This window comes from Gossypium raimondii, chromosome 3, assembly GCF_025698545.1.
Source record: "Gossypium raimondii isolate GPD5lz chromosome 3, ASM2569854v1, whole genome shotgun sequence".
In the NCBI taxonomy this organism is placed as follows: domain Eukaryota; kingdom Viridiplantae; phylum Streptophyta; class Magnoliopsida; order Malvales; family Malvaceae; genus Gossypium; species Gossypium raimondii.
This window is the reverse complement of record NC_068567.1, coordinates 37,408,805-37,480,893: the sequence shown is the minus strand read 5'-3', so window position 1 is coordinate 37,480,893 and position 72,089 is coordinate 37,408,805. Positions and strand designations below refer to the sequence as shown.

The following is a 72,089-nucleotide window of genomic DNA, read 5'->3' as shown; positions in this document are numbered from 1 at the left end:
GAAAAATAACTCTCAAAATTGTTTTGGGGATTCCTTCCGTTCGTAGTCAACTGGGTGGATTACGTAGAGACCGGGATCACGATAGATTGCAGTTTTGGTTCGACAGCAGATTAGACTACTTGTTGTTGAGGTGTTGCTGTCTACTCTGAATAAACATTAGGTAAATTTGTAACCTTGATCACCCCGATTCGTTCCTCACACATGGATCCATGGTTAAGGTCGCCGATTTTAATTTTTTCGCTGCGCCGTAGGGGTGCCGGTGATCTAGCAACGGCCGTGTCCCAACCCGTGTCCTCACCCTTGTAACTCTTTAAGTTGCCCCACACACCGGTGTGCCAGGCCATGTGTTTCGCAGTGTAAGACACTGAGTTGCACCCTAAAGAAATCATCAGATCTCACACGACCATGTCGCCAGGCCGTGTGTCTCACGCGGTCTAAGTCACACGCCCATTTCTCAAGCCGTGTAGACCCAAAAGAAATTTAAAAAAACAAGTTTACCATTTCAAGCTTACTTGGACTCTAAGTAATCCATTTACCAACCAAAATACCTATTCAAAGTGACATTAAACAAGCTAAAAATCATGCTAAATTAACTATCCTAAGTGCCTAACCAATGTATCCTCATTGATACCACAAGTATATACAATTTTACAACAAAAAGAACTATCAAAGTATGATAAATCACACCAACTAACATTCAACCAATTTGCCTAACATCAACACCCCAATCACAACATTCCAATAACACATACCATATATTTGCATTAACACATCTTCCTTAGTTCACTTATCATATTAGGTTAACTACTTGCACTTAAGATCATACTTTAAAATTTTACATATCAAAAAAATAGTAATTACATACAAGCCTATTACATGCCATATAATCCAAAATGAAAGTTCCAAAAACTACTGAAAATGGCTGGGTAGTGTGACTTGAGTGCTGATCCGACCGTCCAACCTTCAAAGTATCTACAAGAATAGAAAATAACACAAGCTCATTGAAGCGTAGTAAGTTTGGCGTACTAAAACAACAAATCTTACCAAAGTAAGTACAACAAATCGTCCAATAATAATACAACCATATGTGTTCCCTGTCATCCACAATCTCAACTAGGTGAATTTCAAATTTCAATTCAAAGCTCAAATACATGTCATAACCATCAAAATCACTAAACAAGTTACATTACAGTGACTTAAAATCTGATGACTGACTTATAGATATGAGTACATCGATATTCCAACCGAAACACACTAGCTGCTCATAAGAGCTAATCCATGAGATAACAGGCCAGATGCTCATAAAAGCTAATCCCCCAATAAAACGCAAATTACTTTGTAGAGCTAGTCCAACTGAAAACACGCCAAAACAGGGAGTATAACACGAGAGTTTGCAACAAATTCTGAACATTGATCTACTCGTGCAAAATATATATATCACTCCACAACAATTTCCACTCCAATCCACAAAAACACGTCATATCTCGATTGTACTCTATCCCGCGTTCAATCTGATCCAAGTATTGAATTTCAATAACTTTTCATCATTTATAACCAAATATATCTATTATATCACATTATATCATCAAAAATTTCATATAGAAGTTAAATTATAAACTGTACGAACTTACCTGGACTGAATTGTAGTAGTTGCAGAAGTTTATGGACTAATCCGTGATTTTTCATTTTCCATGTATATCAACACGATGTTGATCTAAAATGTAAAATTTCTCAATTATCAGCTTACATTTCACCCTCAAATTCAATTTACATTTTATACCCCTTTTATTTTTTGAAATTACACAATTACCCCTAACTTTTACAACTTTTGGAATTTAGTCCCTTAACCCAAAAATCATCAAATTAACCATTTTCTCAAGTCAACATTAAAGTTGAATATACTAAGCCCTTAAATAGTCCTTATTAAACACCAAATTCATTATTAAACCTTTAAATTTTTACACTTTCACAATTTAAACCTTAAATTAAAATCTAACAAAAATCATTACACAAAATCACCAAACAACATAATCAAAGCTTCAAATACATAGTTATCATAAAAAAGTTCAAGATTCATCAATGGAAACTTCTAAAATTTTTAACAAATTCAATAACAAAGGTACAGACTAGTTGGACCTAGTGGCAACGATCTCAAAAACATAAAAATTACAAGAAACTGGCACAAAAATCACTTACATGCAAGAAACAACAATGGCTGAACCGCGAAGAAAGGTTTCCATGGTGTTTTTGGCAATACGAAGTGAAAATGAAGATGAATTGTTTATTTCTTTCTTTAATTTTATTTTAACTTTCATTAATTTACAAAATTGCCATTGAAATTACATTATTTTATCATTTTCTATTAATTAGTCATCCCAACATATCAATTAGGGCCTAATTATTTCTTAAGTACTTCCTCATTCATTAATTTAGCAATTTGATCACCTAAATGGTATAATTACTATGTTTTGCACCTTTTACAAATTATTCTTTTTTCTTTAATTAACTATCTAAACATTAAAATTTCTTAACCAAATTTTAATACAACTCTAATGACTCCATAAATACTATAAAAATAATATTTAAGAGTCAACATGATGGAAATTTGCGGTCTCGAAACCACTATTCCGTCACCATTAAAAACAAGCTGTTACAACTCTCCCCCTAAGGAAATTTCATCCTCAAAATTGTTACCTAAGAATAGATTTGGAAACTATAATTTCATTAATTCATTGGTTTCCCAGGTAGCTTCTTCTGTACCATGACAATGTCATAAGATTTTTACTAATGATACCCATTTATTCTATAATTCTTCAATTTCCTCAGCCAAAATTTTCACTGGTTCTTCCAAATACGTAAAATCTGGCTGTAATTCAATTTCACTATGTGGAATGACATGTGAAGGATCAGATTTGTACCATCTTAGCATTGAAATGTGGAATACATTATGAATCTTCTCTAATTCAGGAGGCAATAATAATATGTAAGCTACAGGGCCAACTCTTTTTAATAATCTCGTACGGTCTGATAAATCTCGGACTCAACTTTCCTTTCCTGGCAAAACATAACACTTTCTTCCACGAAGAAACTTTTAGAAATACTCAATCACCAATAGCAAATTCTATATCTTTTCTTTTCAAGTCCCCATACGATTTTCGACGATCAGATGCAGCTCTCAAACAATCTCGAATAATTCAAACTTTGTCTTCAGTTTCTAGAATCAAATCAATTCCCATCATTTTGGGTTTGCTCAATCCAAACCAATACAATAGTGTTTTACACTTTCTTCGGTATAGAGCTTCAAACGATGCCATTTTTATACTGGATTGATAACTGTTATTATAAGCGAATTCAGCTAACGATAGGCACTTTTCCCAACTACTTTCAAATTCAAGTATACAACATCGCAACAAATCTTCTAGAATTTGTATCACTCGTTCTGAATGCCTGTCTGTTTGAGGATGAAAAATTGAGTTTGATGCCCAAAGCCTCGTGAAGTTTATTTTAAAATGTCATTGTAAATCTCAGATCACGATAATAAATAATAGATATTAGAACCTCATCTAATCTAACAATCTTTGAAACATATAATTCCGCTAATCTTTCAAGGGAGTAATCTACTCTGACTGGAATAAAGTGTTCCTATTTAGTTAATCTATCAATAATCACCTAAATCGAATCTTTATTTTTAGAAGTTACAAGTAAACTAGATACAAAATCCATCTTGACTCGCTCCCACTTCCACTAAGGAATCATAACAGGTTGTAATAAACCTGATGGTCCCTGATGCTCTGCTTTTACCTGCTTACAAATCAAACATTTAGGTATGAACTCACAAATTTTACATTTCCTTTTTGGATCACAATATATCTTTGGGCTACCAGGATGAATATAATACGAACTATTGTGAGCTTCGAAAACAATATCACATTTCAAATCTAAATCATTCAGAATGCAAATCCTATCACGATAATGCAATGTACCACCATCATCAACACTGTACTCAATAATCAAATTATTCGGATCCAATTGTCGTTTCATTATTAACTTTGGATTGTCATTTTGTAACTCTCAAATTTGCTATAGAAACAAGGGTTTAGTTCTCAACTTTGCCAGTACAGAACCATCTTTATTCAAATCTAAATGAGCGTTCAACGCTCAAAGTGAAAACAATGACACATTTCGATTGAGTGCATCCGCAACCCCATTAGCTTTTCCCGGATGATAATCAATAACCAGATCATAATATTTTAGTAGCTCTAACCAACGTCGCTGTCTCAAATTCAGTTCTTTCTGAGTCAATAAACACTTTAAACTCTTATGATTAGTAAACACGTGACACCAGTCACCATATAAATAATGTCTCCAAATTTTCAAAGCTAATATAATCACGACTAGTTGGCGATCATGAGTAGGATAAGTCTTTTCATGTGACTTTAATTGTTGAGAAGCATAAGCTACTACTTTCCCTGTCTACATCAAAACACAACCCAAACCGTTGAGAGACGCATCACTAAAAACAACATATGCTACCCCAGACTCAGGATAAGTCAACACTAGAGTTTCTGTCATCATGTTTTTCAGCTGATCAAAACTCTGTTGACACTTATCAGACCAAGCAAACTCGCCATTTTTCTATAGTAACCTGGTCATCAGTGAAGCAATGATCAAGAAAGTTTTAACAAATCGACGGTAATAACCTTCTAAATCCAAAAAGCTCCGCACTTCAGAAAACATTTTTTTGAGTTTTCCAATTCATTACTGCAGAAACTCTACTCGGATCAACTTGAATCCCATCAGATGATACTATGTGACCCAAAAAGCTAACAGCAAAGCCAGAACAACGAAGCCAGAATTCACATTTACTGAACTTTGTATACAATTATTTTTCTCTTAAAATCAGTAACACGATTCTCAAGTGTTGAGCATGGTCCGATTCTATCTTAGAATAGATCAATATATCATCGATAAACACAACCACAAATCTATTCAAATGAGGCTGAAAAACTCAATTCATTAAATCCATAATAGCAGTAGGACCATTTGTTAATCGAAATGGCATCAGCAAAAACTCATAGAGCCTATAACAAGTTCTGAAAGCAGTCTTTGACACATCATAGTCTTTAACCCGCAACTGATAATACCCTGATCCGAGATTTATCTTCGAGAATACTGTGACACCTTTTAATTGGTCAAACAAATCATCAATACGTGGCAAGAGATACTTATTCTTTATTATGACTTTGTTCAACTGTCTGTAGTCTATACATAATCTTAAAGAGTTGTCTTTCTTTTTCACAAACAATACAGATGCACCCTAGGGAGATACGCTTGGTCGAATAAACCCTATGTCTAACAACTCTTGCAACTGCGCTTTTAACTATTTTAATTCAGCTGGTGCCATACGATACAATGATATCATTATCGGTGCAGTTCTAGGAACCAGATCAATATCAAATTTAACTTCTCAGACAGGAGGCAAACTCGATAACTCTTCAGGAAATACATCAGTAAACCCACTAACAATCGAGAATTGTTCTAACTTTGACTTTAAACTCATCAATGTGCAAAAAAAGCTGAAATGATTCTAACAACACTATTCAGACCGTCGGATTCAACTGAAACCATCTCTCCCATTTGGCATCTCAAATCAATTCGTTTCTATCTCCAATTTACTACAGCATCATGTAATGATAGCCAATCTGTACCGAGAATAACATCAAATTTCCAAAATGGTAGGAACATCAAATCAGCATGGAATTCACTGCCTCTAACTTTCAGTGGACATTTAGACAAACTAAGTTAACTATCACACTCTGACCTAGTGGATTAGTAACTTGAATATCATATTCAGTTGATTCAACAAGTAATTTATTTTTCATTACTAATTTAGTGCAAATATAAGAGTGAGTTGACCCAGGATCAATCAGTAAATACACAGTAACATTAAAGAGATAGAATGTACCAACAATTACATCAAGTGTAGCAACCTCCTCTATGGCTTGGATGGCATATGTGCGAGCAGGTGCTCTAGTCTCTGACCAAACAATGATATCTTTTACTCCTGTACAAGTAATCCCAACAATACTATTCTGGCCCGAACGTCTACCTTTCTAAGATGTAGGCATTTTCTTTTCATTCTGTTATTCATTTTCCTTTAACTGTTTAGGACAATTCTGGAGAAAGTTATCAGTCGATCCACATCTATAACATGCTCCCAACTTAGCTTTGCACTCGCTAGAATGAAGTTTTCCACATCTAGGCTTCGGAGCATTCCCTACACTGCCCACACTATCAACTGGTTTTTTAGGAGATTTAAAATCATGCTAAATCAATTTATTTTTGTTCGCATGCTCAAACACTGAACTAGCTCGACTAAAATCTTCTCTAGTCTTCTTTTTTAGTGGTATAGAAAACGACTTGGAAGAACTTCTCTTATTAAACTCTTGAATCCATTTATCCCTTTGTATCTTGTGGTTGTACACTTCTTCTATTTTCTACACATGATCAAATAAAATAAAAAATTCTCAAATTTCATTACCTCTTATCATCATTCTAATGTCATCATTCAGGCCATCTTCAAATCGAATACACATCTCTTCTTCAGGAAACAATAACTCAAGAAATTCTCTCATTTTCTTATCTAGATACCATTTTTTGGCATACTTCTTTTTAAACTCGATCTAAAAAAAATCCTAGGAAATTTTGTCTCTCGATACCACAACTACCAATGTAGTCCACCAACTATAAGCTTATTCTTTTAACAATGAAACAACAAATCTAAGAAAATCATCAGGAGGCAAGCCATTTCTTTGAAACCTCACAAGATGTTCTGAAGCCAATACTTGGCTTTAACCGGATCATCTTTCGATCTACCCAAGAGTTCTTTGGCACCACACTTCCTAAGCATTTCTATCGGAATACGTTGACTAGATTTAGTCACAGGAGGCGATGGTGGTGCAACAAGAGGTTTAACAGGGAGTGGAAGTCATTGAGTCCAAGTATTCATTTGCATAAACTCATTAAACCACTTGTTCATAAACCCGAAAAACATGTTTTTAAGTTCATGTTCAGGTACTTGTGAAATCGGAGTATTGCGACTCATCCCTTGATCTAAGGTCGGTAAATTAATATTAACCTCATCATTCTAAGAACGATCAGATCTGTCTGACATCTTTACAATCTATAGGAAAAATAAAGGTTAGATCGGATCAAACACGTCACACTATCACAGGTTTATATGGCATGTAATTCTATACATTTAACACACTACATTTAGTCTGAGAACCGACTAAATTGTAGCTCTGATGCCTCTAAATATAACACCCCTAACCCATCCTCGTCACCAAATTAGCGTTACAAAGTATTACTAAATAATCAGAGACATTTTTACATTATATCGTTCAATATTATAATCACATCGTAAATCATTCATATACATGCATACTTTTTGTAAACTGAGCCCTCAAGACCCTAAAAATACCCTAGAAACAATTGGGGACCAATCTGAAACAGTATGGAAAGTTTAAGAAAAAGATGCAAAATTTACAGAACAAAGGTCACACGGTCGTGTGCCTCACACGGCTGAGACAAACGTTCATGTCTTAGGCCATGTAACAATCAAAATAGGGACACACGACCATGCCCTAGCCTGTGTCCTCACCCGTGTAACTTTCTGATTAGGGTCACACGGCCGTGTCACACGCCAAGTTACCCCACACTCTTGTGTGCCAGGCTATGTAGCACACTGACTTGCACCCTAAAGAAATCATCAGATGACACACAGTCGTGTCACTAGGCCGTGTGTCTCATACAGCTGAGTCACACGCCTGTGTCTCAGGCCATGTGGACCCAAAATAAACCTTAAACAACAAGTATACAATTTCAAGCTTACTTGGACTCTAAGTAATCCATTTACCAACCACAAGACCTATTCAAAGTGACAATAAACAACCTAAAAAAATGCTAAATCAACCATCTTAAGTGCCTAATGTAATAGCTTATTTTTCAGTGGTGTTAGAAATAAAGATTTTCGGGCAACAAATTTGACGAGCGAGTTCATAAATATTACTATTTACTTTTTATGAGTTAAATATTGTATTAAAAGAAATGTTGAATTGGTAATTTATGCTATTTGAGAGAATAATTAAGTTCAAATGGTATGATCTTAATGTCAAGTGGTTTTAGAAAATGAGGTATCGGGACCTTATTTCTATAAATTGAGCCGTAAGAATTTTATTAAATATTTATGGAGTATTATTAAGGTCGTATTAAAGTTTTGTTAAGAAATTTTATTGTTTAGATGGTTAATTAATTAAAAAGACTAATTTGTCAAAAGTGCGAAAGTGAATTATTATTAGTATCTAAGTGCCCATTTTATAATTAAAAAATGGATGGTTTAATATGGAAAATTAGCTATAATTGGTAATAGTGGACGAAAATGTGGCTGATTCTTAAATTATTATTTGAAATGTTTTATTAAATATATGTTTAAGTATTAAAATATTAAAACAAAAGTAAAAATAGATTTTTATCATCTTATTTTGTCCCTTCACCAAAAGAAGAAGGAAAAAACACCATTGGAGAAGCCATGGAGGTTCGTTTTTAGTAATTTTTATGTTTTTGAGATCGTTACAACTAGGTCAAGCTAACCCGAGGATCAATTCGTAAAATTGTTAAACTTTAAAATTTTTGCCATTGAAGATTTGAGTTATTTTTTATTATTTATGGAGAAATATGAAGCTTTGTTGTTAAATTTGATTATTTTGTATGAAATTTTTAATGATTTAAATGTTTAAGGATTAAATTGCTAAAGTAATAAGAATTCAATGACTTGATGTGAAATTTTTATAAATGTGGGCTGTAATGGAAGCTATGAACATTCGGGTGGTATGGGTTTTCAATAAAATTGGTTTATTTTGCAAGATTAGGACATAGGGAATAAATTCAATAAAAATGAAAAGTTGAAGGTAATTTGTAAAAATGTCAAAGAGGACTTAATTATATAAAATGAATTGGTTTTGCTGTCTGAATTAATGAATTGGATGAAATTATTAATTTAGATCAAGAACGAGTAGAAAATCGAGAATAAGAGAAAATTACCAAATAGCTCTTGTACTTAGTCATTGTTGCAAATTAGTCAGGTATGTTCGTATGAACGTTTACGATGTTACTATTACATAAATTTAATGTTAGGCTATGTTAGTCTTTATGAAAATGGATCGATATATATAGAAACGTATCAATATTTGACGAATTCAGGGTTAATGAGTCCCAGTTGAACTTTAGGAATTTCTAGGATATAAGTAACATGTCATTAGGGATTTCATGTTTTGGGTACTGGTCTTGAATGTCCTAACAATGGTTGAGGTATTACATTTGTTGCGGATACTCCACAGCTCGTATGAGCAGCATCGTGTAGCTTACATTTTGACCCACAGCTAGTGTAAACAGGCCCATTTCACAGCTCATGTGAGCAACAATGTAAAGGAAGGGTTACGGTTACATGTTCAAGCACACTTCGTGTGAGATTTCCCAAGTATCTGATGATATTCTAGTTGGTTCAACAGGAAAGGAAAGGGATTGAAATGGTAAGTTTCCAAATGGAAATATGCTTATGTTCATGAAAAGGGTTGTGAGAATCAAATGATGTATTTTCTTATGAAATGGCTTATCATGCGGTTCTATAAATGCACTAACTTGTGTATTGATGATAATGTCTAGGATTGTACCAAGCTTCTGGTTATGATTGATTTTTATACTTATGCTTTGTACTATGAAAATGAAATGGGTAAAAAAAAGGGAATGAAACGGAAAATTCATAATTGGGATGTAATATGATGATGTAAAAGGATTGATGAGTTAAATGATGTACTTATACGTGAGAAATCTACTTATGCTATGGATGAATTTACCTATATCATGGATAAATACACTAACTCGTGAATTGATAATGTCGTTTAAGCTTATGCTAAGCATTTGGAATGAAATGTAAAGTAAGTAAATAGAATGGTTTATAATCGTATGAAAAGGTTGATGATTGTGTAATATGACTTATAAAATCCTATTATGTTATGAATGAAAATATATGTGATGTCGATGGACTTACTCATTTGTGAGGTTGATGGTTATATAGTTTTACAAATCTTATGGAATTGGTTTAGGTTTATATTTATCCTATGAAGTTCATGACTCAAAATGGAATATTATGTTTAAAGATTATATGAATTTACTAAAGATTTCTTCTGAATTGATAACTTTAGTGGAACATAGTGATGTGAAATCACCGATGACTTTATTAGCTAGCGAGGTAGTCTATGAACTATGAAATATCTGATTGTTGTCGTTATGGTCGAGTATTTTACAAATTTTTTCTTTGGATATTCTATGTGTTCTTTTATCTTGAGAGGCACATGTGATTGTTTATTTTCAAATATGGTTCTTATCATGTGGGAATGATTGTTAATCATAACATTAGGCAAAGGTATTGTTAGTCGGGCTAAGTAATAATCGACATTGCTCTATTTTCCTTTGGCATTCTATTCAATTATGTTTCGATAGAGGATTCGATGGTAACATTCATATGGTGCTATTTTTCTACTTCTATTCATTGTTGCTCTGCTTTATGTATATGCAAATTATGTTGTTTATGTCACAACTGGTTCCAGTGCGCCTGAGCGATATTCTCCTTCTAGATTTTCTTTGGGTTATCATCGATCTCTTTAACAATCAATATGGGTTATATTCTCGAAAATTAGTAGAGTTTTATATCTTGGACTTCATTATCTCGACTTTCTTATTGTTCTTATTGTCTATTCTATCAAATATGGTTCATCTGTAAATGATACATATTGGCTTGTGATAATTATATTTGTTACAGTTATAATTCTTTGTTGGATAATGGAAGCATATTGATACAGATCTCAGATTTATAGAGGTTTTTTTGTTGCGCTGGTTATTACTAGAACTACAATCGGTTTTTCTCTTTTTTTTTCAGAGTGCACTATTGACATTTGAAGTATTGTTCTATCTATATGGTTGTAACATGGGTCTTATTAGAGCACTGTGGTCCGTTTGAGGGAGATTATTCGTGAAACAAGCAAAATAATCCTTTTAATTCATTTGATGGTTGTGGCTCCGGTATGGTTCAAAGCTTCAATTATAATAATTGAAATAGTTTCGTTATGTATCCCATTTCTAGCTTTCATGAAGGTGATAAGTAATGGCAAAAGTATAGACGGTGGAAGGTCGAGCTTAACCTCGCATATTGGTTCTCATTACATAGGTAATCTCAAATTATATCAACAAGTAAAAACTGGATGTCATATTTCATATAAGTTAATACAGTTTGTGGTGATCTTTGGTTGGTATTCTGAGGGAATTACAACAGACTGTATGTTCGGATTATCTTGATAAGAAGAAGAAAGAATTATTTTGAATTGTCACTATTAGGTTGATAAGTTCGACTCATTTATTTTAGTAAGAACAGATTATTCACTTGAAAAGTTAATTGAGTTGTATGTTTATCCCTAGGTTCGGGAATAAATGTTTGCGAATTCATGGCTAAATAGACGGGCTGTCAGAATGGGAAATTCATTTTCTAGAAGACATGATACAGGAATATATCAACCTGATCAGTGATAATTGGGAGATATTATTACGGGTTAAAATCGTCTTGATTATAGTAACAATCACACTTGTATTTAAATGATATTGTTTGAAGTTTTTCATGTAATGGAACGTTTATCAATTGGAAGTTATAAATGCAGATGTGTCTAAAACATCAGTTAGAGTTTGTTATGAAAATTACGAACTTTAGCTAAATGCTATGAATTATCCATTGTATCTTGAATCTGATGATCTAGTTTGTTTTGCTTATGTTTCAACAAAAGATTACTGGGAATTTCTCGGTAGTTTTACTACTAATGGTAAAGCTATGACAGGAAAGCATCAAAGTTGTTTAGTTAAGTCTACTTCAGCCTCAATTAGAGAAGAATTTGTTGTTTATAATAACATTTGATTCAGATGATCTTGAATTAAGATGGGTTGAATATCATGAAGAACCGTTAATTCTTTAGAGAATTTTGAGATGCAAGGAAAAACATTTGAATTTGTGCACCAAATAATTCTGGGATATATGGTACACCTTATATGAGGTAGTTCATAGTTTATATGATTTACATCAGACAGTGACAAAAGTGTATAAGATTTTGAGACAAGGCTACTGGTATACATGATTAGAACGGGAAATTTCAAAGTTAATTTTGAGATATTTGTTATGTCTATATGTTAAGGTATAGTATCAAATTTTGGTATGAAGTTTGTTTGAGAACGGGTTATGATAGATTTTGCTATTGGACTACTGTTGAAAGGGTGAAAGAAAGACTTGATCTGAATAACTATTATCAGGTTAGAAATTTTGAGGACAAAATTTTCCTAAAGGGGGAAGATTTGTAATAGCCCATTTTTTAGTAGTGTCGAAAATAATGGTTTCGAGGCCACATATCCGACGAGCGAGTTTATAAATATTATTATTTAATATTTACGAGTTAAATATGGTATTCAAATAAATGTTGAATTTTTAATTTAGGTTATTTGAAAGAACAATTAGGTTCAATTGGTAAGACCTTAATGTCAAGTAGTTTTAGAAAATGAGGTATTTGGACCTCATTTCTATTAACCGAGTCGTAAGTATTTTATTAAATATTTATGGAGTGTTATTAAGGTCGTATTAAAGTTTTGTTAAGAAATTTTAATGTTTAGATAGTTAATTAATTAAAAGAACTCATTTGTAAAAAGTGCGAAGGTGAATTATTATTGGTATTTAAGTGCCCATTTGTATAATTAAAAAAATTGATGGTTTAATATGGAAAATTAGCCATAATTGGTAATAGTGGACGGCAATGTGGTTGATTCTTAAATTATTATTTGAAATGTTTTATTAAATATATGTTTAAGTATTAAAATATTAAAACAAAAGTAAAAATAGATTTGTATCATCTTATTTTGTTCCTTCACCAAAAAGAGAAGGAAAAAACACCATTGGAGAAGCCATGGAGTTTCAACAAGCTTTCCTTCCTTGCATGGTTGTGCAATTGAGGTTCGGTTTTAGTAATTTTTATGTTTTTGAGATCGTTGCAACTAGGTCCAGCTAACTCGAGGATAAATTCATAAAATTGTTAAACTTTAAAATTTTTACCATTGAAGATTTGAGTTGTTTTTTATTATTTATGAAGAATCATGAAGCTCTGTTGTTAATTTTTATTTCTTATAAGTATTTTTAATGATTTAAATGTTTAGGGATTAAATTACTAAAGTAATAATAATTCAATGACTTGATGTGAAATTGTTATAAATGTGGGCTTTAATGGAAGCTATGTACATTCGGTGTTATGGGTTTTCAATAAAATTGGTTTATTTTGCAAGATTAGGACATAGGGAATAAATTCAATAAAAATGAAAAGTTGAGGGTAATTTAGTAAAAATGTCAAAAAGGACATAATTGCATAAAATGAATTGGTTTTGCTGTCTGAATTAATGAATTGAATGAAATTATTAATTTAGATCAACAACGAGTGGAAAATCGAGGAGAACAGAAAATTAACAAATAGCCCATGTACTTAGTCGTTGCTGCAAATTAGTCAGGTAAGTTCGTATGAACGTCTACTGTGTTATTTTCATTTAAACTTAATGTCAGACTATGTTACTCTTAATGAAAATGGATCGATATATATAACATATCAATGTTTGATGAATTGAGGGTTAATGAGTCTCGGTTGAACCCTAGGAATTCATAGGATACCAATGACATGTCATTAGGGATTTTATGTTTCGGGTATTGGTCTTGAATGTCCCACCGATAGTTTAGGTCCTGCGTTTGTTGTGGATACTCCACAGCTCCTGTGAGTAGCATCGTGTAGCTTACATTTCGTCCCACAACTCGTGTGAGTAATAATGTAAAGGAAAGGTTACGGTTATATGTTAAAGCACACTTCGTGTGAGCTTTCCCAAGTATCCGATGACATTCTAGTTGGTTAACGGGCAAGGAAAGGGATTGAAATGGTAAGTTTCCAAATGGAAATATGCTTCTGTTCATGAAAAGGGTTGTATGAATCAAATGATGTATTTTCTTATGAAATGACTTATCATGCGGTTGATCCCAAATGAGTTATTTATAAATGCAGTAACTTGTGTATTGATGATGATGTTTAGGCTTGTGCCAAGCTTCTGGTTATGGTTGATTTTTATGCTTATGCTTTATACTATGCAAATGAATCGGGTAAGAAAAGGGAATGAAATGGTTAGTTCATAATTGGGATGTAATATGATGATATGAAAGGATTGACGAGTTAAATGATGTACTTGTATGTGAGAAATCAACTTATGATATGGATGAATTTACCTATATCATGGATAAATACACTAACTCGTGAATTGATAAGGTCTTTTAGGTTTATGCTAAGCATTTGGAATGAAATGGAAAGTAAGTAAATAGAATGGTTCATAACCTTATGAAAAGGTTGATGATTGTGTAATATGACTTATAAAATCCTATTATGATATAAATGAAAAAATATATGTGATATCTATGGACTTACTAATTTGTGAGGTTGATGGTTATATTGTTTTATAAATCTTATGGAATTTGTATAGGTTTATATTTATCCTATGAAGTTCATGACTCAAAATGGAATATTATGTTTAAAGTTTATAGAACTTACTAAGCATTATTTGCTTACGTACCTTTCTTTCCTATGTTTTATAGATAATCGGAAGCTTGAACGGTTTGGAATCTCGTCGGAGATCTATCACATTATCCAACATAAATTTCGATAGTTTTTGATGTTTTGATCAAGGTTGTAATGGCATGTATAGGTGGACTTCTAACAACGTTTTTAGTGAAATCAAAATAGTGGTTTTGGGAACACAAATCCAAAGCCAAAAAATTTATTTTATTTTTATTTTATTGCCTACAGCATGATAGATATTTCGTTAAGAAATTTTACCGTTTATTTGCTTAATTTGATAAAAAGGACTAAATCGCATAAAGTGCAAAAGTTGAGTTCTAATAGCTAAAGGTATTAAATAGCTATAGAACTTTAAAGTGGAAGTCCTTACATGGTAATTAGCCCATTAATGTTGATAGTGGATGAGTATGGCTTGACATTTGTGTAATTATTAAAGATTATAAAGGTTAATTAAAAGAAAACTAAATTAATCATCATCTTCCACTATCTATCTTCAACCGAATATGAAAGCAAGAAACAATTTTTGTTGAAGATTCATTCTTCCATTCCTATTTCTTTCAATTAGGTATGTATTTTTAATCTGCTTTTAATGATTTTTATGTTTCTGGGGTTGTTGTAGCTTAATCTAGCTAGCCCAGGGACTAATTTTTTAAATTGTTATACTATTAGGGTTTTACCATTGATGAACATGCTTGAGTTTTGAATTTTTATGGTAGAAAATGGATGGTTGTTGTTGGATAAACAACTTTTGTAAAGGAATTTTTTATGAAATTATCAATTATGGGCTAAATTGAAAAATATGATAAATTCATGGTAAAATTTGTGAATTTGTGAAATATATGGGTTGCTATTAGTATGTATAAAAATCAGTTAGGCTTGGGTAGGTGTAAAATTGTATGAATTTAATTTTTCGAGCCTAGGGACTAAATTACAAATAAATTAAAAGTATAGGGGAAAATGGTAATTTTTCCAAAAATATGTGTTGGACTTAATTGAATGAAATATATATTAAATTTATTTAATTGAATTATGTGTATGTGATTTGTATAATTGCCATGTATAAATATCGATTGCATATCCGACGACGTACGATGATTACTGAGTCCCGTTTGAACCTTAGGAAGTCATAGGATACAAATGACATGTCATTAGGGATTACCGATTCTCAGCTCGTATGAGCTTACCGATTGCAGCTCGTGAGAGTTTACCGATTCTCAGCTTGTTTGAGCCTACTAATTTATAGCTCGTGAGAGGATACCGATTCATAGCTTGTATGAGCATACATGTACAGGAATTGACGGATTACAGTTTAGCACACTATGTGTGAGCTATCCCGAGTATCCAGTGATATTCTAAATGGTTCAACTAGCAATGTTCTATTACGAAATGATATGAGTTCGATATGAATTATTACAGGTATATACATGAAATACATGGAAATGATATTACATGATATATTGAAACATGAAATGGATGATACATGTATATGAAACTTTTTTAGTGTTTATGTTCATCCATGTTTATTGGCTATTATATGTGTTTTACATGGCTAACATGTTGGTGAATATGTGCTTAGGCATTTTGCTAAATTAAGTGGGGATATGCTATGTTTACTTACCTAAATTGTGGCTAAATGGTAAGTTAAATTCTATGTTATACGAACTTACTAAGCTTAAATGCTTACTCGGTGTATTTTCCATGTTTTTAGTAAATTAGAAGCTCGTTTGGGGTGGAATCTTGTCGGAGCTATATCACGCTATCCATCGGTTCACTCGGTACTTTCGGTTGGTTTAAGTTTGGTTATAATGGCATGTATAGGCTATTTGGCTAATGTTGGCCTATATGTTTTATTGTAATTATGGCCATTGATTTGGCATGTGTTTTGTCATATTTTAGTATGTATATAAGTTGCTTTAATATGGTTGATGTGTGGCCTGATTTGTGTTTAAATGATGAACGGTAAAATGATGGTTAAGTGTGCATAGGGTATATGTGTCTTGTGTTATGATGAATTTGTGGTAGATTGATATTTAAGTAGGTATGATTCGTATGGTAAATTGATGCAAGTATGCACACAAGTTGTTTGGTTATTTGGTCAAATTGAACATATGGTTGGTCACGTTATAAATTGTCAATTGTGGTGTCTAAAGGCATGTTTGTTGAATGATGTTATACCATATGTTTAAGGTTTGTTTTATGCTTGATTTGGAAGCCTTGTTATGGCTTGTAAGTATGTGCAATTGTGGTTGTAGGTACATGCCAAATTGGGTGAGAAAAATGGCTTGTAAAGTAGCCTATTTTTGTCCACACAGGCAGAGACATAGGCATGTGTCTCAGCCGTGTGTGACAGACGGCCAGGTGACACAGCCATGTGTCCCTTGTAGCTTTCAAAAGGTTGCAAGTCAGGCTATAACAACCCGATTTTAGGCCTAGTCGGAACAGTGGTTTCGGGACCACAAATTCGACGAGAAAAATTTTTTTATTATTATATTTTTATGGTTTAAAATTTCACAGAATGATTTCGTGAAAATTTCGTTCAAAAATTTCGACATTTGGGCACTCAATTTAGCCAAAATGACTAAATTATAAAAAGTGAAAAAGTTGAGTTCTACATGTCAGAAATGTCCAATTGTTATGAAATTTTAAATTGGAGGTCCTTAAATGGTAATTAGACCATTGGTTAACTTGTTCGACAAAAATGGATAAGAGATTAGTGAAATAGGAAATTTTTAAGTTGGGGGCATTTTAGTCATTTAGTAATTAAAAGAATTAAAAAGGCCAAAATAGCCAAAAATTTGTCCATCTTCTCCATGTTGAACGAAATCAGCAAGGGGAAGCCATATTTAGGGTTTTCAAGCTTCCAAGCTCCATTGTAAGTGATTCCAAGCCTCGTTTTTAATGTTCTTTACGTTTTTGGAGTCCTAGTAACTTGATTTAGCTTATTCTAGCAATAATTTAACCTAGGGTTCATATTTGGAAAAATACCCATAGGTGAAATGTGTTTAATTTTATGTTTTAAGGTATAATATGAAGCTTAAAATTATGTTAAATAACTTTTGCTAGCCGATTTTAAGCGAAAACGAGTAAATTGACGTAATTAGTAAAAATACCAAATGTTCATAAGTAAGTGTTAGAGTGAGAATTTGATGTTACCATAGAAGGGAAAAATGTTCAGCATGTCATAAAACATAAGAAAAAAGGAATAAAGTTTAATTTCCGAGCCTAGGGGCAAAATCATAATTTTGTAAAACTTTAGGGGCAAAAATGTAATTTTTCCAAAATGTGATTTTTGGATTGGATTGAATAATGTGAATGTTAAATAAGTTAAATGTGTTATTATAAGTGAAGCAAGACAAGGAATTGGCTTTAATTAGTGAAAAAAGAAAAAATGAGAAAAAGTGAGAAATTTCCCGATTGAACATTTGGAATAAAAAGGGATACGAATGAAGTGACAGAAATGATTACATGTGTGCCATGGGCTATGTGTAGGCCACTATGTGAAAGTGAAAGTGATGGTCACGTGTGTAGTACTATTGCAGGCTACTACGTCTACCAGAATGATAGGTCGCATGTGTAGTACTATGTGCAGGCTACTATGCGTACCAAATAGCTTCGATCACGTGTGTAATACTATGTGCAAGCTACTAAGTGTATCAGATAGTGATGGTCACATGTGCAGTACTATGTGCAGGCTACTATGTGAACCGGTATCATTAATTATAAGGTGGTTGCTATGTGCAAATCGCACCTGATATCATTGATTACAAAGGGTGGTTGCTGTGTGCTGAATCCACCGTGTATCTGTTATTATTCCGAAGTGTTCATCGGGAAATTGAATAAGTGAAAATACATGAGCTCATGTAACGATTAAGTGTGATTGAATGATGAATATATGTGTGGAATTGAATTAAATAATGATTGAAAGTGAAAAAGTGAAATATTGAAAAAGTAAAATTAGCAACAAAATAGTTTTGGACAGTAACAATAGTGTGATTTTAAAAAATCACCAAAAATGGTGGAAATGGAATTAGAGAGTGAATAATATATGAAATGAAATATTAATGAGTCTATTTTTAGATAAAAGAAATAGAGAAAGCAAAGGAGTTATATATTTTGAGATATTTGAATTTTAGTGTGGCAGGGTCGGATTGATTTCGGAATCCCCTGTTCTGACTTTGGAAAATAATTAAAAATAGTAAAACAATAATTATGGGTTATAATTTATATTATTAGAATCCTTAATGAGTCTATTTTCAGAGGAAGTAAACGGAAATATCAGCTAAATTCTGTACAATGAGATAATTTATTATTAGTGAAGAGAGGTTAGAGATGTTGAGCGATGAAACAAGTGTGAATTTAAAGAATAAAATGTACTAATTAGCTATGAAAAAATTATTAAAACTTTATGGTAATAAGATATGTGAGTCTAGTTTCGGGGAAAATTAATAGAACTTAATTTGGAGCTTTGTAGCTCCGGATAAAAATAATTTAGTGACTATAATGCAACTAGACAACTTTGAATTTAAATATAAGTGAATAGTGAAATTATGTATAATGCTATTTAAGCATGTTATATACATAAAGGATGTGGGATGGAGAGGAGGAGGAGGAAAATAAAGTATAGGAATGAATTGTGTATAATAGGTTAAATGTCTGATTATAATCGATAAATGTTGAAATAGGAGTGATGCTTATATTGGTGCATTACTGGTCATGGTAAGCTCCTGAGAGAAAATAAAGTTTCATAGCATATGCGTGTGGTATATTTGGCATGAAATGATGTCATGAGTGGCTCATGTTGGTAAGTTGATGCATAATTATAGTATTCAAATATATACATATTTGTAATATTTTGCTATGTGATTCGGAAAAAGGGGAATAAATAGCATACTGAAAATTCGGCCATGGTGCTAGTTTATGTTAAATGAGTGTTTTATGGCATATCTTAAGTAATGGAATGTTGTGAATTTTGAGATTAATTTGCTAGTCAAATAAATGACAAATGAATTGATTACGTATTCGTAATTTTGACATATGCTTGGTATATGAAACGTAGTAATATATGCTTGAATAAACTTTAAGTATTCGAATGACATGGATTTGATGGTGATAAGATTTGAACATTGAATTCATGAAGCACAGGTGATGTATTATTTTTGTGTGATAGCTTGGTTCGAGAAATTGGTTAGGTAAATAGTAAGTGAAAGCATTTTTTGATATAGAAGAAAATTTGGAGTGAATATGAAATTAGCTCAATTAAATGATTTCATCAATTAAACATTGTGTATACCAGAATGTGTTAGTGAATTACATATTCGTAAATTGACATTCGAAGTTCAGTTAGTGATGTATGAAAATAACATGAAAATATTTATGATTGTGATTAATATTGATTCTAACTTAAAGTGGATTCTTCAATATTGGATTGATTTAACGGATATATTGAGCATATGAATGGGTATGTCTTGGGCCTTGTAAACCATAATTAGCGACTCGAAGATAATAATTTGAAAGTTTTTAATTTGTATGAAATTGTATAACTCGGTTTAATATGTTTATAAGTGTATTTATTCTAGTAATGCCTCGTACCCTATTCCAGCATGAATACGAGTAAGGGGTGTTACAATGTGACATCACCAGATTCAACCCTAATGTTTAGGCCGGGTTTGGGGTGTTACACAGGCTGTTACATGACCTAGCACATGGCCTGGCACATGGGCAGGTGAGGTTCCTTTGAAGGGTACATGGCCTAGCACACAGGCGTATGGCTTGGCTGTGTGGCACAAGTCAATGGGTTACACGGGCTTGGACACGAGCTGTGACATGTCTGTGCATCCCCATTTCGATTACCCACATGGCCTAAGACACGGGCGTGTCTCCTGGCTGTGTAAGTCACATTGCTTGGCCACATGGCCGTGTGACCTCTATAGCTTTGAAAATTTTTAATGTTTTAAAAATTTCTCTGAGTTTTCGATTTAGTCCCGACTTGTTTCTAATGCGTATTTATGGCTGAAGGGCTTGTATAAGGGACAATATATATGATTTTTATTGGTTTTATTATGAATATTGATATCTTATGAAATTTTTGAAATTTTCTATCCGTTTGATTTGTAAGCCCTAGTAATGCTCCATAACCCTATTCTGGTGACGGATTGGGGTTAGGGGTGTTACAGGACCTCTATTGGTATCTAGTTTAATGTAGTTGATGATTTTGACATTTATAAGTTGTTCTGGTACCATTTGATATATTTTGGATTGTGTCATTTTGGTACTTGTGATGCATGAATGGTATGGCTCAAATGGTATGTTTATGTTGAAGTGTTAATGGTCATATTTGTGGCATGATTTTATAGAACTTGAATTATGCTTGTTGATGGAAATGTGATCAAATATGCATGTTTTAGTAAGGTTTTGATGTCTTGGTTATTTGCACAAATTTCTTTGAGTTGTATGCATGGTTTGTAGTTTAACATGGTTTGGTTTTGGGCAAATTCAAGTCCACATGACCTGAAACATGAGCATGTGACTTAGCCGTTTCTGACACACGGCCTGGCGACACGACCGTGTGTGCCCTGTAGGTTCTATTGAATGGAAGTTAGGCAGTTAGGGATATTTTGAGGGTTACAAGGCTTAGCACACGGGCGTGTGACACGACCGTGTACCCTACTCAGAGAGTTACACGGGTGGGGAAACGGACTGGGACATGGCCGTGTGTCCCTATTTCGATTGTTATAGGGCTTGAGACATGGGCGTGTGTTTGAGCCCTGCGAAGCACACAGCCACGTGACCTTTGTAGTCAAATTTGTTTTCCAACTTTTTCTTGAACTTTCCAAATGTTTCCAATTTTGTCCCAAATTGTTTCTAAGTTGTTTCTAGGGCCTCGAGGGCTCGATTAAAGGATGAAATGTATGTGAATAAATGTATTTTAATATGTTTTCAATGATGTATGAAATGTATGTTTAATGTTTTGTTTGTACGATAATGCTCTGTAACCCTAATTTGGTGATAGATATAGGTTAGGGGTGTTACACCTAACCAATGTATCGTCATTGATACCAAAATTATATACATTTTTACAACAAAAAGAACTATCACTCAAAGAATGATAAATCACACCATCTAGCATTCAAACAATATGACTAACATAGGCACCTCAATCATAACATTCCAATAACACATACCATATATTTGCACTAACACATCTTCCTTAGTTCACTTATCATATTAGGTTAACTACTTGCACTTAAGATTATACTTTAACATTTTACATATAAAAAAATAGTAATGACATACAAGCCTATTACATACCATATAATCCGAAATGAACGTTCCAAAAAATACCGAAAATGAGTGGATAGTGTGACTTAAGTGCTGATCTGACTGTCCAACCTTTAAAGTACCTACAAAAACATAAAATCACACAAGAAGCTTATTGAAGCTTAGTAAGTTCGATGTACTAAAACAATAAATCTTACCAAAGTAAGTACAACAAATCATTTAATAATAAAACCATATGTGTTCCCTGTCATCCACAATCTCAACCAAGTGAATTTCATAATTCAATTCAAAGATCAAGTACATGTCATAACCATAAAAATCAATAAACAAGTTACATTACAGAGACTTAAAATCTAATGAATGACTTACGGATAAGAGTGCATCAATATTCAAACCGAAATACGCCAGCTGCTCATAAGAGCTAATCCATCCGATAACACGTTAAATGCTCATAAGAGCTAATCCACATGATAACACGCCAATTGTTCCAAAGAGCTAGTCCAATCAGAAACACACCAAAATAGAGAGTATAACACGAGAGTTTACAACAAATTCTAAACCTCGGTCTACTTGGGAAATATATATATCACCCCGCAATAATTTTCACTCCAATCCCCCATAACACGCCATATATCGATTGTACCCTATCCCGTGTTCAGTCCGATCCAAGTATTGAATTTCAATAAATTTTCATCTTTTATAATCAAATATATCTGTTATATCACATTATATCATCAAACATTTCATATAGATGTTAAATTATAAACCGTACGAACTTACCTAGATTGAATTGTAGTAGTTGCAAAAGTTCAAGGACTAACCTGTGTTTTTTCCTTTTCCACGAATATCAATAGGGTTTTGATCTAAAATGTAAAATTTCTCAATTAGTAGCTTACATTTCAACCTCCAATTCACTTTAAATTTTATACCCTATTTATTTTTTGAAATTACACACTTACCCTTAACTTTTACAACTTTTGCAATTTAGTCTGTTAACCCAAAAATCATCAAATTAACCATTTTTCTCAAGTCAAAAATAAAGCTGAATATATTAAGCCCTTAAACAGTCCTTATTAAACACCAAATTCATTATTAAACCTTGAAATTTTAACATTTTCACAATTTAATCACTATATCAAAATATAATAAAAATCACCAAACAACACAATCAAAGCTTCAAATACATTGTTATCATAAAAAAATTCAAGATTCATCAATGGCAAATTCTAAAATTTTTAACAGATTAAAAAACGAAGGTATGGGCTAGCTGTACCTAGTTCTAACGATCTTAAAAACATAAAAAAATACAAGAAATGGGCACAAAAATCACTTGCATGCAAAACACAACAATGGTTGAACCTCCAAGCTAGGTTTCCATGGTGTTTTCAGAAAGATGAAGTGAAAATGAAGATGAATTGTTTATTTCTTTCTTTAATTTTGTTTTAACTTTCATTAATTTACAAAATTGCCATTGAAATTACATTATTTTATCATTTTATATTAATTAACAGTCCAAACAAATCAATAAGGGCCTAATTGTTACTTAAGTCCTTCCTCATTTATTAATTTAGCCATTTGATCACCTGAATGCTATAATTACTATGTTTTGCACCTTTTACAATTTAGTCCATTTTCTTTAATTAATTATCTAAAATTTAAAAGTTCTTAACATAATTTTAGTATGACTCTAATGAATCCATAAATATTCTAAACATAATATTTAGGAGTCGACACGATGGAAATTTGTGGTCCCGAAACCACTTTGTGTCACCACTGAAAAAAGGGATTGTTTCAATGTAGATAATGCCAACATCCAACCATTTGATTATCTCCTTCTTCACCACCTCTTTCATAATGGGGTTCAACCTCTTTTCCTACTTAATATAACTGCCATGGCAGTCTTCGAGCAAAATTTTATGTATGCAAAGTGTGGGGTTGATTCCTTTAATATCTGCGATTGTCCAACCTAATGGATTTTTGAATTTCTTAAGCATAGCTAACAACTTAACCTCTTGCTAATCAGTTAGCTAAACAGACACAATCACGGGTAGATGTTATCCTTTCAAAAATATGCATAATTTAACTATGAATGTAGAGGTTTTAACTCTAAGGTGGGTGGTTCTTCTATGGACAATTTGTAAGGGTTGAAAGTTCGAGTAGATAAATCTAATATGTCAAATATCTTTCCAGGTCTACCGAAAATTAGTTTGGAATCCAGAAACTCACTGTGGTGTCTTATGGCTATTCATCATCAATATTAACTGAATCTGATTCACTATGCTCTTTGTCATGGTATTCTTTCTCAAATTCCTCTTTCACCACGAAATTTAACAAACTGAAAACATGACACGCTTCGATATCATCATCACATTTCAGAGCCTTGAAAACATTACATAATGAAATCAATCAAAAAATTGAATTTATCTATCCTTACCAGGACATCCTTGATTTTACCTCGTGGGTGTGCATATATCGATCTGCCAATTGCAAGGTTACAATGGTAGGTGTTCCTTCACCAACTCCCAGCTTTTTGAACACAGACATGGGCATAAGATTTATGCTTTCTCCTAAATCACAAGGCATTCCCAACATATTGGTAGCCAATTGAGTAAGGTATTGTGAAGCTTCTTGAGTTCTTCAACTTTTGACACAATTTATTTGTCAACATAGTAGTGCACCCTTCAGTGAGTGCGACTATTTCAAATTCTCCTAATCGTCACTTCTTTGAAAGTATGTCTTTCATAAACTTGACATAGTTAGGCATTTGCTCCAAGGCTTCCACCAAAGGTATATTGATGTGAAGTTGCTTAAGTACATCCAAGAATCGCTTGAAATGTTGGTCTTGTTTGTTATTTTCATAGAGTTAGAAAAATAGTAGGGGTGGGTGAACTTTAGGTTGTAATAATTATTTTGCCCGGGCAATGTGTTTGGCAGTGCTATCTGAGTTTGCTTCGGCATTGCTTGGTCTAGTTTACTCAGTTCTAGTGCTCTTCTTGGGTTGTTCAAAGGTTTTGCTTGTAATTCTTTCTAAAATCACTGATTTAGGAACAACATTCTTGACAACTCTATCTAGTTGTGTGCCACTTCTAAGAGTGATTGCTTTCCAATGTTCTTTCCCAAGTGGTCTTGCATTCTCAGTATCACTAGGTAAATTTCCTTGTATTATTGAATTAAAGCATTAGCTATCTGTCCTACTTTATTCTCTAAAGCTCGAAATAATGATGCTTGGCTCTAGATCACAATATCGTTCTTAGCCATAGACTTCTTCAGTAGAGACTCAATAGATGAGGAAGAAGATGATGTTTGTTCTTGTTGAGCTCGTTGTTGAGGTGGTATATACTGATTGAAACCAAGTGGAACATTTATGGAATTAAGTCTATTAGCTGTGTTGGAATTTCCAAATCCTTGGTTGTTCCACACAAAATTGGGGTGTGGTTTCCAATGAAGGTTATACATGTTTGATTAAGGATTGTTGTTCCTTTTGAAGTTGCTCATATAGTAGACAGATGCTGGGTTTGAGGGGCACTCTTCAAACATGTTGTAATATCCCGTTTTTTAGTGATGTGAAAATAGTGGTTTTGGGACCTCAAATTTTGGCATGTTGGTTCGTAAATATTGTTTATATAATATTACGAGGTAAATAAGGTCGTATTAAAATTTTGGTAAAGAAATTTAAATCTTTACGTAGTCAATTGTGTAAAATGGACTAAACTGTAAAAGATGCAAAACTTAGTAATTACTAAATTCTATTAACTTAATAGCTTAATTATTAAATGAAAGGGGACTTAGGAAATAATTAGCTCATAAGATTTATTGATGGACGGTTTAGGTCTTTAAAATTTTTGAATTTTAAGGTTATAGCAAAGGGTAAAGTTGTAATTTAAAAAATTAAGTAAAGAATAATAAAATATACAAATTTTTCTATCATTTTTGCATGTTCTTACACCTAAAATAAAAAGGGAAAAGTTACCATTTTTGGAGCTTGAAGTTCGGCCATTCAAACTCTTTTTTGTTAGTTTTGGTTAAAGGGTTGAATTAGGTAAATGCTAGAATTCATGAGGAAATGTGTTGAATTTAGAATATATTTGGGCCAGAAAAAAGGGGATAGATATTTGGCTAGCATGATTGAAAGGCAAATTTTGCTAAAATTTGAGATTTTAAGTTTAGGGACTAAATTGTGAAAAATGTAAAAGTTGAAGGAAAATGTGTAATTAGTGAAAAGTTGAGGGTCATATGTATTGAATTGAATGTGAGTTTAATAGGTTGTATTTAATTACCCCATATATCAAGATTTGATTCAAAAAGACAATAACCGAGGAAAAGGAAAAATTATAGAGTAGTCCTTATGTTTAAACCGGAAGTGCTTTAGAAGTAAGTTCATAGTTTTTCAATACATAAATGAAATTTACTTGTTTGATATTGTTGTTCTCTAGTTAATACATTCATATATATGTGAATTTACTTTGGTACCCTGAATGCACATACGTGCCCTTATTTGTACTTTGGTACCCCCTAATTACACATATGTGCCCCTGTTGGTACTTCGGTACCCCTGAATGCCTATACGTGCCCCTGTTTGTACTTCAGTATCCCTGAATGCATTTTAATGTCTCAGCATTTCACCACTTATGCTCTCAAAACTTTGAGTAATTACTTAATATGTGAACCGAGTTTAATTATATTTAGAGAAAATATTATACTGTGTCCTTACTAAGCTAAGTAAACTTATAGGTTTTCTTGGGTTTTTTTTGTAGATAATCATTGCTAACTTTTTGGAAGGATCAATCAACCAACTCACACTGTTCATCTAAGTTAGTAGTTTTTTCATCTTGTTTTTGGGTATTGACATGTATATATAGATGAATATATGAGTTTTATGAGTGTTGATAGATGTAGTTAATGAGTGAGATTTGTGGTTTTCTTAGAGTATATTTTGTATTGATGGAAGAAATATATAAATCCAGAGATAAATACCTTGATGTGTAGTTGTTGAATGGTGTGGTTTATAGTTGTGGTGTGATTCTTTATTTTGTAATGACATATATAGGGAGGTACACGAGTAGAGACATGGGCTGGGACACGGCCGTGTGTCCTAACTTCGAATGTCGACATGGTCTGGGCTATGTCACACGGTCGTGTGACCCCTACATCTCAAATTTTCATGTTTTCCTCAAAAAATTCTGATTTGTCTAAATTTGATCCCTGATTGTTTCTAATGTAATTTTAGGGCCCCGTAAACACGAATAAAGGCCCATGTGCATATTTATTATCAATTATGATATATGTTTATAGATTAATTGAATACTTCTCATGGAATTAGGATGAATTGTTTTGTTTGGTTCTGTAACGCTCGATCCTCACCACAATAAACACGAGATAACCCAGATGTTTTCAGCTCTTTCACCTCACTAGGCTTCTACTTGGTCTTTATCATGTTGGCTAGTGAAGATACCTGAGCAGTAAGTGAAGTAATAGCATCAAGTTTGAATGATCCATCCACTCTCTTACCAGCTCCAACTCTTTTTGTAGGGTATTGATAATCATTATTGGTGATTCTCTCCAAAATATCACAGGCTTCATTGTAGGAATTATCCAACAAAGTTCCATTAGTTGAAGCATCAACCACCATCATTGTTTGTGCATTCAAACCATTTTGAAACATCTCCATTTGGGTCCAATGTTGAAATCCATGCATAGGACATTTCCTAAGCAAATATTTTAACCTTTCTCATGAGTCATACAATGTTTTATTATCTAGTTTTTTGAAGGATGTTATGTCAATACTTAGTTTGACATTCATATTGGGTAGGTTATATCACAGCAGAAATCTTTGACAGAGATCATTCCATGATTCTACTGCTCAAGATGGTAAAGCATTGAGCCATGTTGTACCATGACCTCTTAAAGAATAGGGAAACAATTTGAGTTTTAAGGCATCTTCAAGGACACCTTGCCACCTGAAAGAATCACAAACCTCCAAGAAAAGTATCAAATGCAATCTGGGATCATCAATTGGCAAACCACCAAGTTGACCAATTGATTGAAGCATTTAAAACATTACAGGTTTTAGTTTAAAGTGGGGAGCTTGAATTTGTGGCCTAACTATTCCAGGATTCAGGTTGTCTAAGATAGGCACTACATGCTCTCGAATTGGCCTATCCTGATCATTAAACATCTGAGCAATAGGTGGATTAACATCCGAAGCTCCCAGATTAAGTGGCTCATTTATAGCAGGTGGATTGTTACTGTCTTGATGCATTACTCTTTGTTCTCTTCTCCTTCTTAGCAAGGTGCTTTCAATTTCAGGATCTAAGGGATAGAGTACTTCAACAGGAGGGCCTCTACCCATACAGTTAGTAACAGACATGTTGAGATCACGAAACAAACAAATTAGCAACTAAGACTATAAAAGTTGCAATAAAAAAAACTAAAGTTACCAATTGCCAATCCCTTGCAACGGTGCCAAAAACTTGTTGCGTGTGAATATGATGTGCGAATTGTGTAAATTTACACGTCGAATCAAGTAATAAAGTGATGAGTAAGTATCATTCCCACGAGGATTGGATGAGTGTTATTTGTCTAAGTTATCATAATTGAACAAAATGGATAAATGTACCGAATGATGTTTAATCAAATTAAAATGGGATTAATACATTAGAAATGAGAGTAATGAAGTATACCAGTTGAGATTACAATTGCAACAAATCAAACAAGAGTACTAAGTGCTTTAGAAAGGTTGGAACATTGGTCGTGAAGGTTGGGATTACTAAGGGATCTATTGTAGCCCGTGAATAATACCGTGGAAAAACTATGGTGAACTTACTATCTAATTTGGTACTAATGTGGTTTACCTATGTTGAAAGTAAGACCTAGGGTTACTCACCCCTAAGGTACTATATATCTATAAGCTCAAGATTAGCAACTACTACTAAAGCTCAACCCTCTAAACTGTATAAGGTAAGGCTCTATGTCTAGAGTTTACAGGAGCATTTCACTCAACACTCGCTTATATTACCCAACTTCAGTCCAAGTAACCTAATCCTGTCGGTGTCAAGTTACCTTAAGACTTATTGAGCATTCATCAACACTCTTTTAAGCATTTAAACAAAAACAATCATTAGGTAAAGCAGTATTATGAACCATATTAGTCCATAAACATTAATCAAAGTTAAAACATCATCCAAAACAAACCCTAGTTGTATTAATTGAGCTCATGGTTAGGCTACACTTTTGTTTCATCAATATCCCAAAATATCAGTTTAGAATAGAAGAATTGGAACAAAATGTAGAGGAAGAAATATGGATTTCAAAACTCAAATCCCCCAACTCAGCGTCTTGTTTTTTTCCTCACCAAAGTTCACAGTCAGCTTAACTTGCCCTTCTTGCCTCCATGAGACCTCTGTCCAAGCTCAAAAAAATTGCCCTCATCATCTCTCCCCCTTTTTATTGCCTTTTATACTAGGGTTGTCCTCTAGGGTAAAACTTTTCAGCTAATGATTGCTTTTCCTTAATTTTGAGGTGAATATTCTCCATTACACATGCATGTAGGGGACTAAATGCTGAGTTCTCCCATTGTTGACTGGTTATTTTTCATGTTCTTCAGCAACATTGCCATGGAAACCTCTCATAATGCCTCGGTAAACCTCTATCGTCTGCTATCCTTCTCCCTTAAACCTGCCATTCAACGACAACAAGACCTTTCCACAAGTAATTAAAAGTAAAGATGCAATAAAGTAATCACCATCTCAAGTTCTTAAATGCACCACCCGATTGACTAGAAATGATCATGCAATTACCTAAAATGAAGATAATTTTACTTAAGTATAATAAATTAATTACGACTAAAAGTATGAATTATAACTCTTTTCAAGAGTTATCAGTATGATGAATCAGTGATTTAGTGATTTTATAAGAGCCAATCAGTAGCTCAGCAACTTCCACCCCTAATCGTGCCTCTCCTGGCACCCCCGTGTCCTCAAAACCTCGCACCTGTAGTAGTTCATCGAACCTCTATTGATAAATTTGTAACTGTGGGGCTAAAGAATTTAGAGGTAAAGTTCATAATGATCCTACCAAAGTTGAATATTGGCTTGAAAATACATAGAGAGTCTTTGCAGAGTTAATGAGTTCACCAGAAGACAATTTGAAATGTGCACTTTCATTATTGAAGGACGAAGCATACTCATGGTGGTGTGTGCTGACAGCTATGGTTCCGAGTGATCAGATTAGTTGGGATTTCTTTCAGACAGAATTTAGGTAGAAGTATGTTAGTCATTTATATTTAGAGAAGAAAAAGAAAGAGTTTATTGAGTTGAAACAAGTAAATTGATTAGTAGCAGAGTACGAACAAGAATTTGTTCGCTTAAGCAAATATGCTCAAATACTGTCGTGACTAAAAAGGAAATATGTATTCGATCTGAAGATGGTTTGAATGATGTAATTCGAATGTTGGTTGGAGTTTTGAAATTACGAGAATTTGTAGAATTGTCAAATCGTGCACAGAAAATGGAAGAGATTTGTAAAGATGAAAGGAAATCAGATATGAGATCTCGAGATTTTAGTAAAAGAGGGCCAACTAAATTGGTTCAAACTTCTCCAGTGAAGAAATATTGTAATGATGCGAGTTAGTTCACTTCACCTTCAAGGTTCACTAGTAGAGATAGACCAAGATCGAGCAATATAAGATTTGTAAATTCACTGACTGCTAGTGTGGACAGTGTTAGAAATTTGGAGAAACTCGTTTGTGAGCATTGTGGTAAAAACCATTTTGGTGAATGTCGATTCAAAATAGGATCTTGTTTCAAATGCGGTTCCACAGATCATTTTCTTAGAAATTATCTGAAGTGATACAATGAATCTGGGAATCAAATGGTTAATCCTGAGACTACTTCAGAAAGAAGTAGGAAGCCGGGAAATAGTAGAGTTGCTATGACTAGTCAAGGAAAATCTATTGATAAGACTGAGCGATCAGAGGTGAGAGCACCTGCTAGGCCCTATGCTATTAGAGCCCGTGAGGAAATTCTACTCCAGCTTTATTGTAATACATTCTCCCATTTTGATATTAATGTATATGCATTGATTGAACCTGGGTCAACACATTCCTATATATGTATACATTAGTAAATAAAAATAATATACCTATTGTCAACTAATTACACTGTTAGAGTCACATATCCACTAGGTTAATGTGTTTTAATGAATCAGATTTGTAGAATGTGTCCACTGAAAATGTGGGGTTATTGCTTTCTTGTTAATTTGATGTTATTACCATTTGATGATTTTGATCTTATTTTGGGTATGGATTGGTTGACTAAACATGATGCTATAGTGAACTGTCGACATAAACAAATCACTTTGAAATTTTAGAACGGTGAACTTATTTTTGTTGAAGCTTGTGGAACAGAGTATGCGACGAATATAATTTTAGCATTGTTGGCTTAGAAATTGATCAGGAAAGGTTGTGAAGCGTATCTCGTACACATTCATGATTCTTATGTGTTTGAATAAAAAATCAATCAAGTATCGATAGTTAAAGAATTTGTTGATGTATTTCCCGAAAAATTGCCAGGGTTACCACAAATCTGAGATGTTAAATTTTTTATAGACCTTGTACCTGGGACAACTCTTGTTTCAATAGCTCCATACAGAATGACTCCTATTGAGTTAAAAAAGTTGAAAGCATAGTTACAGAAATTGCTTGATCGCGTTTTTATTTGACCAAGTGCGTTGCCTTTGGGTGCACCGGTGTTATTCATGAAAAAGAAATATGGATCGATGAGATTGTGCATAGACTACTGATATTTGAACCTACATACAATAAAGAACAAACATTCGTTACCTCGAATCGAAGACTTATTTGATCAATTGAAAGGGTCTACCATGTTTTCGAAGATACATATGTGATCCAATTATTATCAATTTCGAGCTAAGAGCGAGACGTATCAAAAACTACATTCAGAACTCGTTACGACCATTATGAGTTCTTAATAATGCTGTTTGGTTTTACTAATGCCCCTGCTGTATTCATAGATTTAATGAATTATTTATTTCAACCATATTTGGATTATTTTTTGTGGTATTTATAGATGATATTTTGATTTACTCATTGAATTAGCCAGATCATGCTGAACGTTTAAGAGTTTTATTGCAAAATTTGCGTGAAAAAAACTATTTGCAAAATTTAATAAATGTGAATTCTGGCTTCGAGAAGAAGGATTCTTGGCTCATGTAATCTCCGCTGATGGCATACGAGTTTACCCGAATAAAATATCAGCAATTTTTGATTGGAAAGTTTCAAAGAATGTTTCTGAGGTACGTAGCTTTCTTTGCTAAATCAAGTATTATTAGACATTCGTTTAAAAATTTTCGATCATAGCATCTCCGATGCTGAAATTGTTGCAAAAAGTTGTTAGTTTTGTTTTGTTTGATAAATGTCAAAAAGCTTTGATGAATTGAAGAATATGTTAACCAAAGCTCTATTTCGAACTCAACCTAAGATCGGGAAAGAGTTTACCGTTTATAGTGATGCATCTCTTTATGGGTTGGGTTACGTTTTGATGTAGAATGGGAAGTAATTTCTTATGCCTCACAACAGTTGAAGCCTCACGAGAGAAACTACCCGATGCATGATTTAGAATTATCAACTATTATTTTTGCTTGAAAGATCTAGTGACCTTATTTATACGATGAAAAATGTCATGTTTTCACTGATCATAAAATTTTGAAATATTGGATGACTTAGAAATACTTGAAGTTGTAACAACGTATTTGGCTTGAATTACTAAAATATTATGATATAGTGATTGATTACCATCCTGAGAAAGCTAACATTGTAGTTGATACTTTAAGTTGTAAATCTCTATTTGCTTTGAGGGCTTTGACATTGGAATGTGATGGTTCTATTTTGGATGAACTGAAACTGAAACTGATTTTCTTATTGCAAATTCTAGAACTTTAAAAAAATGATCTAGAGTTGTTAGCAAAGTGGGATCTAGTGAAAAATGGCCAGCCGACTAATTTCTGTATCAGAACCAACAATTGCCTATACTTTCGTAATCGATTGTACATACCGAGTAATTCAAGGTTGAAATGAGAATTATTAAACGAAGCTCACAATAGTGTTTATTCGAATCATCCTATAAGCAATAAAATGTATAATGAATTGAAACAATGTTATTGGTGGTCGGGAATGAAACGTGGAATATCAGAGTTTGTATCTAGATGCTTGATATGCCAGCATGTGAAAGCTGAACATCAAGTTCCATCGTGAAATTAGCTTATTTTATCTTGTTCAAACTGATTACTCACTTGAGAAATTTGTTGAATTCTATGTTTCAGAAATTCTGAAATTGCACGGTGTACCACTATCGATCATATCCAATCGTGATCCAAGGTTTACCTTTAGATTTTGGAGTAAGTTGCACGAGGCTTTGGGCTCCAGATTGAATTTCAGTACTACCTTTCATCCACAAATGAATGGTCAGCCAGAACAGGTATTACAAATTCTAGAAGATATGTTATGGTGTTGTGTTGTTGAATTTGAACGTAACCGGGAAAAATATTTACCATTAGCTGAGTTGGCTTACAATAATAGTTATCAGTCGAGTATAAAAATTATTCCATGCAAGGCTTTATATGGGCGTAAATGTAGAAGTCCATTATACCGTTCTGAATTAAATGAAAGAAAATTTGTTAGAGTTTATATAGTTTAGGAAACTGAAGATAAAGTTTGCATTATCCATGATAATTTGAAAGCTCCATCCGATCGTCAGAAATCTTATGTTGTTTTGAAACGTAAAGATATTGAGTTTTCTGTCGGTGAGAACGTGTTCCTGAAAGTCTCGCCCCGGAGAAAAGTGTTACGTTTTGACATAAAAGGAAAACTCAGTCTGAGGTTCATTGAACCGTATGAAATTTTAGAAAGAATCAGAATGATAGCTTATCGTTTGACATTTCTTCCAGAACTGGAGAAAATCAGTAATGTTTTTCATGTTTCGATGCTCGTCGCTATCATTCTGATCCATCACATGTAATTTCAACGGATGAGATAGAGCTGCAGCCTGATCTAACTTATAGCGAAGAACTAGTTAGAATTTTAGCTCCAAAAGTAAAGGAATTGCAGAATAAATGGGTACTATTGGTTAAAGTATTATTTGATTTGCATGGAGTTGAGGAAAGTTACATGGAAAAGAGAAGAATCTATGATATCATGATACCCAAACTTATTTTCAGGTAAGAAATTTCGAGGAAAAAATTTTCTAAGGGGGAAGAGTTGTAACTGATAACTCTTGAAAATAGTTATATTTTATGCCTTTAAATATAGCTAATTTCTTGTACTTAGGTACATTTAGTTCTGGATATTTAATTAGTATTTTTATTTTTTTAGCATTACATTAGGAGCTTGGACTATACTTAAATGTTAGTTATTTTTAATTGCTTGTGGAAGGGTTGTCTGTCGTGGTGGATTGGCAAGTGCAGGTTGGGAAACAAGACGTAAATAAGTAAAGGAGTAAAGCTTTCTGGGGCAAAAGGTTTGGACAGTTTGTCGACAAGACTATCGTGGTAATGCCGAAAAGATGTCCAGTCAGCACTCAAAGCATACCAGTCCTGGGCCGAGTTAAACTTGTACCAATGTAACCACCTAACAAAGAGGGAAGAAAATCATGGACTATTGGATTTACCCTAGGGGAAATGATTATAAATGTCAAATAAGGAAAACCTAAAGGGGGCGAAAAACAAAGGGAAGATTCTTAGGTAGAAAAATAGAGGGTAGCAACTGAGTAGAGTGAAGAAGAGAAAGACGAAGGCAGTCCCTCTCAGCCACTATAGCACACTGCTGTTGGATCGCCGGCACCTCTATGGCGCAGCGAAAAATAAAAATCCGGTGATCCTAACCAGGGATCCATGTGTGAGGAACTAATCGGGGTGAAAGAGGTTGCGAAATTACCTAATGTTTATTCAGAGTAGACAGCAACACCTCAACAACGAGTAGTCTGATCTGCTGTCGAACCAAACCGCAATCTATCGTGATTCCGGCCTCTACGTAATCCACCTAGTTGACTACGAATGGAAGGAATCCCCAAAACAGTTTTGAGAGTTATTTTTCTTTGAAGGCTGCTAGACTCAAACAAAGAAAAACGGGATTATATATATCCTTTTGTTTTAGGGTTTTTTTTAAGAATTAAATAAATATAATAATATTTTAATCCGAAAATTATAATTACATTAATTATAATATAAGTTCGGTAAACCATATATTTATTTGAATTCTTATGCTAACCAAATTCATGTCCTCACTATACGTACAACAACCTTGTACATAATGTGTTGGAAATTTGATTACCGAATTAAATTAATTCTATAATTAATTTAATTCAAGCGACCCCAAAAACAATACCAACTATGGTTTATTCCGTTCATTTCAACTATAGGGTGTGACCCTGTAGGTTCTTGTAACGTTAGCAGTAACACTAGAACGATTCTAATGCTACGAACAATGAGTGGCATCTAGCAATGCATCATTACTACCTAAGTCACAAGAGATCATGATTCGACTTAACCTTTTATGCAATAATCCTTAAGTCCTTTATCTCTGGATTGGACACAAGTCATGGAATAGTCACACTTGCATTGTCCATTCCATGTTCCTTGATATCTTAAGCAGACTACGATATACAAATAAGTATGACATCTAATATCAACTTATTTGAGCATGGCCATGCATTTCTAGTCTCACTTAATCAAGTGGCCTAATATATTACTCCCATTATGTAGGAGGGACTTATCCTATATCGACCAACCATATCCTCTACATAGATTGTGGTATATCCAACATCAAGATTTATAGAACAACCGATTCTGATTGTACGTTTGATCGTATCAAAATATACAACTCACGATGTTGGGATTATGATGATCTCAAGTCCGAGGATCATATAAATATTAATCATTATGAGTAATGTTGTGACAGCTTACATAATAATCCAAGAAACATACTCATAACGGGTGGGTCAATATGTTGTTCTCTAACACACATATTCATGTAATGATTCGACATTCCATATCAATGGCAACTCTTTATCATCAATCTACTACACGTTAGTCTTAATGCATTATCGTTGTCCTATCCAACAATAATACTTGACTAAGGAACTTTTAAGAATAATCATATTATTCTCAGGACATTATTATAAAACAATTTATTTATATACACAGAAAAGAAACTGAAATAATAATGGTAACGCCTTATATTAATAAACATGATAAATCAAGTATGTTATTACAACCATCTCATGATTGATCCTTGGGCATACTCTAACAACTGCATCGCTAGAGTGTGGGCTAGATAAGCAGAAGCTATCTTTCCAAAGTTCTTCCATTATTTCTTGATTACTCTTCATGAATTGATTTAATGAAAACCATGTTGAATGATACTTTGGATTTGAATTTTAGTTTTCAACTCATAAGCTAGATCTCATAGGGTTTGGATTACTTGATGAAACTCTTATTTTCTTTAATGCCTGAAGCATAGATCTGCTCTAATACTCTATTTCATTCAAAGGTTCTTGTCATAAAATTATAGGTTTGTAAACTCTAGACATAGATAGATGTACAACATCTTCAATAAATTAATCTAATTCTGACAAGGTTTGGTTAATGACATCGAAATTGAATGATGTGAGCAAGTGTTTGACCACATACTTGTAACAGCCTCTAGACATAAAACAACATTCATACTGAAAGGAAACAAAATAGTGCAAGGTACCATGCTAAAGGCCTATAGACATATATCACTTAAGGTAAGGTAACTTGAAGTCTTGTTCTCGAAAGAAGGTGCCCATTTTAGAACTCTTCTGAACAATAGGTTGAGTATGGTTTTGTCGATGCATTACTATTAGTAAAGGTAGATTCTTAATAATCTCGACCTTCTAAATCATCATCGTAGATCCTCTGTCCTTTGCTATAGCATTTTTAGTTGTTTACTTGTTCGCTTATGTTTTATTCATGTAATTATTCTCGAATTTGCCATTGTATTTTTATTCTTGTTTTGTCATAGCATTTTCCATTATTTATCAGTTATTCATATTACACACATCATTATTTCTTCAAATTACCACTATATTTTTATCACTATTTTTGTCATAACATTAATTATACTTCATTATAACAACTCAACCATTTTATACCTAACCAATCCTTGTGGAGACGATCTCACTTATAATTTTATTACTGGGTTCAACGTGTATACTTGGACAATTCGCATATTATTTCACATGCAACATGTTTTTGGCACTGTTGTCGAGGATTGAGAATTGGTGAAATTTTGTTTGTTATGTTCTTTTGTTTTCTTAGCTTTATTTAACTTGGTTGCATCTAATTTCCATAGGTTTACCGTCAGTTTATGAGAAGAGGCATCCCCGCTAACAAAGAGTATCCTTTTGACCCAGAGATTGAAAGAACTTTGCGAAGGAGAAGAAGGGAGATACGTAGTATGGCTAGGGAAGGGAATGATCATGGTCTCAATGATAATCAAAATGGTCATGATGTTAATCCTCATGTTCCTTGTGTGATATATGATCCAGATAGACTAATTCAAGAACATGTTGTTCCAATTTTACATGATTTGAATCATAGAATGGTAAGACCACACATACAAGCTCAGCATTTTGAGTTGAAATTGGTAATGTTTCAGATGTTGCAAATAGTAGGACAGTTTGGGGGTTACCCATTGAAGATCCAAGACTGCATTTACAACTTTCTTTAGAGGATTGTGACCCGTTTAGACAACAGGGTGTTCTTGAAGACGCTTTCTTACTTAAATTGTTTCCATACTCTTTCAGAGATCGTGCAAGAGCATAGATGAATGCATTGCCATCGAGAATAGTGGCATCATGGAATGATCTTTGCAAAAGATTTTTTCTACAGTATAACCCAAAAAATATGAATGCCAAGCTTAGAAATGATATTACGTCTTTTTTGTAATCAGAGGATGAAAAATTGTACGAAGCTTGGGAAAGATTTAAATAATTACTACGAAAATATCCGATGCATGGGTTTCAACACTGGACTCAGATGGAGATGTTTTAGAATGGGTTGAATGCACATACAAGTATGGTAGTTGATGCTTCTTCTAATGGTACTTTGTTGGATAAATCTTATAATGAAGCTTATGAGATTTTGGAAATAGATTGCCAACAATGATTATCAAATATCCTACCAAGCGAGTTGGGACTTGCAGGACAATTGTTAGCACTGTGGATTTTAATGCAATCACTTCATTGATTGATCAAGTATCATCTTTAACTAATATGATCAAAACAATGAAGAGGTCAACTCAAGTTCAGGAGATGAAATCAGTCAAGCTATTGTGTGTTTATTGTGGGAAAGACCATGTGTTTGGCGAATGCCTATCGAACCCAGCATCTGTGTGTTACATGGGTAATTTCAATCGGAATAATAACTCCTATTCCAATACCTACAATCTAGGGCGGAAGCAACATCCAAAATTTAGTTAGAATAATCAAGGTGCAGGGAATTTTAGTAATGGTGCAAGATAGAATGCCATCAATACACTACCTGGTTCTACTCAACTTATGCTGAGGCAGAGTGCCCAAAAAGGTCATACATCGGTCCCTTCATCATCATCACCTATTGAAGCTTTCTTGAAAGATTATATGGCCAAGAATGATGTTGTGATCCAGAGTTAAGCTGCATCCCTTCGAGATCTTGAGAACCAAGTGGGTCAGAGAGCAAATGCTTTAAATTCGATACCTCAAGAAACTCTGCTAAGTAATACGAAGAATTCAAGATCACAAAGGAAGGAGCATTGTAAGGCAATCACTATCAGAAGTGGGACCCAATTGAATGAAATTGTTAAAGATGCAATTGCAGAAGAGGTAAATTCAGAGTGCAACCATAGAAAGATTTTAGAAACATCTTAAAATCACACTACAACTGGAAAGGCTAAACAATAGACCGGTGTAGCGAAATCAGATCATTTTGCCCATAGAAATGCTATAGCAAAACTGTAACGCTCAGGTTTGTGCAAGTGTAAAGTATCGAGTTATCATCTCTACAGGGATTGTGCTTGTGGTAAGCCACTTAACTTGTAAAATTATATTAACAATTAAAAAATAAGTAAAAACACAATATAGTTGAGAAGTGGTGTCTAAATTAAATTGAATGCAATGATCCCTAATGCAAGTTTTTCTATATATACAGACTATATGAATGAAGTAGATTTTAGCAAAATTAAACACAATTTGCAACAATTATAACATAAATAAACTAGGACAATTACTTTAATTAAACTCAATTTATTTTCATCATACTTAAAAATATTCGAAAAAACATTCCATGGCAACCCGATCTTTCATGAGTTTGGAAACCAAATTAGGTCCTTTTGGAATCCTTTTCTTAGTAAATACGCATCTTACTGATCCTTATTTGCTAAGGGTTTCTTAGCATTCGTGTGAGGTAACAGGGACGTGTTAGGTTTGAAACAATTTAATCATACAAATCTAAAAACTATGCAAATAACAGAGCCTGGTTAGGGTTGTTACGCAACCTACAATTTAATCGGGTTAGGATCTAAATTGAACATGCACATTTCAATTCTGCGTCCATTAGCCGTCGTCTAGTTAGGATCTCTCAGCTAATTCAGGTGCATTTCAATCACGTATGAGCAAAATACAGACTTGATTTTAATTGAAAACATGATTGATTGAGGCACAAACATTATAAGCATGAATCAAATAAATATTATTTATTCAAAATAATCATCCTAGCTTAAATAAAATTAAGCTATCATTATTGTAAACAAGAACAAAGAACTCATAGAAAACATCTTTAAATTAAATCAAAGAAGAGAAAGATTAAACCCAATTCAGAGTGGCTGTCACCCAAGACTCCGACTGACGAGGCTCCTTCGCTCCTTTGCTTAACTCCTTTGTTGATGGCTCTCCAAGGTGGCCAACTAAGGGTTATTTAAGAGACTAGTTTGCTGAAATCCTTATGCAAGGATGATGATAGGTGTGAGAGCTAAGAGAGTTGAGAGAATTGAGAGAGCAGAGAATGATGAGAAGTGAGGGATGATAGATGAATGAATGAGAGGGTCTTATTTATAGGTTAGGAGAGGGGGATAGTTTATTAAATATAGGGGTGTTCATCCTTTGAAAAATCTCCCATGGTTCACCGGCCATAAATCAAGCAAATCAAGCTAATTTTTCCTTTATTTTTGGTCAATTTGGATGCCACAACAATTCAGGACTGAGACCCAGTCAACTGCAAATCTTCAGGTAAATCTCAAATTTCTTCAATTCTTCTAGGACCTTGTATAATTAAACCAAAAGTTAGTTTATAATCAGCCATGTGCAGCCGAAAATTGGGTTGGCTTGGTCCCCACTTGGACGGTTTTGCAATTAGAAGAAAATCCTTAGACCTGTCAAAAATAGCAGATAGTTTAGATGACCAATAAATTACTTTAACAACTTTAATTAATCAATTTACTCAATTAATTAAACTAATTTTTATTAATGAAATATTTAAAATGAGTTATTAAAATATAACATTATATTTTATTATTTAATTTAATCATGCATGGCCCACTTCATAGATTAAAAATATAATATGCTTAAATTAATATCGAATAAGTCATTTTATGCTTGAAAACTATATAATAAAAAATAAAATCACATTGTAATAATTTCTATGTCCTAATTTCATATTTTCACATATTTCATTAATTTAATAAACAATTACTTGGTTTTAACAACAATTTTAAGTAAAAAAGTGATGAATTATATAGGAAAAATCCTATATATTTTTCCGTTTACACCCCCCAAACTTAAATCATTGCTCATCCCGAGTAATGTTCATACGCATCACAAGGTCTTGCTAAGGCAAAATTTTCTAAGAGTGTAAATAACATCAATCTTCGTCACATAATCATGCATCAATAAATTCATGCTCATAGATCTTATTTATTAACAAGTAACTTGTATACAAACATTTTAAAAGTTTTATTCTAACTTTTAAGATATGCCAACATGAATCATAGTTTGCATGTATGTCACAGCCATAGATAATATTCTTCATTCAACACAATTTCTCATCAATCAAGCAAAACAATCATATTTATGATCTTCATATGTTGAACTTAGTACTTCTTCTCCACTAATGTAGGTGACATAATCATCAAATCAATAGGTCTTTTATAAGGTTGTAATGGGGCTAGGTTAAAGGTAGGGATTTTAAGAGATGGGGCATTACGGTTTCAAAAATCTTGACTTTTAACTTTGTCTTGGATTTCTTGATATTCAACTTTTTTCTTCAAGTGAACCTTTGAAACACCCCCAAACTTATTTTGAACTCAAGCTCATACATTTCTCCTTTTTGAAGACAAAGCGAACTTTTCTTCGCTTTTTTTTTAAGCATGAGCACATACATCTTTATGAAAAATTTCCTCAAATGTTGATTCCCAAGACACTTAAGATAAGATAGGTGCACAAAATTAGGATAAATTTTTAAAAAGGTGGTAATTGGCTTATAATGTAGGTTCATTGGAAACATAGTCCTTAAAGCCCAAAATTATGGTTTCAAGGGTCTAATATAGTAAGGTGGGCTTGAAAAGGCTCAAACGATCTAAAGAAAAATGGTGCCTATATCATTTTAGATTTTTATGTACCCTAGGATTTCACCTCAAGAAAGTTACTAAGTCAATTCTAAAGATATAAACCTTCATGCATGCCTGATCTCAAGAGAAACTAAGTTTTCATGGTAAACATTACCTAGGACTAAGATCATAAAAACATTTCATTCTTCGTGATAACATACAATCACTCAGATAAAATCGCCATCATACTTCCATACAAGTTATCTTATTAAAAAGAATTTCTCTAATCATTCATTTATTAAAACATTCTTATGAAATAAACGATTGAATCATACTTGAAAATTTTAAAATTTGAGCAATTTATTTGCCTTTCCCCCTTTAAAAAGAAGAAATCTTCTCATTGCAAGAACAAAGTAATGAATGAAAATTGAACACCAGGTAGGGTTGTAAAGAAAGAGAGGTGAGTCATTAAGACAGCTTAAATACCAAGTCTTTTTTAATAATCCAATCCTAGACATGTTCATTCCCATTACTACATCATTTAGTCTTATTCTTTCTAAAGAAGTATTTATTCATGCTTGCTATGTTTTATTTTGCAAGATTAAATCCTAATTACTAAAGAAATAAATTCCTAAAGACATAAAAAAAACAATTAAATAAATAACAAGACAAGAATCCCCCATTTTATTTTTCTGACTCATTCCCCTTGTCTTTTTTAGTTCCATCTCCGCTTGCATCGTCAGTATGTTCCGTCCATGTCTCAAAGATAGCATCTGGGAACTAAGGAGCAAAAGTGTTAGAGATATTCTTAAAATTATTTCGAATTGAATCATCCCTAATTTTTGCATATTTCCAGTAAGTTTTTTGTTGATTGTGCATGAACTTGCACATATCCATCAAAATTAACAGCTCCGATTTCTTTGAAGTACTTCCAGGATTCAGCATTGGAGTCATAAATTCTGGTTCAACACTTAGCTTGACTGGTTCTTCTTCTAGCTCAACCCTTGGTTCAGAGTTTTCAGCTCCTTTAGCTGGTTGAGGACTATTTGGTTCCTTATCAAATTCTTCTTCTTCAGTGTCTATAACTTAATCAACTTCAGTTTCAGTTTTATTTGTTGACTCATCGATTTTTGGCTCAGTTGGTTCCTCTTGCTTGCCTTGGTTCAGCTCATGCACTCTCTCTACTAACCTTTCAAGATCATGACTTGTAATGCACCCTTAAACGTACTGCCCCTTCAGATTTGCTTGTGTTTTAACACAAGCCCTTAAGCAAAGTGAAGTAATTAATAATGGGAAAGAAACACTTCCTGTCTTCTTTCTAGCACAATCATGAATCTCCTTGAGGATAATTTTCCCAACATTAATGGACTTTTCTATGATAATTGCATATAACAAGAGCATTCGTTCCATCGAGATGGTGGAACTATGTGAGATAGGCATAAAACTGTAGCGAACAAAATAGAACCATACCTTCGGTACTAGTTTTCAGTATTCTCTTCGACAATAATGGCTTCTAAACTTTCTTATAATCCATTAGGATCCCAGATTTATCAAAACATCAAAGCACTTGTTGAAGAAAATCCCAGTTGATATTGTTCATCATTGGGTAGTACTCATCTTCCTCAACATCAGGTAAATTAAACAAATCATTGATGGATTTAGAAGTAAGAGGTACCTTTTTCTTTCGAACGATGACTTCAGTAGCATCTTGTGTAGTCAAACTAGCATAGAATTCTTCAACTAGTTCATCATCGGGAAGTGAACGAGCATCACAGAATCGTTCCCACATGAGAGCATTGATTATCTTTCTAATTAGCATAGGGACAACTAGCACATCATTGCTCTTCAGGTTAAAACCTTTTTCCGGCATCATAGGTTGATGCTTGAAGATTGAATCAAATCCCTCTTTCACTTCTTCATCGATTAAAATCAGATTTTCAAGAGTAGTCTTTGACGATCTAGTTTTCTTGCGAGACATGGTATTTTCCCAAAAATTTGGCAAAGTTTTTGCTTGCAAAGGCAGAAAGAAATGGCAAAGAGTTGCGGCGGGGTTGACAACGTGCGACAACAATGGTGGTGTGCAGCAGCGGCGACGATGCTCCGGCGATTCTCTTACGGCGACACTAAGTAGTTTCGGCAAAAGAAAAGAAAGAGGCTAGGGATTTCTTTTAGGATTTGAGGCTTGCGGCACAAAAAAGAGAGATTTTAAGAAATTTTAGGGTGTAAGCATAATGCTTTGAGGGATATGAAAATTAGTAGAATGAAAAGGGGTTTATATAGGGAAAAATTAGGGAAACATATAACAAAAATTTAGCTACATTAAAGTTACTTGGGCGGCAAGTAATAGGTGTGATGGCAAGGGTAAAAAAAAATTTTCCTCCTTTTTGCTGACTTGGGCCTCAAAATCAGACTGTATCTTAAAAGTAAATTTTATTACTACTTGGGCCAAACTTGACCCCCTTTATTAACATAAAAATTTTAAATTAAACAAAATAAATTAAACTAGAAAAACCATTTTAAAACTTAATTAGAAAGCTTCTTAACAAATTACATTAAAGTAATTCTCAGGAAAGGTTGGAGGGGTCACAACGGTCCCGCTTAAGTTCCAATCTTCTTAGACAAAATTAATTAAATGTACTTAATTAAGAAAATAAATTCTAATGATTTATTTATTTTCAAGACAAGTTTATGAAAAATCAAGGGTCTGTTAATTCGAACGAGGATTCAACTCGCTCAACTTCACCATCCTTGTAGTGTTTGAGATGTTGACCATTGACTTTAAACATACCTCCGTAATTATCGTACAATTCAATAGTTTCATAAGGATAAACTCGGTGGATGGTATAAGGTCCTTTCCATCAGGATTTCAGCTTCCCAAGAAATTACTTCAGCCTTGAATTAAACAACAACACCTTTTGACATTCTTTAAACTTGGGAGGTTGTATATGACTATCATGCCATCTCTTTGATCTTTCTTTACACATTTTGGCATTCTCATAGGAAAACAACTTCAGCTCTTCCAACTCATCAAGTTGTAACATCATTCTCTCACCGGCTTGCTTAAGATCAAAGTTCAACTGCTTCAAAGCCCAGTGAGCTTTATTCTCCAATTCTAATGGCCAATCACATGTCTTTCGAAAGACTAACCGATACGGAGTCATTCCTAACGGAGTCTTAAATGTTGTTCGATAGGCCCATAATGCATCATTGAGCCTTCGAGACCAATCTTTTCTGTTAGGGCGTACTACCTTTTCTAGGATACCTTTGATTTCACAGTTCACTCTTTCAACTTGTCCATTAAACTGGGGGTGATAGGCAGTAGCAATCTTGTGCTTCACATCATAATTGTCAAGCAACCACTTAAGCCATTTGTTTACAAAGTGAGAACCTTCATCACTAATAATAGCTCTTGGTGTCCCAAATCGTGTAAACAAATGCTTATGAAGGAATCGCATGACTATCTTAGCATCATTTGTAGGGTATGCTTCAGCTTCAACCCACTTGGATACATAGTCCACAGCAACTAAGATGTATTTGTTCCCATATGAAGAAGGAAACGGGCCTAAGAAGTCAATGCCCCATACGTCGACAATTCAATCTCTAAAATGTTTATCAAGGGCGTCTCATTCCTCCTTGATATATTTCTAGTCCTTTGGCATTTATCACAATTCTTCACATAAGCATAAGCATCTTTAAATAGTGTAGGCCAAAAGAAACCTGCTTGCAAAATCTTTGCTGTAGTATGTGAACCACCAAAGTGTCCCCCACTTGGAGATAAATGGCAATGATATAAGATCTTGGCAATCTCACTTTCAGCTACACACTTTCGGACTATATTGTCTGCACACTGTTTAAACAAAAATGGATCCTCCCAAAAAAAATATCGACTATCATGAAGGAATTTCTTCCTTTATTGGTATGACATTTCTCGAGGAATTATTCCACATGAAAGATAATTGGCAAAATCAGCAAACCAGGGTATTTCATGAAAGCGACTTACCTCAAATAAGTGCTCATCTGGGAAATTCTCATTGATAGGCACACCAGACTGGGTTACCTCATCTTGCTCCAATCTTGACAGATGATTAGCTACTTGATTTTCAACACCTTTTCTGTCTTGGATCTCAAGGTCAAATTCTTGGAGTAAAAGTATCCAACAAATTAGCCTTGGTTTTGCATCTTTCTTCGTGAGCAAGTATTTAATGGTCGCATGGTTAGTAAATACTCTAACTTTGGTACATAAAAGATATGAACGAAATTTGTCAAAAGCAAAAACTATAGTGAATAGTTCCCTTTCAGTTATCGTATAATTTAGTTGGGCTCCCATCAAAGTTCTACCTACATAGAAAATAGGGTGGAACACTTTACTTCTTCTTTGACCCATCACAGCTCCAATAGCGTAATCACTTGCATCGTACATTAACTCAAAAGGTGAGTTCCAATTAGGTGTAATGATTATTGGGACTGTAATTAATCGATTCTTTAGATTTTCAAAAGCTTCCAAATATGCTTTGTTGAAATTGAACACTGTATCTTTCTCTAACAACAAACACAACGGCTTTGAAATTTTCGAGAAATCCTTGATAAACTTTCGGTAAAAACTAGCATGGCCTAAGAAACTTCTGACTCATTTCGCATTAATTGGGGCCGGTAATCTTTCAATTACGTCCACCTTTGCTTTGTCAACTTCAATTCCATTCTTTGAGATCTTATGACCTAAGAAAATCCCTTCCTTGACCATAAAATGACATTTTTCCCAATTAAGGACAAGAATCGTCTCTTCGCATGTCTTCAGTACCTTAGCCAAATTACTCAAACAGATATCGTAAGTGTTACCAAAAACAGAAAAATCATCCATGAAAACCTCAACAAAATTTTTGACCATATCAGTAAATATTGTCATCATGCATCGTTGAAAAGTTGCAGCTGCATTGCATAAACCAAAAGGCATTCGCCTAAAAACAAACGTACCATATGGACAAGTAAAGGTTGTTTTATGTTGGTCCTCTAGGGCTACAACTATTTGGTTATATCCTGAATATCCATCTAAAAAATAAAAGAATTCATCACCTGCCAGTCAATCTAACATCTGGTCCATAAAAGGCAACGAAAAATGGTCCTTCCGAGTGGCTTTGTTCAGCTTTCTATAATCAATATAGATTCTCCAACTGGTAACAGTTCTTGTAGGAATTAACTCGTTATGCTCATTCTCAACAATCGTGATTCCACCTTTCTTCGACACACACTGCACCGGACTTACCCACGAACTATCTAAAATAGGATAGATGATTCTTGCATCTAACCATTTGATCACTTCTTTTCTCACAACTTCTTTCATACTATGATTGAGCCTCCTTTGCCCATCAATTTGAGCTCTTTCACCTTCTTCTAAAATAATCTTGTGCATGCAAAACGAAGGTCTTATACCTCGAATATCAGCTATGGTCCAACCAATTGCTTTCTTAAATTTCTTTAGACTAGCAACTAGTTGCTCCTCTAGATCTTTCATCAGTTCTGCTGAAATAATCATAGGTAAAGTAGAATAATCACCTAAATACACATATTTCAAATGGGAAAGAAGTACATTTAGTTCGAGTTTAGGTGGTTCTTCGATTGACAACTTGGGTTGCACAAATTCTTTGACTTTCAACTCTAACAGTTCAAACCGTGTGGATTGACTATAATTTCTCAGATTGGCTTTCATCAAAGCCATGTTTTCTTCACCTTCTTCATCCCCCAAAGGGTCAAGATCTAAAGCTTTCTCCAATGGATCTTCTTCAAAATTGCTTTCCAAAGAAACCAAGGTTTCTATTTCTTCCATAACTAAATACTCCTCTGTCGGGTCGGGAAATTTCATTGCTTTAAGAATGTTAAAAGTTACCTGATCATCTTGAACTCGCATGGTGAGTTCACATTTCTACACATCAATTAACATTCTTCCTGTGGCTAGGAAAGGTCTCCCAAGGATAATTGGTACTTTCTTATATGCTTCAAAATCTAAAATAATGAAATCAGCAGGAAAAATAAATTTATCGACTCTTACCAAAACATCCTCGATCATTCCTTCGAGATATGCTAAAGATCGATCCGCTAGATGAAGTGTCATAGTTGTAGATCTTACTTCACCTATCCCTAACATTTTGAAAATAGACTTAGTCATTAAGTTGATACTCGCTCCTAAGTCACACAAAGCTTTACCACAGTAAGATTCACCAATGTTACAGGGTATAGTAAAGCTTCCTGGGTCTTTTAATTTTAGTGGCAGTTTGTTCTGCAGGAACGTACTGTTCTCTTTTGTCAAAGCAAAAGTCTCTTACTCACTCAGTCGTTTCTTGTTGGATAGTATATCCTTCATAAACTTCACATAATTTGACATTTGTTCTAAAGCCTTCACCAACGATATATTGATGTGTAACTGCTTCAGAACATCCAAAAACTTCTTAAATTGCACCTCCTATTTCTTCTTCTGTTGCTGCAATCTTTGTAGATATGGAGGTGATGGAACTTTCAGTTGAACCGAACAACTTTTCTTAGTAGGTAAATCTACATCAAAATAAGATGTTAAAATATCTGATGGCACTAGGTCAGGGTTTACCTTGTTAGACTTTGCAGATTCTAATTCCATTGGTGTAGGAACTTCAACAGCTGATTGACTTTCCTCCTTTTCAACATGTTCGTCATCGACATCAATCAATCAGGGTTCCATAGTCTTTCCACTTTGCAATGCCACTGCCTTGATATGTTCTTTACCCAAATTTCTTGGATTTTCAGTATCGCTTGGCAAGGTTCCTTGTGGTCTATTACGAAGCTCTGTAGCTAACTGACCCATTTGGTTTTCCAAATTTTTCAGTGTTGCTGATTGGCTTTGGATCAAAGCGTCATTATTTGCCATGTACGCTTTCAACAAGTTCTCCAAACTGTTTGATGCCTCAACTTAAGGTGGTTTTGGAGCTTGTTGGTTAAACCCTTGAGACTACTTGGGTCTTTGCTACAATGAGTTGTTGTTTGGTCCATTTCCTTGGTAGCTCCAAGAAAATTTAGGATGATTACGCCATGAAGGATTGTAGAAGTTGGACTAGAGTCCTTGTCCACTCCTATTTTGATATTGGTTCCCCATATAGTACACTGACTCGAGATTTGATGGAAAATTCTCAAAAGAATGACCTTCCCTATAGTACACACAGGACACTACTTCAAACGGACTTGGTGGCTGAGCTGCAAAATTATTAGTACTATTAGCAGTTAACTGTTTTAACATAGAGAAAATAGACAATACTTGAGCCGATAACGAAGTGAAAGAGTCAACTTCATGAACTCTTGCTATTTGTCTTCCTGAAGTTGTTCGATTTGTTGGCCATTGATAGTTATTACTCGCGATCCTCTCGATGATCTTATAAGCCTCATTATAAGACTTAGACAAAATTACACCATTCGCGAAAGCATCTACCATCAATCTTGTATGTGCATTGAGACCATTATAGAATGTCTCCAACTGGATACAATAAGGAATCCCATGATGAGGACACTTACAAAGTAACTCCTTGAATTGCTCCCAAGCCTCATACAGAGACTCGTCATCTAGTTGCTGGAAAGTTGTGATCTTGTTCCTCAACTTAGCATTTTTGCTGGGTGGGAAATACTTAACCAAAAATCTCTCTGCTAATTCTTGCCATGTAGATATGGAACTTGGTGGCAATGAATTGAACCATGCTCGTGCTCGATCTCACAATGAGTACGGAAACAACTTCAACCTTAAGGGGTCTTCAGTCACACCGGCTATCTTAAATGAATCACTCACCTCCATGAACAATTGAAGGTGGAGATGTGGATCTTCCGTGGGCATGCCACTAAATTGACCCACCGTTTGTAGCATTTGAAACATTACTGGTTTCAATTCAAACTGGGTTGCCTCAATATCTGGCCTTCTAATTCCTGGGTTTAACTCACTGAAAAGTCGCACATCATATCGGCAATGAGGATGGGATTTCGAACATAATCAGCTTCATTACCTTGGTCTTGATTCTGATTTCCAAGGTCCATCTCGACTTGTCTTTGAGCTGTTCGTTCACGTCTTCTTTGTCTATAAGTTTGCTCAATTTCAGAGTCTACAGGGAGTAAATCGATAATTCGATCTATGCTCATAAAGACCTGCGAAGAAAATCACAAAAAGAATAAGTTAGTGATGTTAAAACTTAATCAAATTGAAAATAAATAATTTCACGAAAAAAATGACTATGGCAATAGTTGACAATCCCCGGTAATGGCCCCAAAAACTTGTAATGCTCCGATTTGTGCAAGTGTACACAGTCGTTATCAAGTAATAAGTAAGTATCGAGTTATCGTCTCCACAGGGATTGTGCTTGTGCTAAGCCACTTAACTTGTAAAATTATATTAACAATTAAAACAAATAAAAACACAATATAGTTGAGAAGTGGTGTCTAAGTTAAATTGAATGCAATGATCCCTAATACAAGTTTTCCTATGTATGCAAACTATATGAATGAAGTAGATTTTAGCAAAATTAAACACAATTTGCAACAATTATAACCTAAGTAAACTTGGACAATTACTTAATTAAACTCAATTTCTTTACATCATACTTAATAATATTCAGAAAAACATTCCATGGCAACTCGATCTTTCATGAGTTTGGAAACCAAATTAGGTCCTTTCGGAATCCTTTACTTAGTAAATACGCATTTTACTGATCCTTATTTACTAAGGGTTTCTTAGCATTCGTGTGAGGTAACAGGGACGTGCTAGGTTTGCAACAATTTAATCACACAAATCTAAAAACTATGCAGATAACAGAGCCTAGTTAGGGTTGTTATGCAACCTACAATTTAATCGGGTTAGGATTTAAATTGAGCATGCACATTTCTATTACGCATCCATTAGCCGTCGTCTGGTTAGGATCGCTCAGCTAATTTAGGTGCATTTCAATCACGTATGAAAGAAATACAGACTTGATTTTTATTGAAAACTTGATCGATTAAGGCACAAACATTATAAGAATGAATCAAATAAATATTATATACTAAAAATAATCATCCTAGCTTAAATAAAATTAAGCTATCATTGTTGCAAACAAGAACAAAGAACACATAGAAAACATCTTTAAATTAAATTAAAGAAGAGAAAGATTAAACCCAACTCAGAGTGGCTGTCACCCAAGACTCTAACTGACGAGGCTCCTTCGCTCATTTGCTTAACTCCTTAGCTGATGGCTCTCCAAGGTGGCCGACCAAGGGTTCTTTAAGAGGCTAATTTTCTGAAATCCTTATGTAAGGATGATGATAGGTCTAAGAGCTAAGAGAGTTGAGAGAATTGAGAGAGGAGAGAATGATGAGAAGTGAGGGATGATGGATGGATGAATGACTGAGAGGGTCTTATTTATAGGTGAGGAGAAGGGGATAGTTTACTAAAAATAGTGGTTTTCATCCTTTGAAAAATCTCTCATGGTTGGCCAGCCATACATTAAGCAAATCAAGCTGATTTTTCCTTGATTTTTGGTCAGTTTGGATGCCACAACAATTCAAGACTGAAACTCGGTCAAGTGCAAATCTTAAAGTAAATCTCTAATTTCTTGAATTCTTCAAGGACCTTGTATAATTAAACCAAAATTTGGTTTATAGTAAGCCATCTTCAACCGAAAATTGGGTTGACTTTGTCCCCACTTGGACGATTTTGCAATTAGAAGAAAATCCTTAGACCTGGCAAAAATAGCAGATAGTTTAGATGACCAATAAATTAATTTAACAACTTTAATTAATCAATTTACTTAATTAATTAAACCCAATTTTTATTAATGGAATATTTAAAATGAGTTATTAAAATATAGCATTATATTTTATTATTTAATTTAATCATGCATGGCCGACTTCATATCTTAAAAATATAATATGCTTAAATTAATATAAAATAAGTCATTTTATGCATAAAACTATATAATAAAACATAAAATCACATTTTAATAATCTCTATGTCCTAATTTCATATTTTCACATATCTCGTTAATTTAATAAACAGTTACTTGGTTTTAACAACAATTTTAAGTAAAAAGGTGATGACTTATATAAGAAAATTCTTAAATATTTTTTCGTTTACAAAAACAACATCAGCAACCTGAAGGATGGCCACCTCCATCATTTCCTTAGTGATTCCACAATTGTAAACAAGAATCCCAGTTCAAGAGAATTCTAGATGTCTTTAAGGAACTTCACATCAACATACCGTTGGTTGAAGCTTTGGAGCAGATGCCTAATTATGTGAAATTTATGAAAGATATACTGTAAAAAAAGTGTAGATTAGGAAAACTTGTGACTGTTGCTCTCACTAAATAGTGCACAGCGATGTTGACGAATAAATTACCTCCAAAGTTGGAAGACACAAAGAGTTTCACTATCGCTTGTTCAATTGGAAATCATTATGTTGGAAAGACATTATGTGATTTAGAAGCGAGTATAAATCTAATGCCTATGTCTATTTTTAGGAAGTTAGGAATTGGGAAATCAAAACCTACTACGGTTACGCTGTAACTGGCTGATTGATTCTACGCGCATCCGAAGGTTAAATTGAAGACGTGCTGGTAAGAGTAGACAAGTTTATTTTTCCAACAAATTTTCTTATTTTAAAATGTGAAACTGACCATGATGTGCCAGTTATTCTTGAAAGACCTTTTCTTGCTATAGGTAGGACTTTAATTGATGTGCAGAAAGATGAACTGACCATGAGGGTAAATGAATAGAAAATACATTCAATGTATTCGATGCCTTGAAATGTGCTGATGAGAATGATGAATGCCATGGCATTGATTTGATAAAGACAACAGTCGAGGAAGAGTTTACAAGATTTTGCCACAGCAAGTCTGATAGTGATGAAGACTCACTTGAGTGGAGTGACGCAGTAATTTTTTACGACCTTAGTGAACTTGCAGAAGCCAAGTAGTTTGTGGATAGACTAGGAAAGAAGTTTAACTCCTTAGATTTATCAAATCGCTCTCTCAAGCCTCCTAAGCAATCTATAGAGGAACCCCCACGCTAGAGTTGAAGCCTTTGCCGATGCACTTAAAACATGCTTATTTGGGAGAGAATAGCACTTTGCCAGTAGTTATTTCTACAGAGTTGACGCTCGATCAAGAGGTGAGATTGTTGGAAGTACTTCAGTTATCTAAGAAGGCATTGGAATGGGCAATTGCATATATCAAGGGAATTAGTCCTGCTACCTGTACTCATAATATTTTACTAGAGGATTTCCATAGCAATTCTATTGAACAACAGAGGAGGTTGAATCCAATCATGAAGGAAGTTGTTAAGAAAGAGATTACCAAGTGGCTCAACACTGGCTTTATTTATTTGATCTCCAATAGCTCATGGATGAGTCATGTACAATTTATGCCTAAAAAAGAGGTGTCAAAATGGTCAGCAATGATAATAATAAGCTTATTCCAACTCGTACTATCACAAAATGGAGAGTATCCCTGGATTATCGCAAGCTCAATGAGGAAACTTGGAAGGAGCATTTCCCCTTACCATTTATTGACCAAATGTTGGATAGATTAGTTGGGAAAGCCTCCTACTATTTCATGGATGGTTATTCAAGGTATAATCAGATTGTTATAGCTCCAACCGACCAAGAGAAGACAACTTTTACTTGTCCATATGGTGCTTTTGCATTTCGTCAAATGCAATTCAGGTTATTAATGCCCTGACAACATTTTAGCGTTATATGATGGCCATATTCTCTAACATGGTGAAAAATTTCTTGAAGTCTTCATGGATGATTTCTCTATCTTTGGGAATAATTTTGAGAACTATTTGACAAATCTATAAATGGTTCTCCGCCACTGTAAAGAACAAATCTTGTATTGAATGAGGAGAAATGCCACTTCATGGTTCGTGAAGGTATTGGGCTAGGGAATAAGATATCACAATAAGGGATTAAAGTTGACACAACAAAAATAGAGGCAAGAGAAAAATTACCGCCTCTGACCAATGTCATGGGTATCAGAAGTTTTCTAGGCCATGCGGGATTTTATAGAAGATTCATTAACGATTTCTCAAAGATATCTAAACTTTTGTCCGCCTAGCTGGAGTAAAATAGACCTTTCAAATTTGATGAAAATTGTTTAATTACTATCGAGGAATTGAAGAAAAGATTGGTAGAAGTGCCAATTATAATAGTGTAGGAATGGAAACTGCCCTTCGAACTCATGTGTGACCCCAGCGATTATGTTGTGGGAGCAATGTTGGGATAGTGAAAAGATAAGGTATTTCATGCAATCTATTATGCGAGCAAGACCCTGAAGAATTCGCAGCTGAACTACACCACCATGAAAAATGAGTTATTGGTTGTGGTGTTCACATTCAATAAATTTCGATCTTATTTAGTTAACACCAAAGTCACGGTCTACACAAACCACTCTGCTATTAAGTATTTGGTAACCAAGAAAGATGTTAAGACAAGATTAATTCGGTGGATACTTCTGCTGCAAGAGTTTGACTTGGAAATTAGAGATTGAAAGGGAACTGAAAATCAAGTTGTTGATCACCTATTGAGGTTAGGATCTAAAAATGAAGATGGCAATGAAAAGCCTATTAAAGAAGACTTTCCAGATGAGTAGCTGTTAGTTGCCATGGCATTACCTTGGTATGCCGATATAGTAAACTTTTTAGTAAGTGGTGTGATGCCACTTGATCTCAACAGCCAAAGAAGACGGAAATTCCATCATGGTGTCAAACATGACGAAATACAAAACATTCTACAGTATTGTCATTCAGCTCCTTAGGTGGACACTTTAATGGAATGAGAACTTCTGGAAAAGTACTTCAATTAGGATTTTATTGGTCTAGTCTGTTCAAATATGCTCATGAATTTTATCAGTTGTGTGACTATTTTCAGATGATAGGAAATCTATCTAGGAGATACAAAATGCCATTGCAAAAAATTCTGGAGATTGAATTATTTGATGTATAGGGAATAGACTTTATGGGTCCATTTCCATTGTCAGTGGGCAACCTTTACACACTGTTGGCAGTAGACTATGTCTCTTAGTAGGTCAAAGTTGTTGCCCTCCCTACTAATGATGCAAATTCAGTAATAAAGTTCTTGCACGAGAACATTTTCATAAGATTCGGTACGCCTAGAGTCATTATTAGCGATGAAAGATCTCATTTTGATTGTAAACTAGTGGCTAATGCCATGCATCGATATTGGATGAAACATAAGATTGACATGACATATCATCCCTAAACAAATGGACAAGTTGAGTTCTCTAATACAGAAATAAAGAAGATTCTAAAAAAAGTGGTAAACCCAACTCATAAGGATTGGTCCCCTAGACAGGATGAAGATTTGTGGGCCTATCATACTGCATTTAAAACACAATTGGGATGTCACCTTTTAAACTGGTTTATGGGAAGCAATGTCACCTACCTATTGAGCTAGAACCTAAAGCATTTTAGGCTATTAAAAAGCTGAATATGGATTGGATGGTTGCTGGCCATAAAAGGTTGTTAGAACTGAATGAAATAAAGGAATTTTGAGTGCAAGCATATGAGAACGCTAAACTGTATAAGGAGAAAACCAAGCGTTGGCATGATAACAAATTTGGCCATGGTAATTTTAACCAGGGCAACAGGTGTTGTTGTTCAACTTTAGGCTCAAATTATTCCCTGGTAAATTAAAATCTTACTGTTCAGGTCCCTTTGAAGTAGTTCAAGTATACCCGCATGGAGATGTCAGTATCAGAGACTTCAAAATGGGGGTCACATTCAAAGTTAATGGACAACGCTTGAAGCACTACTGGGTGCTCATGTGGATTGTGACAAGCAATCCATTAACCTTTGAGATGTTTAAGTTAGTAATTTTGTTTTTATTTTTCCTCTCTTTAATTCTTTTACTTTCATTTTATTATATATTATCATTAATTATTTAATTTTTTATATATTTTCCTAGTTTAATGAGCAGTTTTTTCTAGATTTTCGAAGACAAAATAAAAATGTGGGATTATTAATTATGATACTAAGAGGACTTTGCCGCCACATCTCAAAAGTAAATTATGTCATGACAAAATGGGTAAATGTATGTCGAGGTACAAGGTAACATGGGTTGACCGAATAGAAAAGTCCAAGGGATAGATTTTTGGAAAAGTCCAATAGGTAAATTATTCTTAGCATCTCTCAGCTCATTCGAACAGCAATTGTTGCACTACTTAAAGCAACTAGAGTAAAGGATTTCCCTCTTTGAGATTCAGCAGTTTCAACTAGCAGAAAAGATGGTCAAGGCCCAGGAGTAGCAGGCTCAATATTGCATTTATGCGAGGAGCAAAGATTTGGCTTTTAAAAGATCCATGCAAATGAGCTTTACAAAGTTGATACTGGAGTTTCCTACCTTCCCTACCTCCGTGCTCTCAATTCTTGAAACTGCAGAGGAGCCAGCTCAAACTCCTGCTGCTGAAGGGGAAACTGCTACTGAGGAGCCTAAAAATACGACATCATTAAATATTAAGAATGAAAAAGAAGAGGAGAATGATGAAACTACCATTGCCACCACAAAAGGTAAGGACCCTGTTCCACCCACCCCACTAGCTTCCATGACTGCACAAGATCGTGACAATAATCATCTTATTAATGAGCTCACGAAAACTGGTAAGGAAGAGGACAGAATGAACCCTATGACAAGGAAGCTACGGTTTAAAGTTAGTGCACGTAAATCCACTTGCAGGGCGAAATGAAGTAACTACACTCCAGTCCAAGCCAGGAAGTATTTTTCCTACCTCATGCATTTTCTTTCTTTTGCCATGACATTTTCAATATATATCTAAATTTTTGTTTTCTTATTTTGTTACATATCTATACATGCATTGAGGACAATGCATCCCTTAGGTTTAAGAGTGTATTGTGCATTTAGGTTGTATTCTATATTTAGTATGTATGCGTATTCTAGTTTCATTAAATTTGTTTTGCCACTACCACTACCACATAACTACATTGAGTATAAACTTTACTTATGATGTTCGATGATGAGCATAAATTCTTCAATACTCTTAGAACATGTGACAGGGGATTAGGTGAATTTAGCTTAGTTTAGGTTCCTTGTAGATTACCTCCTAAAAATGTGATGTGTTAACCTTAGTTATTTTTAGACTATAGCAAGTATCTTTTATTGAACGTAGAGACTTTTGAAGCCAAACTCAGTCACATTACCACAACATTACTTAAATAAAGGACAATCGACACTGTAATGCTTAGAATTTCCAAGTAAGTCAACAACACTTTATTTGCTTCATCGTGTTGCTGACTAGAATGGTAAGTCCAAGTAAGAGTGTGTAATAAAAAAAATTAGGGGCACTCCACTATAGTAACAGGCTGAGTAGCTAAGAAGGTAGTTGTTTGTTCCATCCATCTTCTAAGTTAAAACTCTTAACTTTAAGAGTGATTTTTTTAAATTCTGACATGATTGAGTACTAGGTAATTCAGTGTATGATCCATTATGACTATTAAGTCAAAGAATTTTGTGACATGCTAAATCCCATAATATGCTTAAAAAAAGAGAAAAAACAATTACAAATAAACATTTTGAAGGCTTAGAGAAAGGGTTATAAAATAACTTGAGTTTAGGTATCTAATGAACTGAGAAAATTAGGAGATGTTTGTTATGGCCAAAAAGCACATATGAGTATTTAGAAAATTTTATTTTTAGGGAGCAATTTTTTGCACTACCTTTGTTAAGCAAACCTTTGAAACTGAAGTATATATTATTCTTTGAATGGACTGGCAGTACAAGGTGGTTATGTGCATAGGCAAACATTGTGGGAGTCATGAATATTTTACTTAAGGGCAAGCAGTAACTCAGGTTTGGGGTTGTGATAACTCTTAAAAAGAGTTATATTTTATGCCTTTAGGTCTAGCTAATTGCTTGTACTTAGGGACATTTAGTTGCATTATAAGACATTTCATTAGTATATTTCTTATTTTAGCATTATATTAGGAGCTTGGACTACACTTAAACGTTAGTTATTTTTAATTGCTTGTGGAAGATTTGTGTGTGGTAATGGATTTCTAGGTGCAGGTTGAGGAACAAAAAGTAAAGGAGTGAAGGTTTGCCGAGGCAAAAGGGTTGGATTGTTTGTTAACACAACTGTCGTGGCAATGCCAGGAAGATGTCCAGTCAGCATTCAAAGTGTATCAGTCTTAGACCCAGTTAAACTTGTACCAGATATAACTACCTGAAAAAGAGGGAAGAAAATCATGGACTGATGGATTTACCCTAAGGAAAAATATTATAAAAGCCAAATAAGGAAAACCTAAAGAAGGCAAACAAATAAAAGGAAGATCTGTAGGCAAAAAACTAAAAGGTAGTAGCTGAGTAGAGTCAAGAAGAAGAAGACAAAGGCAGTCCCTCTCAGCCACTGCAGGACACTGCATCGCCGGAGTTGGGCTAGATAAGCAAAAGCTATCTTCCCAATGTTCTTCCGTTATTTCTTGATTACTCTTCTTGAATTGATTTAATGAAAATGATGTTTAATGATACTTTGGATTTGAATATTAATTGCCAACTCATGAGTTAAATCTGATAGGGTTGGGATTGCTTGATGAAACTCTTATTTTCTTTAATGACTGAAGTGTAGATCTGCTCTAATACTCTATTTCACTCAATGGTTTTTTATAAAATTACATGTTTGCAAACTCTAGACATAGATGGATGTACATCATGTTCATTAAATTAATCTAATTTTGTCAAGGTTAGGGGAATGAGATTGAACATGAATGATATGAGCAAGTGTTCAACTGAATACTTGTAGTAGCCTCTAGACATAGAGCAGCATTCATTCAGAAAGTAAACAAAACAGTGCAAGGTAACATGCTAAAGGCCTATAGACATATATCGCTTAAGGCAAGGTAATTGGAGGTCTTGTTTTCGAAAGAAGCAAACCATTTTAGAACTCTTCTGAGTAGTAGGGTGAGTATGGTTTTGCCAAGGCATTACTATTAGTCAGCGCAGATTCTTAGTAATCCAACCTTCTAAATCATCTTCATAGATCCTCTATCCTTTTCCATAACATTTTTAGTTGTTCACTTGTTTGCTTACGATTTATTCACATGATTATTCTCGAATTTTCCATTGCATTTTTATTCTTATTTTGTCATAGCATTTTCCATTATTTATCAGTAATTCATATTACACATATCATTATTCCTTCAAATTACCGCTACATTTTATCACTATTTTTGCAATAACATTAATCATACTTAATTATAAGAACTCAACCATTTTATACCTAACCAATTCTTGTGCAGACAATCTCACTTATCACTTTATTACTTGATTCGATGGGTATACTTGCACAATTCACATATCATTTGACACACGATAGTAACATCCCATCTTTAGTGGTAACAAAAACAGTGGTTTCGGGACCACCAATTTGACCAATGAGTTCGTATTTTGTATTAATTAATTTATACGAGTCAAACACAGTTTATATTGACTATTGGATTTAATAATTTTTTCTAACTGAATGTATAGTTAAGTTTAAGTGGTTTTCCCTTAAAGTTAAGTGGATGTGAAAAATGAGGTATCGGGACTTCGTTTCTATAAATCGAGTTTGTAAATATTTTTATTAAATATTTGCGGAGATACTATGAATGTGACATCCCGAATTTTAGTTGGATAAGATTGTGAAATTATTTCAAAAATAAGAGAATGACATAGTGGTTGATTGATAATTATGAAAGCATGGAAGTTAAATTAAGGTCACAAATTTGAATCCTTTCCCATGCAAAATAATTATATTTTGCAAAATCCCTTGTTTTTTAAATGTGTGTGTCGTTCATACCCTATTAGGCTAGGTATAAATATTATTTTCAAACAAGCTGATCAGCCTTTAATCCCATTCTTTCCACCCTATTCATCCCTCTCTTCCTCCTCTGCTCCTTGCTTTTCATTTTTTTCCTTCTTCCCCATTGTTGTCGCCACCCATAACACCTAGTTCTACCATTTATTTCTTTTTCTTTGTTCCACAAGATATTACATCATCTTCGTCACAACCTTGCTACCATTTTTCCCTAAAATTTTCAGCCCCAAATATGAAATCTTGGACCTCCAAGATCGATTCCGATTGTTGCTAAGAAGTGTCATTGTCGCCCCTATCACCTAGTTTGTGTAAGTTCTTCTTTTCCCTAAATTTCTTGATGAATATTGTGAGTTAAAACCCCAAAATTCTATATCTTAAATTTTATGGATTTTCAAAAATTTAAAGGGAATTTTTCTAGTTTTCTCAGTGATCTAAAAGGTGGTTTTAAATCAGCCCCAATTTGGCCACCATTTGTGGTGGTGCGCGTGCTTATGGGCAAGAAAGGGGGTTGTTACTTCTTTAAGTTTTCTCATATTTTTCCAGTATTATCTTTGCTTCTTGAACCCCCTCCTAATCACCCTTTGATTATGTTTTAATTAGGTAATTTTGATCTTGATCAATCGACAAATCATAATTGACAATTTGGGAAGCGTATGTTTGGTTGATTGTAAACTAGTTTATAGTTTTAGTATTTAAATAAAGAATCTTAATAATGGATTAGCTAAATACTTTATAGTATTTAAATGTGTTAGGCACCGACTTAAACTCCCCAAACCAACAGTGAAGCCGAAAGACGTTCGCATGTATGATTTACATCAAATCAGTGTAAGAAATCTAACTAGTTTGGTTTCAAAAAATGGTTATAATTGTAAAGATTGGTTTAAAACTGTAATTGGGTGTTTGGGGGCTATTTAGGAGGTGTAATACTTATTTTTAATTTATGTTATTTTAAAGCTGATTAGAGAAATCGCGAGATCAACAAGTATGCTACAAAAGAGCGTAAAATAAGGTGTGGGTCCTAACTCAAAAACTTGAACGTTAATAATGATTTTAATTATATAATTGATGGTTTAGCTTGCGGATCAGGCTTGGCTAAATAGCTAAGTAATTAAATTTGTAAGTAGCTGAACCAGCTACGTTTCGCGCCCTAACTATTTGGCATGTTAACAAAGTTGCTAGTTTGACTGAATGATTGCATGATCGATATTGTTGTGAAAGGTTGGTTAATTTGATGTATGATTGGGTGTATGTGTAGAATGATTTTGAATGAAAATAAGGCTTATGCATGAAATATTCATACAGGAAATTTGCTATGAAATGCTTGAAATATTGCTATACATGTACACAGAAAAGTTTTGTAAGAATACATGAAATTGTGATTTGTTGAATGATTCCACCATAATGGTAAATCGAAAGTGGGATCTACGATCCTATTTACTTAAAGTATTTGATAATTCGAGGGCATTTTGAACATGTCAATAAATTGTGGAAGTATTGAATTATGAGTATGTATGAAATTGTATGACATATTGCATGTGCATCGGGGTGGGTTATTATTGTGTTTGACGAAGGAGTTCTGTGGAGTACCAACGACATACTAAGTCCGCATTTATTTATAGTCAATGCGCTACACTTGGAGTACTGTGGAGATTGACAATGTTATCACATTATTCCTTATTCTACAGATTTTCTGCATTTATGATTATTTGGTGGTTTTACCATATCAAGCTTTACTCGCATTTGTTAGAGTTTGGCAAACGGGTTCTAGGAACTCTGGTGTGTAGCAGGTAGTTGGGGTAGGAACTCATACGTACATTGTGTCATGATCATTGTTCATTCAAATATTGCTATAGTTGTTTGATCGTGATACCTGGATTCATGTGAAAATGCTTGGATGTATGCTAAATGTTTGTTTATTTAGACTCACACTGAACTTGTTAAGCTCACCCTATTACTTCAACTTCTTAGGTAATGAATGCATTTAGGATCAGGTTTGGCATGTGGAGGGTACGAAGGACTACGGACTTTAATTCAAACTATTATTTTTATTTTTGTTTTATTCAAAATTCCCTAAGTTTATTTGGTTTTCGAACTGTAAAGTTATTTGGATTGTGGTTTGGGACTATTTTTGTTTTGAGGATTTTTATGCATGCATGTTTTTCATACATGGATTGATTTATAATTATATATTGAAATTGAAATGAGCATGTTACTTGGCTAAATTAATAATTGAGTTTTTGATTATTTTCTGCTACAAATAAGATAAACAAAGTATTTTCTTTTCTAAAGCCACAACGTGCAAAGAGAGTTTCTAAAATCATGCTAGTTCTACTAACTTAACTTAACAACGGTTGGTTTAATGAATGAACGTTTTCCCAAAATAACAAAGGTAACCATGGCTTTAGTAATAGAGAGTGTACTGAAGGTTTCCAACCATCGATAGAATAGTTCGTCGCTTAGGTGTCCAATGTGACCTTCACGATTCGGCCATAACATTTAGGCGAGGTTTTGGAGGTTACAATGTAAGTATATTGAAGTTCAGTTCGAGAATTTTAAAGTTTGGCTTGTTAATTAAGGAAAAATGACTAAATTGCAAAAGATATAAAACTTAATCGCTGTTGAATTTTATTGATGAATTGGATTATTTAGTAAATGTGGGGGGTTGTATTGCAATTAGACCTTAATGGTTAATATGGACGATTAGTGGCTGAAATTTGAGTTAAAAAAATAAGTGTTTTATAATAATTAATTTAATAAACCAAAAGTTAAAATAACTAAAATAAAACTTAAAGTAAAGTGCATATCATCTTTTTCTTTGAGCTTCAACCAACAACCAACCTAAGAACCTCCATTGCTAAAGCTTTGAGTTCGGTCAATCAAAGTCCTTGCATGTAAGTGCATATTTTTCATTATTTTTATGTTTTTAAGATCATTGTAGTTGAATCTAGCTAACCCAGGGACTATTTTGTAAAAATTTTGAAGATTTTAGGACTTGCCATTAATAAATTTAGTTGTTCTTGAAGTTAGTTGAAAGATTTACAAACTTGATTATTGTTTAAGACTATTTTGTAAAAGAATTTTCTTAAATTTGCACCTAGAGACTAATATGAAAATTTATAAAATTTTGCAAGTAAATTTGTGAAATTTTGAAATTGTAAAGGATATTTTGGAGTGTTCTTAAAATCGATTTGGATATTAGGGTTAAATGTGAAATTTTGAATAGTTTCGATTTTAAGGACTAAATTTAATGAAGTGTAAAGTTAAGAGAAAATTTTTAATTAAAATTTATAAGTCATATGCATAAATAGGAGTATGTTAATGCATTTGAATTTGTGAAATTGAATTTAACTATTTTATAGATCAAGAATTGAATAGTATGGAGGATAATCGGGAAAACGAAAAATCGCAGATTAGTCCCTACGAGTCATCCGATAGTTATATATATTAGTTATGTTTGTATTGTTTTTAAATGTATTTGTATCTATTACTTGCTATAGAATCTTGAAGTTATAAAATTGTAAATGTTATGCAATAAGACTAATTTATTATACACAAAAGCTAAGGTGAGTTTAGACTAAATCATGAATTGTTGAATATTGAGAAATATGAATGATATGATTATTGAATGAATATGAATTATTACAGTTTACGGATAGCTTATGTGAAGAGCCTTTGATTTATTAAAGTGATAAACTCGATAAAATGCTCGCTTGAACATAGTAAATGATTAGGATACAATCAACAAGTCAGTTGGGTTTGAACGCACACTTGTATGGGTTTGCACTTCGGTGCCCCTTGTAACACCCCAAATTTTAGGCCTAGTAGAAATAGGTTTTGAACAAGGGAATAGTTAGGAGACTGCACATAAATATTTATTTGTGCAAGGAAGTAACATAAATGAATGTTTGCTTCAGTGGTTAATTGATTTAGGAGTGTTTGGAAGTGTCTGAGAAGTCAAGGGTGCAAGCCTTGGCTTATGCAAAATTTTTATTTTAAGTGAATAAAATCCTTGGATCTAGATAGTAGGTTCTTAAATTATTGTGGTTAAAATATGTAACAAAGGAGTTGTTGGTCTAGTGGTAAGGGCATGTGGAGTGTACATGGGGTCTAAGGTTCGAGTGGTGGTGCATCAAAAAGGGAGTATTTATTTTGTTACCTAATTCGTATGGGTGGTAGTATTGGATTGAAATACTACTAAATGGGGTTTGAACTTGTCATAGAGAGAATTGGTGAGGGATATTTGGAGTGATTTTAGAAGAGAATATTGGGATTTGGGGAGGTTGTTGTGGAGAGCTATATATCATCTCATTTGCTCCTTGTTCTCGATGGGAGATCGGCGAGATTTTCAAGGTTTTCGTTGCTTTCTCCAACCTGCATTGCTTCCATTCCTAACTGGTGGTGGTCGAGGTTGATTGTCACATTGCCTAGGAACCAAAGATGCAATGATCATTGATTTTTGGAATAAGAGTGCTCGAAACAAAGGGAATCTGCAAATCGCATCAGGTGTGTAACTACCCCACTATAACTGTAGAACGGCAAAAGCTGAAATACGACGTTGAGAGGGAAAGCCAAACCTGCGAATCATGGGCGATAAACTGTAAAGGCCTCCATGAGCATTTTCATGGGCTTCGGCCGTAATGGGCCACATTGGGACGAAATGGGTCGTGTGCGCTCAATGAGCTTGTGGGCCCCACATGGATGAAATCCACTATTTGTGGCAAATTCTAGATTGGGTGTGTAGATCTCATAACCATGCTGAAAACTAGACTGAACGGGTCGTACGAGCGTGTGGGCCCACTTGGGCCCAGTAATGGGCCTTGGGTCCATTTTTACTGTTATGACCTTTTAGGTTACCTGAGTCGCTCGAGGCGACTGCGGACCTTTCAAGAGGTCGATATCTGCACCGAGACCCCAAAATACACTCATAGGGTAAAATGATCGAAATACCCCATAGGGTAAAATGATCGAAATACCCCCATAGGGTAAATTGACTGAAATACCGTATAGGGTAAAATAATCGAAATACTCCCATAGGGTAAAATAACTAATATACCCTCATAGGGAAAAATGACCGAAATACCCCATAAGGTAGAATGACCGAAATATGCCCATAGAGTAAAATGAACAAATACCCCCATAGGGTAAAATAACCGAAATACCCCTGTAGGGTAAAATGATCGAAATACCCCCGTAAGGTAGAATGATCAAAATACCCCTATAGGATAAAATGACAGTTATACCCGCGTAGGGTAAAATGACCGAAATACCCCCGTAAGGTAGAATGACCGAAATACCCCCATAGGGTAAAATGACAGTTATACCCCTAGGAGATGGAATGACCGTTATAGCCTTATGTTATGTATGGCTGATTTGTTCTATGATATATATAACTGTTACTGAGTATGACGTTCTGCATACACGTATGATTTATGACAAGACATACTGCATGGGGTTGGGACACTGATATAAATGAAGTATACTGTACTGGTGGCTTTGCCACATATACTATTACTAGCAGCTTCGCTATGATACTATTACTGGCAGCTTTGCTTCGATATTAGTGTGTTAGCTGGGTGGGTCAATTTTATCCCCACATGGTGTAACGCCTCAAATTTCAAGTCTTTAATTTTTGCATGATTTGTCACTGATTATTTGTTTGCTTCAGTGGTTAAGTAATTTGCATGTGTTTGGGAGTGTTTGAGGAGCCTGGGTACAAGTCTTGGCTTTTGCAAAATTTTAGTTTTTCCCTTAAATGAATCTGGACGCTAGTTTATAGGCTTTATAAATATTAGTGTTGATTTTATGTCGTAAAAAGAGTCTGTGGTCTAGTGGCAAGGTGGTGTGGTGTGTACTGTGAGGCCTAAGGTTCAAGTCCTGGGTTGCGCAATGGGGTATTTATTTTGCTTCTTGAGTCGTGTAAGTGGTAGAGTTAGAGTAAAATACTACCGGAGGAAGTTTGAATTGGTCATAGAGGGAGTTGAGGAGAAATCGATGGAGTGATAAGGGGAGAGATTTGAGGAGATAATCGAGGAAGTTGTTGAGAGGAAGAGTTGTGCCAAAATTAGAGTCTGGCACTCTAGGGAACTCGGCTAGGGGGATTGCTAGTGCCGAATTGGTCTTTAGGCTACTGAGGCTTCCAGTATTGGAGAGTTTTCTCTCTTTCCTTATTGCTATTGGTCGAATCTCTCTTCCGCTCTCATCTCTTCTTCTTACCGAAATCTCCCTTTCCTCTTTCCCTCTACCTTTGTTGCTCTTTTCCTCTTTCTTCTTTGGCCAAAACCCCAATTGTTTATTTCTTTTTCTTAAGCCGGACTTTCTCCTTTCTCCTTATGACCAAATATTACACCTCTCCTCCCCCACCTATTGTTTTCTTTTCCTCCTCATCTTTTCGATTTCTTCCCTAGTCAACTCTTTCCCTTTTTATTTGCTCTAATTGTCGAATCCTCCCTTTCTTTTGGGGCCGATCGTAGGGCTTACTTTTCATAGTTAATTCTCTTGTGCGTTATTGGTAAGTATAGTAGTGGAGTGATTCCCTTTTACCGGTTAATCTAAATGCTTACCCATTTTTCAGTTGGTGCTTAGGAACCTCTCGAAGGGTCTAACATTGGTGAGTACTTAGGTTAGGCGAACCGTTCCTCTTTGTTCGATCAAGTTGAGGTAAGTTGGTGATTGTGGTAACTTGAGATTAATCAATTGTGTAACAATGTATGCGATTAACTAAGATTTTTGGTCAAATCTAGGTTTTGGGTGCTCGTGGATTGTGGTACGTTTTCACAAATTAGATGTGTAATCACCCACCGCAATCTAGATTGGAAAAAAGCCGAAAACCCGTTAGCACTACGTTTGTCACCACACAGGTGTGCGATCTCTTGAGTGGTAAGCCCAACTTGCGATTCGTGGGAAAATTATCGAAATACCCTTAAAGAGCAAAATGACTGAAATACCCCTGATAGGTAAAATAACGAAAATACCCTCGATTGGTGAAAGATTGAAATACCCCCGAAGGGTAAAATGACTAAAATATCCTGGATGGGTAAAATGATCGAAATACCCCCGATGGGTAAAATGATCGAAATACCCCTAGGAGTTGAAATATGTGTATGACTGATTTGCTCTATGAGATATATACATGATTGTTAATGAGTATGACTTACTGCATCCACGTATGACTTATGACATGACATATTGCATGGGGCTGGGATTCTGATATAGGGAAAGTATATTGTACTGGTGGCTTTGCCACATATACTGTTACTGGCAGCTTTACTGCGATATTGGTGTGTTGGCTAGGTGGGTCGATTTTTATCCCCACATGGTGTGTCGGTTGCATCACTGCATTACTGTTACTATAATGGACTAAGGCCCACACTATACCGATACTGTATAAGGCTCAGGCCCAAACTGATTTCGCATGTTGCATAGTGATTGTCTAGAAGGGGATTACAGAATGAGTTTCAAAAACTCACTTTTTCCTTTTAACTGTGCATGGAATCCTCAGCCATAGACGATTCGGGGCTGTGAAGGACTCGGAGGTGGCCACACAACTACTGCTGATGTTTACATTTATTTTTTTTATTTTATTACTTGTTGGGCTTTGCTTTTGTAATAAGGCCTTTAATTTGGGTTTTTAACTTTAATTGGGCTTTGCTTACATACTTTATATTGCTAGTTAGGTGAAAATAAATTTTCAAAATAATTACGATTTTCAAAGACACAGACTTTAAACATTAGAGTTTTCAAATGCTTTCATGTTTAAAATCAACTTAATATAATAATAGCAATTAATAAGGCAAACTTTTTGTTATGTGTTTCGTTAAACATTACTAAAAAGGTTTCCAAACTTAAGAAACGAGTTTTATCAACAAGTTTATGTTTTGAGAAACATTTCAATGTGACACATCAGATACAGCCATAACGTCTAGGCCAGGTTTGGGGTGTTACATTTAGTGGTATTAGAGCTAGGTTACAAAACTCAACTGTGGAATGGGTTTTGAAAAAAAATAAAAAATATATATATTGGAATTTATGGAAAACTATTTGGAATTATTTTTTAAGGTTACAAGTGTGGCACACTGAGTCTCCAGCGCCGAATCTATAAGTTTCTATATCCTATAGACTGCTTAAACTAAAATATAGTGAGAGACTACTATAGATAGTGGGACTATACTGAAACTCTTTTGTTAGAGTAAACAGAAACTGTAGGAAAACTAGACACTGTAGGGAGACTCTTGTTTTACGAAAAAAACTATGATTACTGCTTTTTATAAGATATCTGTTAAAAATTACTGAAACTATAAACTGATGCATAAAACTTCTTAAAATAGATAATTCGATATTCGATATGAGCGGTAGGGGTACTCACGGAAGGGGTACACATGGTCGTGGTAGAGGCCGAGGAAATGCTAGGGCTGGGTCTTCAGCGTCAGGCCACATGTCTAATGTTGGGGCTAGGGAAGCACCAGCTTCACCGATGACTGAAACAGGATCATTCAATCGTACGGCTGGGGATGATGCACTATCCCAAGCTATGCTCCGTATTCTGGAAAGGGTCTTAGGGACCAGTATAGGTGTTGTGGGCCGTAGGTCAATATCAGAATGACTCCGGTCGAACGGAGCAGAATTTTTTAGGGGTATTTCTGGAGTAGCCCCTAATGTGGCTGAATACTGGTTGGAAGCCACGGAAAGTATAATGGATGATCTCGATTGCACTTCTGAGGAAAAGCTAAAAGGTGCAGTGTCTTTACTGCGAGACGAGGCCTATCAGTGGTGGCTTACTGTGAGAGAGGGTACACAGGCCGAACGGTTAACGTGGGATTTCTTTAAGTAGGCTTTTCAAGCAAAGTATGTGGGTGCAAGTTATGTAGATGCCCGAAGAAAGGAATTTTTGAGTTTGACACAAGGGAATAAGACTGTGGCAGAATATAAGGTAGAGTTCCTGCGACTGAGTCGCTATGAACGTGGGATAGTGGAAATTGAGTATGAGCACTGTGTGCATTTGGAGGATGGTCTTCAGGATGAGTTGCAACTCCTGATAGATCCGCAGAGGGAGCGAGATTTTGCTGCCCTTGTTGAAAATGCGAAAATTGCCGAGGATGTGAAGCACTCTGAGTGCCAGAATCGTGAGAAAGATAGTGTAACACCCCTTACCGGAGACCGTTCCTGGAGTTGAGTACGAGGCGTTACTCGACTTAACTTACTAGTTTGAGGCATAAAAATTTGCTTTTAAAATTAATTTCACTATTTACAACAAAGCTCTCCAATATCTTAGCAGTTACTATATTTATTATAAATCGAGCTACGAAACTCAAAATTTAGATCCGTAAATTTTCCATGAAACTAGACTCATATATCTTCTTAACATAAATTTTTCAAAATTTTTGGTTTAGCCAATTAGTATAGTTTATTAGTTAAAGTCTACCTTCTTTCGCTATTCGACTGTCCTGCCCTCTCGTCACTAAAATTCAATTTTCCTATTGTATGATTTTAATATGGTGTTCTCACTTGTTTCAAAAGAAAATATACTCATTAAGGAATCTAGAAATATAAACTAAAACTCATAATTATTTTTTTAGAATTTTTAATGATTTTCTAAAGTCAGAACAGGGGACTCCAAAAACCATTCTGACCCTGTCTAACCAAAATTCAAATATCTCAGAATATAAAATTCCTTTACCCATACCGTTATTTTTCTGTGAAAGTATACTTGATAATATTTAATTCTATATATCATTCACTCTCTAATTTATTTTATACTATACTTGGTGATTTTTCAAAGTCACGTCACTACTGCTGTCCAAAACTGCTTCATTGCAAATTTTTACTCTTTCATAATTTCTAGGGATAAACTATCACCTAGGCATTTATAATACCAAACATATTCTTACTTAGCCATTTTAATTTCTAAACATTATCACATATTTACACATCATCCTTTAGCAATATCATAAGGACATACATTCAAAATGACTAAGTCCTATACATGCCATAGCTCAAACATTGATCATCATAAAATATCGAGTTATTGTTGTTGATAGTGTGACCACTCTCCGACATCTTTAAGATCCCCGAATTAGATTTGCAATACTATAAAAGAAGGAAAATAAAAGAAGTCAGCATAAATCTTAGTAAGTTTACAAGCAAATAAATGACAACATTTAACACAAATAAATATACTCAAGTGTCATGATCTCTAATTTCCTCTTTACTTAATCTCTTACTCGTTCTCTTACTTGGTTACTTAGATAACTCATGATTATAATTTACTCTTCTCTTGCTGAATTGTTGGTTCTCAATTGATAACATAATATGTTCTTAACTGTTATAGCTCACCTGAATTTGCTATTTATGCTTTTCCCTGAAGTTTCATGGAACATAATTTGTTTACTAGCCCGTTGAGCCACATTGGAATAATAAGGATACTTAGGTCTCTTTTCTGATAATAGCATGCCAAAGACATGTCCCAGAAATGGTCTTACATGGGATGTTTCTTGTACTACCAATGCCATATCCCAGATATGGTCTTACATGGGAGTTCTCATATCGGTGCCCATGCCATGTCCCAGACATGGTCTTATGGGGGACCTCTCATCTTGGTGCCAACGCCATGTCCTAGACATGGTTTTACATAGGACCTCTCATAATCTCAATGATGCCAATGCCATGTCCCAGACATGGTCTTCCATGGGATCTCTTTACCCAAATGTCATGACATTTGTATCCGATACATTCCTAATGTTTCAACGGGACTTTTTAATACTAATTCTCTATCGTCTCATACTTGAGTCAACATTAAATAATTTCATAAAATAAATACATAATTGCTGGAAAATAGCAGTATTAATAATAATTATTGAAATATTGTATTTATTTACCGTAAACTTACCTCAGTACAAAATATGGCCAAACCCACACACTTAGTCTTCAACCTTATTCTTTCCTTTGCCTAACCTCGGATTCTGTTCTTCTTGATATATAATAGCAAATTTAGTTTATTTAATGCTCATATTTACCAAAACAGCCCTCGACTCTAACTTGGGCAAAATTATGATTTTTCCCCTAAACTTTTACATAATTACACTTTTTCCCCAAAGCTCGAAAATTAAACTTCATCTCTTATTCTTATGCTTTATAACATGCTGAACATTTTTCCCTTCTATGACAACATCAAATTCTTACTCTAACACTTACTTATGAACATTAGGTATTTTACCGATTATGTCATTTTACTCGTTTTCACTTAAAATCGCTTAGCAAAAGTTGTTTAACATAATTTAAGACTTCATATTCTACCATAAAACATCAACATAAACACATTTCACCTATGGGTATTTTTCCAAATATGAACCCCAGGTTAAATTATTGCTAGAATAAGCTAAATCAAGTTATCGGGGCTTAAAAACGTAAAGAACATTAAAAACGGGGCTTGGAATCACTTAATATGGAGCTTGGAAGCTTGAAAACCCTAACTATGGCTTCCCCCCTTGCTAATTTCGTCCAAATGAAGAAGATGAGGATTTTCCCTTTTAATTCATTTTAATTACCAAATTACCAAAATGCCCCTAACTTAAAATTTTCGTATTTCACTTATCTCATGTCCATTTTTGTCCATAACTTACCCAATGACCATATAAAGACCTCCAATTCAAAATTTCATAACGATTGCAACCTCTAAGATGTGGAACTCAACTTTTGTACTTTTTACAATTTAGTCCTTTTGACTAAATTGAGTGCCCAAACGTCAAAATTTTTTAACGAAATTTTTCCAAAATCATTCCGTGAAATTGTAGGCCATAAAAATATAGTAAAAACATAGTAAAAACATAGACACATGGAATACATTATGAATCTTCTCTAACTCAATTGGCAAAGCTAACCGATATGCTAAGGGCCCAATTCTTTCAGTTACCTCGAACGGTCCAATGAAACGTGGACTTAGTTTGCCTTTCTTGCCAAATCTAAAAATTTTCTTCCACGGGGATACTTTCAAAAACACTTTGTCACCAACTTGATACTCGATCTCTTTTCTTTTAAATCTACATAAGACTTCTGTCTGTCTGAAGCTGTTTTTAAACAATCTCTAATAACTTTTACTTTCTCTTCCATTTCTTTCACTAAATCAACCCCATAAATCTGATTTTCCTTAAACTTTGTCCAATACAAAGGTGTACGACACTTACGTCCATACAAAGGTTCATAAGGAGCCATCTTCAAACTCGACTAATAACTATTCTTATAGGAAAACTCTACCAATGGCAATTATTTCCCCCAACTGCCTTGAAATTCTAGAGCACAACAGCTGAGCATATCTTTAAGTAGTTGAATAACTCTCCCTGACTGACCATCGGTCTGAGGATGGAAAGCTGTACTGAAGTTCAACTTTGTACCCAAAGCTTCCTGTAATTTCCTCCAAAACTGTGAAGTAAATCTCGGATCTCAGTCTGAGATAATCGATAACGGTACCCTATGTAGTCTGACTATCTCTGAAACATACAATTCAAACAACTTGTCAAGTGAATAATCTATATGAACTGGGCTAAAATGAGCTGACTTCGTTAACTTATCAATCACAACCCATACTGCATCTTTCTTTTTCGG

General features: G+C 34.2%; 2 non-coding genes across 2 annotated transcripts; one reads left to right on the top strand and one right to left on the bottom strand.

Moving 5' to 3' along the window:
* Positions 1-37,973: 37,973 nt before the first annotated feature.
* Positions 37,974-38,080, bottom strand: LOC128040266 (small nucleolar RNA R71). Its single transcript, XR_008194923.1, has one exon. It is a non-coding gene; the product is annotated as a small nucleolar RNA R71 (small nucleolar RNA).
* An 11,065-nt stretch (positions 38,081-49,145) lies between these two features.
* Positions 49,146-49,252, top strand: LOC128040031 (small nucleolar RNA R71). Its single transcript, XR_008194691.1, has one exon. It is a non-coding gene; the product is annotated as a small nucleolar RNA R71 (small nucleolar RNA).
* The last annotated feature ends 22,837 nt before the right edge of the window (positions 49,253-72,089 follow it).